This window comes from Lissotriton helveticus, chromosome 1_1 (assembly GCF_964261635.1).
Source record: "Lissotriton helveticus chromosome 1_1, aLisHel1.1, whole genome shotgun sequence".
NCBI lineage: Eukaryota > Metazoa > Chordata > Amphibia > Caudata > Salamandridae > Lissotriton > Lissotriton helveticus.
Genome location: NC_136057.1, coordinates 1,569,692,455 through 1,569,764,543, shown reverse-complemented (window position 1 = coordinate 1,569,764,543; position 72,089 = coordinate 1,569,692,455).

Below are 72,089 nucleotides of genomic sequence, written 5' to 3'. Positions count from 1 at the left end.
TCACCCCTCTTTTCTTATATATTTTTTTTATCCTTATACTAGTGCATGTTTCCACATACTACTTGTTTTCTGGTTATAGTCCCTGTCTCTCTTCTTATACTGCCCCCTGTTTCCTCACAGTCTGTCTGTTTCTTCTTATACTCTACCTTCTCTCGTCATACTGGCACCTTTCTCCTCATACTCCTTATCTCTTCATACTTTCCAGTCTTTTCATAGCCTCTTTATCCCCTTATACTGTAGTGTCTGCTAATTTTCTTTTTTCTATTTAAATTTCTCGTTGTCTCATATAACTCTTTCTCTTGTTGTAACTGTTTCTATTTTCATACTCCCATGTTTGTTGTGATAATCTCTCCTCTCTTCTTTTAAGTAATATAATAGTGTATTTCATATATTTTTTTTTACAGTGATATATATTTTTTTAATAGATTCTTTTGATCAACACTGAAAAAAAAATCTTCATGCCTACAAAAACTGAAAAGAGGAAAGAACGAAAGAAAGCAGTTTATTTAAAGAGAAGTCATCTACAAGATTTACCTGAAGAACAATGTGTTAATAAAAAGAAAAAAAGTCCTGGTAAGAAAACTAAGACTTTTCTGCGAAAATTGTTAAACACTAAGAGTAGTGTGCACAAAGAGAAAAATTGTATTATTGCATCTGCAACTAAGAGGAAAGAGAAAAACCATGGAAAATCATCTTCTGAAAAAACCGTGCTTAGCAAAAGGAGGAAAAACCAATATAAGGAAAAAAGAAAGAAGATGTTCTATAATAGAGTATTGTTTATTGTGACTAAGGTAGTAAAGAATTGTAAAAGAAAAACAGCATTTTATAAGAAAAAGAAATGTATTGAAAAAGTAGTTGAGAAAGCTTTTGAATTGAAAAAAAACCTATTTGTTTTAGTAAGCAATAGAATTCGATCACTAGATAAGCCAATCCATTTAATCAAGGCCAAAAGTAATTGGAAAAAAGTAATTAACAGAAGTAATTTTTCTGAGGTTTTTTTGGGTGAATGGAAACATAGTTCAAGTTCTGAGCCTTTTTTTAATGAAGAGAGTTATCTTCAGAGTAATGATTTGTTGCATGCAGTTGACACTACTGGTCGTGCTTATGAGGTTAAAAATGGTTGTCCTATTAAGAAAGAGAACATTGTTCCTAGAAATGCAGAAGAGGTGTTACCTGATGAGGTTTTAGGGAGATGTCCTAAAGCTCAAGTGTACACTTGGAATTGCAGTAGTATTTGTACTGTATGGCAGGAATCTATTGATTTTTTACGCAATTTCTTACGTATCTATACTAAGAAAAGTGTTAAACAGAAAATTAAGATGTTGCAAGGATTAGACCCTTGCAGAGTGAGAGAAAATACTGGTTTTCAAGGTCATTCTCTGGCTTGTCTTTCTAAAAAAGTATGTAGAAGTGTTTTCACCATTTCAGGATGTTAGCAGTTCATCATACTCAGATGAGGAAATTAGTCAGAACATTGTATTACGCAAAAAGTCCAGCACTAATGTTAAAAAAGTTCAACAGTGCTCTTTTGCGTGGATCTGTATCAGATGTAACGAATGTTTGTGATGAAATTCAGCTTAGTTACTTTGGTCCTCAGGAAGACAGTGCAGAAACTGATACATTAATAGAAGAAAATGTGGAAGAGAATATACAACAATGTACTCTAGAACATTTTGAGCAAGAAATTACAAAGTTTAAGGTGATTTCAGGTGAAAGGCCAAATTATTCTTGTATCTGTTGTCGATGAACTCATTATAAAAATCAGACCAGGACTGTTGATTTGTATTTAAAAAGGGAAATGGAAAATAATAATGAGTGGAAGGATTTTGCAACGTATTTGTTAGTAGAGCATTGTTTTGATTTGGGTACTGATCAGCGTATTTGTAAATATTGTTATAACAAATTAGATGAGAACAAAATGCCTCTAGAGCTGTGCATAATATTCTTGAGTTGGTAAGTATTCCTTCTGAACTAGTGGATTTAAATACTTATGAGTCTATTCTGATTCAATGTGGGCATCCATTTCAGGCTATTGTTTGTATGGAGCCTAAGACAGGGAAATTGCCTCCTTCAGATTTATAGAGAGGATTAAAGGGAACAGTTGTATATTTGCCTCTAGATTTAAAGAAAAATATTGAAACAATTGGTGTAGAAAATGTAGAAGATGAACCTCTAGTTATTCTTGTTAATGGCGTTCCTACAAAGAGTAAAAACATTTGGCAAGAATTAGTGGATGTTAGGAAAGTGAAAAAGGCAACGTTGTATCTGGTAAAAAATAATCAGTACTATTAAAACGTATATGTGAGAGAAGAAGAAATAACTGTAGAAGAAGATAGTGAGTCGCCATCTGGACAAATTGAAAAAGTGGATGTGTCCAGAACTGAAGAAATATATGAATATTACAGTGTTCATCCACTTCATTCTAAAGAAGTGATGGGGAATACTATTGAGTTATTCCAAATGAAAGAAGCAAAGGAAAGTCCCATTAGTGTATGGGAAAAAAGATTGGAAGCTCGTTGTTTCCCTCAGTTGTTTCCCACAGGAAAAGGAGGACGATATGATGACCAACCTGTGCAGATTCCTGCATCTGAATACCAGACATCAAGATTGTATGCTGAAGATCCAAGATTTCGACAATGTATTCCGTATTTGTTTCAGAGTGATTTGTCTGGACTTTCTTATGCAGTAAATCATATATTGAAAACAGGTGTACATCTTCAAAATGTTTCGGCAAAGGAATTTATGGATAAAGTAGACCAGAAAGATAATGTTTTGGAATCTCAGCTAATTAATCTCATTGCATATCAGTGTGGTACTAATGAGTACTGGTACCGTCGTCATGGAGAACTTAAATGTATGTTAAGGAACTTAGGAACTCCTACATGGTTCCTTACTGTAAGCTGTGCTGAATATGCTTGTGATGATTTACTTCAATTTCTTCGAGAGGCAAATCCAAATATAGTAAATATTGAATACAAGACACCTGGAGAATTGTGCTTTTTGGATCCAGTTAATGAATGCAGATATTTTAATCATAGATTTGTAGCTATGATGCCTTTTATTACCAATAAAAAAATCCTCCTCTTGGAGAGGTTCTGGACTTCTTTTGGAGAAAGGAGTATCAAGCAAGAGGTGCTCCTCACATACATATGCTAATATGGATCGAAGATGTTCCCAAATTTGGAACAGACTCAGATGATACTGTGTTGTATTTTATTGAAGAATATTCTACATGTGATGTACCCAAAAGTACACAAGATAAGGACTTAAGACAACAAGTCTTACGATTCCAAAGCCATCATTGTGGGAAATACTGTCGTCGAAAGTAAAAATCTAAGGACAAATTCTACACCAAATGCAGTTTTCAATTTCCACGGCCTGTAATATCGAAAGGAAGAGTGAACAGTTTCATGTCATCTTTGCGACATACTATCATAAGAAAGTCTCAAAAAATGCCTACAACTTAGGAAGAAATAAAGAGTCGAAATACTTAAATGACTATAAACCAGTCATTTTGTTCAAGTGGAATGCTAATATGGATATTCAATATGTTGCGGACAATTCCATTGCTGTTGCTCGATATGTAACATCGCACATAACAAAATCAGAAAAGACGGAATTGAAGGAAATGTGGAAAGAGATTTCCCATAAGAAGAGTCTAAGTAAGAAATTATATACTTACAGTTTGAAGATGTTATCCCATCGAGAAATTGGAGCATATGAATGCTTGGATCGCTAATCATCTCCAAGCCTATCCTCCAAATCTAGAAGAATCATTTGGGCAAGTCTAGGTCTTGCTGCAAAACAAAACCGAGTACTTAAATCTGTACAAGAAATTGAATATTTAGCTGAAAAAGAGCCAGAAAGTTCAGATATTGTGAAAACAAATATGTTGGATACATATTATCCAAATAGAAGTCCTCATCTTGAGAACGTTTGTCTCTATGAAGTTCTGCAAAACTACATTTTTAAATGGAATATTACAGAAAACATCAATAATGGTATATATGCCGTGATTGGTTCTGAAGGATGTTTGGTGAAACAAAGAAAAGGACATTTGATTAATCACCATAAACTGAGTTGCGAAACACCTGACAAAAGGGAATTTTACTATTTAGCTCTTTTGCAATTTTTCAAGCCATGGCGTTCAGTATTCGAATTACTTGGAGATTTCGAGAGCTATGAAGATTCCTTAAATGCAAGTAAAGATATTATAGAATGTCATGTTTTTGCTAATTATGTGAAAATGTTGAACGCCGAAATTGAGCAAGAAGCTACAATTGCAGGTGAGATTGCTGGAGACATTTCTCAAGACAGTCAAACTTCTGCTCCGTTGAGTCAGGACCCACTAGGGGAACCAATTGTTCAAAATGAAGCAGCAACTGCTATGGAAGAGGTGGAAATAGCAACGTATCAAGCTCAAGGGGATGTATCAAACTTAGTAAACTTGGAAGAACAACTAAATGTTGAGCAGAAACAAATATATGAGCAAGTGAGAGAACAGATTCACCATAGATTACTTCATGAGAAGAAAGAGTGCTCTTGATCATCATTTGAACCTATCCGAATGTACGTGAGTGGACAAGCTGGAACAGGGAAAAGTTTTTTAATTAAAGTAATCACAACTTTTCTACAGAAAACAACTGAGTCGTATTTGTCCTGTGTTGTCACTGCTCCAACTGGATTAGCAGCCCACAATATTAAAGGATTTACTTTACATTGTTTAATAATACTGCCAGTAGAGCATGAAAACAAATTGGAGTACCACAAGCTATCTGGAGAAGCTTGTTGTGAAATTTAAAGAGTCTTGAGGAAAATTAAACTTCTGATTATTGATGAGGTAAGCATGGTATCAAACTTAATGCGTGCCTTTGTGCATTTAAGAATGCAGAAAAAATTCTTAAAACAGAGTATAACGAATTATTTGGAGGAAAACACGTCATAGTTTTTGGAGATCTACTACAACTTACTCCTGTGAAAGGACCACCAGTGTTTAAAACACTGGCACATGAAGATACCAGAAAGTATTTGGGGAGTATTGGAAACATTAACATTTGGTCATTTTTTCAATATAAGGAATTTATTAGAAATATGCGACAGGTAAATGATGCAGATTATGGAAATATTCTTCAAGATATGAGAATTGGAAAAGTGACAAAACATGGCAAACAAGCTTTACAGAGATGATTACTTCCCAATTTGTTTCCAAATGAAAATATTGTTCCTGAGGAAATATATAGGAGAATTGCAGAAAACAAATCTGTAATCTGCTTAATGCCAACACTGCGTGAATGTTCTATATTCAACGAAGAAATGTTAAATTTGGAAAAGGAAGAAATTATAAAATTGGAAGCTATTGATAAAATAGAACATGAAGGAATCCCCATTATTTTGACTGAAAAGTTGAAGAGGAAATTGGATTCTTTAGAGAAATTGATAAGTAAAACTGCTGGTTTAGAAAAGAATTTGTATGTATGTGTAAACTGTAGTAATTTTACGTCGTATTTGCATGTGGAAAAAGGTTTAGTAAATGGAGCAATGGGTAAAATTGTAGATTTTGTTAATTATGTAAATAGAGATGGTATTGAATTTTTGAAAATCAAATAGGATGAAATTGCCCCTCGCAGCAGTGTTATCTACATTCTTTGCCCCCAGCCTTGCCTGGAACTCTGGTGCTCTTCCCCAACCTGCGGATCACCTAGAAAGCTGACGTGGGAGTACTGGACTGCGAGGACCAGCATTCTCTGTTCATCCACAGCTGGTGCCTCTTCCCGCAATTTACCCGCCTGCCTGTGAATACAAAACTGCTTGCGGCCCCCGCTCCGTGGGAGCCGCTCGCAGCAGTGTTATCTACATTCTTGCCCGTAGCCTTGCCTGGAACTCTGGTGCTCTTCCCCAACCTGCGGATCACCTAGAAAGCCGACGCGGGAGTACGGGACTGCGAGGACCAGCATTCTCTGTTCATCCACAGCTGGTGCCTCTTCCCGAAATTTTCCCGCCTACCAGTTGTATTTATTCACGACCCCTCCACGCAACACGGGACGCACGCGGGCACGCGCCAGGCGAAGCCTGCGCCAAGGGCGGGCCGTCTGAGGCCATCCGAGGACGAACGAGGCTGGGCTGGGCCACCCCCCTAATGTTTGGAGTTGTTCAGTGAGTGTTTCATGCATTGCAGGACACCTCTCTTTCTATTTTTCTGTTAATACTTTGTACATTTTTCTAGTATACTTCCCTGTGTCATTTAAGTAGGTGTCTAAATGGCATTACGTTCTGGGAAGGGAAGAAAAGTTACACTTTCCACAACTGGGGGGGGGTTACTGGGACGATTGACTAATGTATTATAAGGGCGGCTGCGGTATTGGAAAAGGAAATAGCTCTAACAGAGAAACGCCTGTCCTTAGATCTTTTAACGGGGAAGTGATTGTGACTGGGTACAATTGGGTCCGCGGTAACTCCAGATCAAGTAAGACCTAATGACTTCCCAGGTGTCGTGAGTCCTAGCCCTAGCTTACTGTTGGTAGGGTCTGATAGCCCGGTGGCATGTACTTCATTGAACTTGACCACCGGTAGTACTGTCTCTAGTGGTTCCCGTTGAAGGGATTCTAAATCGCATTCTCCACCTAGCCTCCCAAACAAAAAACAAAATCCTGACATAGTAGTGTGTAAAGATACTAAGGTCAATCAATTATCAGGTAAAAGGAAAAGAGGGGGAGGTCCGCAAAAGGGTGGATCTGCCAAACTTTCAAAGAAAAATAGCTCAAACCCTGTGCCACTACACTTAGCACAGCTCCCTAGCTCGAGTACAATTAATCCCCAACTACTTCAACATCCACTCAAGGTTCTGTAAACAAGGGGATTTTGGTAAAAATGGAAAAAATTATTAAATCGTTGATGTTACCCCTCCTGGAAAGAACAAAATTGATAAATACTAAACTGGAGCAACTTTAAAAGTTAGTACTAGCAAATTCCAGTACGCTAAATAAAATAGTGAATGGCAGGGAGGGTTCTATTTTTAAAACTCCCGCAGGCCAAGCCTCAGAGCCCAGAGGTGGTGGTAGGGTTTCCCAGCCAGTTCAAACTGACAGGGCTGAAAATCGGATCTCCCAGCCTTGTGCTGAGACGGGTCCGACAGAGAGTGTATTATTGTGCACAAGTAGGGAGGGGGACACAGGGGCAGGTAAGGTAACAAAAAATCAGCCTGCATCGAATGAGCGGGTAGCAGAGAGAATGTTAAACAGGACAACACCCCTGGGAAATGAGGGTATAAAACAGAGGCTGCCCTGTATCAACCTCCCCCCAGAGTCCGTACCATACACAGTCATATTGGCGGGAGTTCCTGGGATTAGTGCAGATAAACAGGAATCCCATAGGGAGTTGAAAAACAAGGTCACCCACTGGCTTAATAACAACAGAACACTCCCAGTATTTTCTAACACAGAGATCTTAAACGTTAGAAGGATGAGTTGGGTGGGCTGCAGGGTAAAGGACATAGAGGGTGACTGTGTAATTGTGAATTTTAGAGATCCATGGGTTGTTGAGTATATATGTTATGAAGCTGGGGCTGGAGGAACGGGTGATATTCAATCCCTAGGCCTCAATTATATTTATGCACGTGCGTCCCGAGGTCCAACAAACCACACTAATACGAGTTGGTCAAAGAGACCCCTTGGTGTCAATTCGTTTGCCAGGGTTGAGTCTCATCTCCCTATAACAAATCATTTTGAGCAATTCACTGGTCTAGATGGGGTGGACTGACACGAGAAAAACACCATTGGCCCTATTGGGGCTCGACCATTGGGTAGGGAATATGAAGAAGGATGATATAGTGGGGAGTTGACTCACCTAGAAGGAGGAATGACTTTGGATGGCGACTGCATTGGCTGTAGCATAGGCTCCTGCTTTTCTACCGGGTCAGCCGTAGCGCAATTTGGGGTGACTATCTCGGAGATGACTAGGGGAGGGTGGACGGATGACCAAGGTTCGGAGAGGTTGATTTTAGGAACCCCAGATAGTGGGGCCCCCATTGTAGGAAATATGGTAATAGGGCCAAATCCGATGGAGTCAGTACAAAATCAGATGATTAAAGAGGATAATTCCCATCTGTTCAAAATTGTCTCCTGGAATATAGCAGGGTTGAAGAGTAAAACCTCTATAGTAGAGTGGCTGGACTTTGTGGATGATCATGATTTCCTGCTTTTTCAAGAAAGTTGGGCTCTGGACCCTATACACCGCCAGGGGTATCTAAATTTCTATAACCCCGCCATTAGAGGCAAAAAAGGTAGACCGTCAGGTGGTCTAACCATTTGGGTGAGGCAATCTCTCAGCTATAGGTCTATCGAAGTAAGGGTGGATAATCCTGATATTCTTGTTGTAAAGCAGACTCAGCCCAACCAAATTGAGATCACCATTGTTAATCTTTATGCTAGAGGTCAGCCGGGAGGGCGGAGCTCGGGAATCACTAATGAGCTGGATCTTTTCTTTAATTCTGTTGGGATGGAAGGCCTTGTGATTGTGGCAGGGGACCTCAATTGTACATTCGAACCCTTAAATTTTGAGTGGGAAGATATTTTAGCAGAGGAGGAAGCACAATGGAATATTCCACACCTCTACCTAAATCCAATAAAGAAGTGGACAAAAGCTGCCCTACAGTGGTCAGGCTTTTGCCTTGAATGGGGTTTGAGAGTGGTAAACGGACGTTAAAATTGGAAGGGTGACGTACGATAATGGTACCAATACAAGTCGAATAGATTATATTCTATTAAATGTAGAATATTGGTCCATTCTTGAGGATCTGATAATAGCTGCTCACCCTGAGAGCGACCATAACCCACTATTACTAAGCCTAAGACTTGAAGGCGGCCCGGAGAGTGTCAAAGCTACCGAGATTTCCACAGCGGAGGCTCTGCTTACAAACGATATGCGCAGGGTCCGATGGAATAGGGTAGTCAACAACCCATTATCCTTAGTTGAGATCTCCCATGAGGATTCTAGTACCCTGAGTGCCCTACAGGCACTGGAAAATCAAGATGAAATCATTGCAAAAACAACTGCACTTCATGAGGAGCTTTTCAGGGAACTGAAATCTAATTTTTCCAAATGTGATAAACCTAGTAAGCTACCATCTAAAAAATTAGGAAATCATTAGTACAATAAATCGTGACGCAGGGCCTATGGTTCTTTCGTGAAGGCCATAAAATCACGAATCACCGAAGATATTAGGAGAGAAAGGCTTGCCTATAGGAAAATGCAAAGACAGGCTAAAAAGGACTGGGATGACCAGCACTGGCAGAAATTATGTGTCTGCCGGGGATTGGGTTGAATATTTTGAAACCCAGTTCAGGGGCCCGGAAGCAGAAACAGTATTTGTCCGTGCTGAATTTTTCCCAAAGCTGTTGACCCCCAGTCACCCACTGGTGTTTGATGGAAAAGATGTAGAGAATGCACTTAGGATGGTTCAAGGTGGAAAAGCACCAGGGATGGACTGTATTCCGGCAGATCTTTTTAAATCTGACCCAACTAACTTATATTACCTTTCTAGCTAACGCTATCGTGAAGGGGGCACCGATCCCGGACTCCTGGCAGGGTGCCGAAATCCTGCCTCATTATAAAAACGGGGACCGTACGATTCCGGGGAACTATCGGCCTATAAGTCTAATACATGCCATTCAGAAAATCCTTGCCAGGATGCTGCTTGCTAAGATCCAGTCTTGATTGGATCTAGAGAATGTTTTATCCCCATTACAAGCAGGTTTTAGATCCCGTGTTAGCACAATCGAACAGGTGTTTAGGTTTATATAAATTTACTGGAAGGCTGTTCTTTTGGGTGGTGGTACTATTTATGCAGCGTTCGTAGACCTAAAGTCTGCCTTTGATTTAGTTCCAAGAGCAAAGTTATGGGATGCTCTAGGAAACATGGGGATGCCACGAGAACTTCTTGATATGGTAATTAGACTTTATGAAGCAAATTTTGCACAGGTCAGATGGGGCAAACAAGGGCAGGTTACAGAGAGATTTCCGGTGACCCGTGGTGCACGTCAAGGGTGTGTACTTGCATCGACCCTGTTTTTGTTATTCATCAATAGGGTCGTGCAGTACTTTGCAGCTTTTCCAACAGACGCCCGCCCCGTCTTTAGGTGGCACCAAGTTTCCGCTACTAATTTTTGCGGACGACACCATAATTCTATCAAAAACTCAGAAGGGTCGCCAGTCCGCCCTAAATAGGTTTGAGGAATTCTGCCAATCTAATGACCTACAGGTCAACGTAACAAAAACTAAATTTATGGGGAGGAGCTACGCTAGCAACCAAGATGGCCGCATAAGCTCCCGGCTCCGCCGATCTCCGTCGCTAGCTACAAAATCCTGTCATTTATCCTGATTTTGCACCCAACCCCCGTGTGGCTGAAGAGTTGCTGATCCCAACGGTGTGCTACAGAAACCTTTGCAGGCTTGAACTATGGAGTTATACCGTGCTTCATTTTTCGGTCTAGCCCAGTGTGTGAGCCGGGGCCTCGAGTGCTGACCCAGCCGGGTCTCAGTGGAATAACATCGGCCGCGGAACTCAGGCAGAGTCCGGTCTTCCGAAGTGGAGGTTAATTTTTTGCCCGATTCTGATGGCGATCGCGTGGTCTGGTTGGTCCTAAGGAATGGCGACAAAGATCATATGTGGCTGTGGACGGGGGTCCTTTTCCCTGAGACCTTGCGGCTCCCGGGTCGGTCGGGCTGGGGTCCCGCTCGCTGCGGCTGAGTAACGTTGGTCAATCGATAGGTCGCCCTCCGTGACCGTCCGCTCCGCTCTTGTCTGTTTTCCCGGAGTTGTCCGGACCTCCGGGATCGGAAACTTTGATTGTGATCGAGCGTGAGGAGATGGATCGGATGGAGAGTGCGTTGTCGCTGAGAACCGTAATGGCCGCCATCGTGGCACTTCACCAACAAGTGGACTCCATCATCCACAAAATGATCGCTGTGGTTGAGACTAGATGTCTGAGACCGGACTCTGACCTTTTGTTAGCCCTGAAACGAGCTGATCTTTCCGCAACACAAGGCTCCACTGAGGAAGATGGTCCCGTGCAGACAAAAGACCTGAAGCCCTTGATCGACGTTCGAGTAACGACTCGCAAGCTTGAGGACTTTCCGAGTTTCTCACTCCCAACGACATCGATGCTTGCTATGGAACCACTTCGCATTTCACATCTGGAAGACTTTTCTACTGCTTTCTGGATTGATCCTTTCTCTTTTTCCTCCAGTTTAGCTTTCCTACGTTTACCGAGGAACTATTATCGAGACTTATTGTCGACGGGGGAACATTCCAGTGTAATTGCTGCAATTCGAGACTTCATATTTCCGACTTGTTTCTCCTGTGCTTCTGGGGACTTCCTTCTCCACTTTGATTCTCCTGTCTGCGCAGTGGTTCTATTGGTGGGAGCTCGCATGAAAGATCGTAAGGGACAGGGATGAGCTTGGCAATCTAGGTTCGACTTTCAGTCTTTAATGGACACTGGATTCTACTGACTTTGCCGTAGCGGGGGTCTGGGTGGTTGTTATGACATCCCCTATTAGTTTGCTAGTGATTTCTTTTCTTATATATTTTTCTCTGTAGGGGTCGTTGCTTTTGGCGGGGGGGGAGATCGGGAGCATGTATGACAATTTCCTCCTCCACTTTTCCTTGTTTGGTACTTAGTTGGGTGGGGCGACAGGCACGCTGCTAGTTGGGGTGGGGAGGAAGCCTTATACAGAGGTGCAGGGAGGGGGGAGGGGTGTTTGTTGTATTGTCTTAGTTAGTGTTTTATGTCTTTAACTCCTGTTCAAATCCTGGTAATGGACGCTTTTCAATGGGAATATCCTGATTGTGGGCAGACGGGACCTGGGGTGTTGGCGTCTCTTTAGACTCTTTGTAATGTTATGCCTTTAATTGCTGCCGATTGATAATGATCGAAGTTCCGTTCATTGTTCTATTATATTGCCTCTGACAATAACTTCCTTTACTCGCATTCTTAAAAATCCTGTTTTAATTAGTAGTGAAACGGTCAATGATGTCAAATTGATAATTACTGTATATTGTCAGATCACACGCCATTTGAATTCGAGATCTGTTTAAGTTGTATCGATCCCCCATTCCTTGCTCGCAATTTTTGTATGTGAATTGCTCATGCCATGATGTACAGCGTCTGCTGCTTTATTGTATGCCATTTTTCTTCATTAATAAAAAAAATATTAAAAAAAAAACTACATTTATGGTTCTAGCCAAAAATAGGTCGCAGCAGGGCCACGTTAGTATTAATGGCTGTGATCTAGAGCAGGTCAAAGTCATGACATACCTAGGGGTTGTGTTGGAAAACAGGCTCAGCTGGAAACCCCAGCTTGACGTACTTGCTCTCAAGTTTTCTCAGTTAACAGGGTGCTTGATCAAGGAACAGAGAACCTCATTGACAAAAAGGATAGGCCCTGCACTAAAAATGTATAATGCTAAAATAAGTTCAGCGATTTTGTACGGCGCGGACTTATGGGCTTCTGCTTATTTATCACCGCTAGTTAGAGTCCAAAATACATTTTTTAGAAACCTTGTAGGCCTTCCCCAATCCAGTCCCTTGAAGCCCCTGCTAATTGATTTGGGTTGCCACTCTATAGATGCTGTGGCACGTTTTAAAACAGTGGCTCTGTGGAGGAGAATTTGGACAACCCCTGAACTGGCACTTTTCGCTAATGAAATTTTGGACGTTAGATCTGTGTTGGGCTCAGGTAATATTCCATGGTTCAGAAAAGTAAGATTGCTTCTAGAAAACATGGGCCTGAGCAACCTGTGGACAGACCCGAATAAATACTTTTTTCCTTCTAAAAAGGATTTTCAAGCAATATATTGGTCCACAGTACGACAACAACACATTGATCAGATAGACACCACTTCTTTGTCCGGCAGGTTCCTGGAGCACAAACTCGATCCCGCTTTAGAAGAATATTGGGATATTATCACCAAGAGTTGTGACAGGAAGCTATATCACTAGTTCAGGGTCGGGTCCCTTCCGTTAAGATCATTTACTTCTAAATGGCGAGGCCAGGCATATGAGTTCTGCCCTTGGTGTAGGGACCAAAAAGAGTCACTTGGCCATTTCTTCTTTGCTTGCCCTGCCTACTCAGCCCCCCGGAGTAAATTGATAAAGCCCATCTGCAAAAATATGAGTACGCGGGTGGGGATGGAGGCTTTGCGGATTATGAGGGCTGATACAACCGAACCAGTGGTCATTGCAGTTGCAAAGTTCCTGGGTTGGGCGTGTATAATTAGAGCCAAGCACACCATAGAAAGTTGAATAGATTGATCCAACCATGATTTCATATATGTCTTTGTACGTCTTAAATTTCACGTATGATATAATTACTGCAATAGCTCTCAGCTTGATTGTTACCTGGTGGAGTTTTATATAGATGTAAATCGTGTGTTAAGACCAAATTTTTATCCCAGTATTTAATGTTATGTTAGCTTGCTTTTAATATCTTTGGTAATAAGTGCTAAAGGTTGATGACAGAATTCTTTTTATGATTGTCTTTTATGATGAAATATTTCGAAATAAAGACGTATGAACTGAACTAAATGGCTGAAGTACAACAATTTAGTCAATGTTCAACTCGGTTTTTGCTTGTAAAAGATTTATATGTACGCTGAAAACAGTTTCCTATTTGTTTGGCATATGCAGAGACCATTCATAAATCTCAAGGTTTAAGTGTTGATAATGCTTTGGTCAATATTGGAAGTACCATGTTTAAAGAGGGTATGGCATATGTTGCTTTGTCTCGAGTGAGAACTTTATCTGGATTGTACTTGATTGAATTTGATGAGACAAAGGTTAGTGCAGATGCAAATTGTGTGAAAGAGTATAATTGGTTAAGAAAAAAATATGCACCCTATTTAGGTCAATATCCAGTATTTGAAAAGCATATGAGAGGTAGAAAAAGAAGATTTGAGAATATCTGTAGTGAAACTGTAGAGAAAGGAAAAAAACAAGATGAAGTTGTGCCTGCAAGGAAAAAGTTGAAGAGAATGTTGGTTATCGGTTTTAAAATAGTTGTGGTGTCAACTGCTATGCTAATGTAGTTGTTAATGTTGTTTTTTTTCTTGAACGTTTGCAGCAGCAAATTGTTGAAAATCGGGACGAAAGATTCTGTTCATTGTTGTATTCTGTTTATGAGAAATGTAGTAGTGATAAAAGTAAAATACAAAGTGTTTCTGATATTCGAAATGTTTTGGACATATGTTCGGCTTCTACTTAATTTACGCAGAATATTCAACAAGATTGTCAGGAATTTTTAATGTTTATGCTTGGTGTATTGGAAGATGAAGGTATAGATATTGAAAATCTTTTTGGCCTTTCTTATAAATGGCAACATGACTGTGAAAATTGATTGTTTACATGTGCCACTAACATAGACACTGAAAGATTCATATATTTGACTTTACCAGACTGTGAATCAGTGTCTTTTAACAATCTAGTTAGAGAAGCAAGTCAAAACATGGAGTGTAGCTAATGTAAATCAGAAATGTCATCAACATTTTGTATACAAAGATATGGACAGCATGTAATTTTAATGCTGCAACGTTGTAGAGCTGATGGAAGAAAATTGGACACTTTAATTAAAATTTTTGTAGCTACTCAAGTATCAAAATCAGGAAGAACTTTTGTGGCTGTTGCAATTATTTTTCATGATGGACCTTCTACAACATCTGGACATTACACTGTTTATTTAAAATGTCTGAAAGGTTGGATACATTGTAATGATAGTCAATTAGTTTTTAAGCAACGTTTGCCTAAAGAGTTACCAAATTCTTACCTAATATTTTTAAAGCCAAAATTTTAAGTACAAAATTTAGCCTTTCAGGATTACTGCTGTTAAGGTAGATTAGTCTGGTGTTGTAAAGTACTTTGTAACTGAGGGTGAGGAGCTTGAAGGTGATCCTCTTGTTGATGTTGAGGCAGTGTAGGTGTATCAGGTCGTGGGTGATGTGGCTGCAGCAGGGGACATTGAAGATCAGTCAGGTGTAGGTGTTTTGGATTTGTTGGAGTCGTTGTAGGTGTTTGGCTGGAATTCTTGTGTTGAGTGTGTTGCCACAGTGTAGTCTGCTGCTAATGGGGGCCTGTGTTACTGTTCTTCTTCTTTTGGTTAGGATCTACTTGTAAATGTTGCGGAGCATGTGGAGGGTGTAATAGCAGTATGAGGAAAGGCTGTAGACTTGTTTACATATGTAGAGGGAGGAGTTGAGGATGAATGGTAGGTTGTGTACATGGTCAGTAGGTGTTGGTACTGTTCACAGTGTAGTTGCCCAGAAGGAGTCATATGAAGCTGAGGGGGTGGGTCTGTGGATGAGTACCTTCATGTTGTGCAAGTTCAGTTTAGAGAGCTGCTCCTTATCCAGTTGGTGACGTCCTTAATTGTGTCATGGAGGTTGTTTTTTTTGGTATGTGGTTCCTTGATGAGGAAGAGGATTAATTGGGTGTCATCGACATAGGAGATGATGTTGAGGTTGTGATGGTGGGCCACTTGTATGAGGGTGGCCATGGAGATGTTGAATAGCGTCGGGCTGAGGGATGAGCACTGGGGGACGGTGCAAATGTTGTCAGTGGTTTTGGATCAGAAGGCTCGGAGGCAGATGCTCAGGCTTACTATTGAACAACTTTCAAACTAAGCATTTCACAAATACTATTTGGCCATGGGAAGAAAGTATGTGAAACCATTAAGGACTTTATGTTGTAAATTTTGTCAGCATATATTTGTAAGTAACATTATTTATAATGGAAGAAAATTAATGATAGTGTTTCGTTATTTTAAGATTGTTTGACATACCTCATAGTTACGTAAGAAATTGGTCTTAGAAAAAAACATTTAACATATGTTTTATTTCTGTTGTTTAGAGTGTTATTGAGATTGTTGTTTTTTTTTTAAGATAATCTTCTTGATTGTCTTTTTTTTGCCCGCTGTTATGTGATGAGTACTATTGAACTCACTGTTTCTAGTAAAATTCAATCTATTCTAAGAACAGCAAAAAAGGCAAATGAAATGCTTTACAAATTATTTTGTGTTGTAAAAGATGAATTTTAACTGTATTTTATTTTGTCTTCTACAGATGCTAATTTTATAATAATATGTTTTTTAATTTATTATTTTGAAGGTAAGTAAAAGTAACTGATAAAAATGGGATGTAATTCTACAGAGATGGAGTAAGAGAACGTGGATGGAGTACAGAAGTATGTAAAGATGGTTTGTATCTTTTAAACACATTTGAAGAAATTAAAAAAATATATATACTGAGTGTACCTGTATTCTTTGCATTTTACTACAACACATCTACTACTTTGGAACTGGTAAAGTGAATAGATATATTGTACTTTTTTTAGTACTGCATTTTATTATAATAGCCTTAGTTTTTTCCTATAGTGATAAGGAGTGACTGGTTTAAAAATGTAAGAACATTTTATAACAAAAAATTCATATAAGCAATTTTATTGATATAATCTTATAAAGTAGTTGAGAATGGTATTTGTATAATATTTTGTAAAGGGCAAAATAGTTGATAAAGCTAGTTTTGTATTATGTAATCGGAAAAACGATAAAATAAAGTGTTTATGTTTTTGTACAAGGAACAACAACCTTTAAAAAACTCACTATGGAAGAAGAACAGAAGAATATAGAACACTCTAATTGAGGAGCTAAATAAACCTTTTATGAATAGTAAAAATGAAGATGAAAATATTGCTGCAGATATAAGCTGCGAGTTTTTAGATGAAACATCGGATGATGATTTTGTGCAAGCATTAGAGGACATCGAGTTTCATGATATGACTTTTGAAATTCATAATCAAGAAAATGAAATTTCAGATGAAATCATGTTAGAAGCTCTATTAAATTATGAAATTTTACAAGAATAAATGTATGATTAAAAATGTAAAATGGTTTGGGAGACTCTTCTTGCTGAATTGTAATCATTCAGCTAGTATCCAATTACTCATGGTGCAAAGTGGGCCTTAGGGCATGGAATGCTTCAAACCTCTATAGATTATGTATGTACTCTTCTATGCACCAGCAAACTTGTGTTTTATAGCTTTTATTTCCAGGTCTATATCCTTTGACTTCCAGCAAAGTCTCTGTGATTGCTGATTCCGTATTGTACTGAGCTATTCAGCAGAATGTCCTATCTATGCACTGTGCTAAAAATGAACCTATTTTAAATTCAGTCAGGCACTCTCCTTGCAGAGCTGTAATTATCCAGTCAGTACCCAAAATTCATGGAGGAACGTAGGCCTTAGGCCATGGACTGCTTTAAACCTGTATAGACTATGCATGCAGTCTTCCATGTACCTACAAACTAGTCCTTTATACATTGAATTCCCCAGTCTGTATTATTAGACTTTCAGCAATCACTCTCACTCTACTGTTTCTGTCAGGATCTAAGCAGACAGCGCCTGCCGAGGTTTTAGGACTACAAGTCCCAGAAAGCTTAGCAGAAGGAGACGCGGTTAAAAGGAGCTAATGCGCACTTCCGCGCGTGCATAATTCCTTGGATTCCGGTATTCATCTGATGGACTTCAAAGCGGCAGGCGAAGACAGCGGGAGCTTGCGAGTTGCAGATCTACACTGCCCAGGGAGGAAGCACCTGAAGCAGATCCAGAGATTCCGGACTTACTAGGCTGTAAGGTAGGGAGGGTCAGAGTCGGGTCTCGGCTCTGTCTCTCGCTACGCGTCCTTGGGGGAATCAGCTTACGGAGCATTGAGGGGAAACTACCGTGATGCAAACTGCTCTTCCTTCAGCTCCGCTAATTAAAAAGGCACCATTTTATCCTGGCGGTTAGGCCTCCGGATGGAGGGAAGCCGCGAATTCCAAAGATTTCTTTTCGGGTGATTTATAGAATGCTTGATACTTGGACAGCGTGTTGATCCCCCGTGAGGAGGAGCGCTGAGAGAAGCTATTAGCTAATTAGGGTTGCGGTTTTTAGACACCGTGGAAGCCATTCCTGTTGTGTCCATAGACATACTAGTTTGGGAAGAGTCGGTTAGAGTAGTAACTATGAGACTTCCTTTGTGAATGCTTGCTGTTGTAAGCCAAACATTTATGCCTGGTTTCTGTTTTCGGTTGGACATTTAAGTCGGTGGCAGGAAAGAGACTGCAATGGTTACCACCGGATGGCGAGGTGTTTTGGTTTCTGATGAATAAATGCAAATGGGTCTGAAGTTAAGTTAACCAGGGTTTAGCGAGAATTATTGAGAGTATTGTTATTGCCTGTGGTATTTTCATGGTGTCTGCTTTTGTTTTACAGATCCTTTGTCCTTGCAGTCCCTACCCAACATCTGACTTGAACTCATTGTCATTAATTCTGAGTTCGGAACGATCTGGGATTGGAACCCTTGAGGCAAGATGGCTGCCGTGGGGAAGGCTGTGTAGGCAGCTAGCTCCCTTGCTCCTGGCGTTTTTCTGAGAAGGAGAGAAGAAACTCAGCTAGTTTCCGTGTTTAATTACTTCAAGAGTCGACTATATAATTCTCCGCTATTTTGTTGATTATCTCTATCAGCGGTGTCATCTTACCTGTTAGTGGAGCACGCTGGTCGATTCCGGCCGGTTGGCCGGTGCCACTACCACTGCTCGCAGAGGTTCGCAGAGGCCGCCCCGGGCCGGGCTGCTTAGAGACGGGGACAGAGTTGTGCGGAGCCTGAGAGGCGTTCACTATTTCCGTTCACTATTCTTGGAGCCGGACTCGGAGCTCCGCAGCTGCAGAGAGGCGTCGACTGTTTCCCGGAGGGCTCCAGTATTGGCAAGACTGTTTTTGGCGGCTGATGCTGATTTTCTCCAGTGTTCGACCAGTGCCGGACAGACAGAGCCTTGGAGGTAGAGCGCTCTAGCCCGGTGGAAGACAAGCGTATTACGCTATATCAGCATACAGCATCAACATATTGCTATAAACTACTCCTGCAACAAACTATCCCTGCGTCAGGCGGAGTTTACGAATGTTACTCAATTTCTCCGAGTTCCGTCGGCGGTCCCCGCTGTGGCGTGCTACACTCTGTCTCTTTTGGGTACAGAGTAGCGTTTTTCCTGGCAGAGGGGGTTCACGAAAGAAAAAAAGGACGCCTCTTCCATCCTCCATTGCTACACGCAGCAACAAGAAAAACGACCCCGGGTCCGATCTGAAGGACGTGGGACAAGAGAACGAGGATATCGTGATGGCAGAGGCAACACCACTGATCCCTGGTAAAACCGCTACAAAACAGGGTAAGAATTCTAACAAGGGGACTGCTACTAAAACAAATGAAATACCTGGTATGTAAAGCTCTGCGTTACAAACATTACCAGACCTGTTTGAAAAGCATGCTGCTAAAAAGAAATTTTTTGATAATGGTATGGAAAATCAAAGTACCGATTTGACTATCATACAATCCTCTAATCAACCATCTACAAGTGGTGATAATCAGAATAAGGTTAATAATCCCTCATCTTTGACAACAATTTCGATACCGACTGACTCTCTGAGGAAGGGTATTATGGGAATTGTAGTTTCAGGCGGAGCTATTACCAATCGAACATGCTCTCTCCCATCATTATCACTACTATCAAATGATCTATTCAACGACCCACGAAATGAAAAAGAAACCATTGCGCAGCAAAATCAGGAGCTCCCTGAAAATTTTTACTCTTTGTCAGATCTCTCATCTGATGAAGTGACAGGTTTAAATAAAGACTGGGCAGATCTTAGTTGTGAGAGTCTATCCTCTGTCGGTGAGATTAGTTCAAGCCCTGATAATACCAATGCGGCTACTATCATCAAAAAGAAGCTGAAGAAGAAAAGATATTTTCGCGCAGCGAGTAAAGAGACCATTCTTAAATCACCAAACGATGCGAACTCCCCATCTCCCAATTTAATATCTACCGCTTCTGTTGCTAATGATACTAGTGATACTTTAGGGCCTAGTCATAATGTTATACCTGACCCAACTCTGCCACAAGATAATAACGAAGAGATCACATTAAAAACAATATTTGATACTATGATGATCCATAGGGCAGAAAGTAAGGCTGAGAATCAACGCACGCAAATGACATGTGCCAAAGTAAAAAATGCAGTACGTCGTGCAATCAAATTATGTTCAGAGACTGCTGATAGGGTCACCGAAGCAGAGGTCAGGATATCTGTGCTGGAAGAGGAATGCATGACCCAAAGACAAGAAGTGGGAGACTTCAAAGCACAAAAGGATGATTTATCTGACAAGTTAGCCAGTTTGGAAAATCAGGCGCGCAGAAGTAACTTGCGTTTTTTGGGGATCCCGGAAAACAAAGAAGGAGGTGACCCGAGGAGGTTCATTATCAATTTATTAAACGATGCTTTTCCCGAAATCACCGATTGGGATTAGGCTCGGGAAATACAACGAGCACATAGATTCCCTTTTACTGCAAGGAAACCGCGACAAGGTCAAGAAAACTATCCCAGGGCCATCTTGGTGTCATTTAATAACTTTCTTGCCCGTGAATCTATCTACGCAAATGCAAGGCCAGACAAGAAAGCGGATGGTCTAGGCTGTCAGTTCTTCGTGCGACCAGACTATTGCCAAGCTACTGTGGCTCAACGTTGGCATTTGAAGCAATTAATTCCTGATTTTCAGAAGAAGGAAGTAGCAGTATTTCTTCAAGGTCCTGCAAAACTAAAAACTATATTTAAAGGTCAAACAAAATATTTCATTTCTACAATTAAAGCCAAGGAGTATTTGGACTCTCTCTGAATGATCATGATGAACTTAGATGTATAGTATGATAAATTCAGAATTTGCGTCTAGTACCTATATTGATTAATAATTATTTAAATACAGGACTATTATGCTTTTTTCTTTTTCTTTTCTAAACTTCTCTTATTTTTCTTTTGAATTTTCTTCTTCTCTTACTTTTCTTCTTTTTCTTTTTTTCTTTAGTAAAGACGCTAGGGGTTAGGGACACGGCATCCATATGTTTCAGGAACTGATAGTTCCTGTGCCTCCTATAGTGGGGAGGGTGGGGGGAGGGGCCTTGGGGATAAGGGTGGGGGTGGGTATGGGCAGCGGGTGGTGGTGGGGGTGTAAGGCAGAGGTGTTCAATGCAGGGATGGATATAAGGCATTCAAATGATAATACAGAAGAGCAAATGTTTGTGATGATGTTCAACAATCGTTTTTTCACACTGTTTTTGAAATGTATAAAAGGTTGAAAATATGTACTATTAATATTAATGGTCTCAATGATTTAAAGAAGATCGCCATGTTTCGTACAATGCTTCAAACTCTGAATATTGACTTGTTATGTATTCAGGAAACTCACATTTCATGGGATAAACGCTTCCTCTTGAATAATTTGGGATTAGAAGTTTTGATTACATCTAAACAAATGGGTATCAAGAGAGGCGTTGCAATTTGTATGCGAAAGGGAGTAGGGAAGTGTGTAAAAACATCTTCTGATAAATGGGGGAGATGGGGGCTTGCTGAACTAAAAATTGGTAGCTGCAGATTTACTCTATGTTGTATGTATGGCCCCAATCTGGATGACGCTGAATTATTTAATTCCATGAATACAGAGTTATCCAGTTGGACACAACCGATAATAGTGTGTGGGGACCTTAATATTCATATGCCAGCCGATTGGAACATCAAATCAGGAAAGAGATATATGGGCCGAAAGATCCAAGCCTATAAAGCACTTAGAGATCTGGTATTAAGTAACGGGCTAACCGATGTCTGGAATAAACTTTATTATAATGACCCTGGATATACCTTCTTCTCTATTCCCCATCGAAAATTTGTCCGTTTAGATTATTTTTTTGTATCTTCAGTTTTTCTGGAGAAAATCCGTATTGAAATATTACCACAAGTCATTTCAGATCATAATCCCATAATTGCAGAGATTCAATTCCCTACTGATTGTCAAAACCTAAATAGATCCTGGTCATTCCAGAGAAGCTTATTATTAGACGAAGAGTACCTCCAGTTTATGGTTACAATTATTAAAGATTATTTTCTTATAAACAATGATTCTGCCTCCCCACAGGTAGTCTGGGATTCTTTCAAATCCATTGTACGGGGGGAGACAATTAGCTTTGCAAATTACAGGAGGCAAAAAAATCAAACAGATTTTAAGGACAGGCTAAACAAGGTCAGGTTGGCTGAGCTCGAATTATCTACTGCTTGTAAAAACAATGTTAGTATAGAGGATGCACAAACTCGACTAACTATTGAACGTTCAGGACTTCGTATACACATCGCCGAAGAAGTAGCTGTAAAATTTAAACAATATAAAACTGAACGTTACGAACTTAGCGAACGTACGGGGAAAATCTTAGCACAGCGTCTACGCCAAAAATCCTCTTTTAATGAAATACAATGTGTCAAAGACATTAATGGGGTCTATCAAGAAAACAAGGAAGGAATATTAGACGCATTTCATGGCTTTTACAAGATGCTGTATAACGATCATAACAATGAAGTTGACAAGACTCTTAATCCTATAAATTATCTTCAACATTCTAACCAACTTTCATTGTGTACAGATGATATCGATCTCTTCGCTAGGCCAATAAGCTGGGAAGAGATTGAAAAGGCTATTCTGAGTCTTGCTGCTGGCAAAACCATGGGGTCCGACCAGATCCCCCTTGAATTTTATCAGACATTTAGATATCTGCTGAAGACAGAATTATTAAAAATCTTTAATGTAGCATTTCAAGATAAACCTCCTGATTCTTGGTCTACTGCCATTATAGTTGTTTTTGTAAAAAAGAACAAGGATCCAAAGGAACTAGGCTCGTATCGTCCTATCTACCTTATTACGGCAGACAGCAAGATATATTCCAAAATTCTCGCAAATAGATTAAATGATGTCATGGCCGGTTTGGTTTCTCATATTCAACACGGGTTTATTAAACATAGGGATACTACAGATCATGTCAAACGTGTCATTGCACTGTTGGATTGGGCTCAAGCAAAGGAATCCCCAGTCGGAGTGATCTTACTCGATGCTGAAAAAGCGTTTGACAGAGTAGACTGGGGGTTCCTTTGGTCGGTGTTAGAATGGAAGGGTTTTCCATCACAATTTATCAAAGCTGTACAGTCACTTTATTTTAACGCAAAAGGAGTAATAAGACTAGGTACGGATACTTCCAGACCATTTTCAATCACTAGGGGGACCAGACAAGGCTGCCCCTGCTCTCCACTTTTATTTGCACTTTATTTAGAACCTTATTTGAACAGACTAATTACAGAACCTGGCATCCTACCAGTCCGACTTCATGAAGTAGATCACAAAGTTTTAGCATATGCCGACGATGTGGCCATTGTAACCTCCGACTCTTCCACTGCTTTACCTAAAATAATTGAAGTTGCTAGCGAATTTGGTAAATTTTCTGGTTATAAATTGAATGTTTCAAAAACCCAAATCATACATTCTAAAACTGGTACACCCACTGATCTTCCAATAAACTCCACTGCTACATATCTCGGTGTAACTTTATCTTCCAAAATAGACGACATTGTCGGACTAAACCTGGACCCTTTACTTTTATCCACTAATAGGACTTTAGAAAGGATAAATAATTTACATTTATCTCTATTCGGACGGACCAATGTTATTAAGATGTTAATTTTTCCAAAATTTCTTTATTTTTTTCGTACTATTCCCCTATTTTTTTCTATGTCTCTCTTTAATAAAATAGATAGGATGTTGTCCAGATTTTTATGGGGGTACCGTCGGTCAAGAAGATCTCTTAAGTGGTGTACTCTTCTGCAAGGGCGTGCAGGGCTGGGATTTCCGAATTTTAGGATATACTACTGGGCTATTACTCTTAAAACAATCAAGGTTTTACTATTCCATGATCACGTTAACGAAACCTTTAAGGCACCATCTATTTTTGAAATGCTTATGGGTGACCATGTGCGCCAATCGTTACTGATATTTATGGAGCCGAGCTATTACAAAAAAACGAAATTTAAGGTCTTTCTTTCTGCTTTCTTGGTTTGGAGACAAATGAATAAAGCTTTACGGATTATTCCCAAATATAATTTTTACACACCTATTTGTTGCAATATCTCACTATCAGGGATTTCACAAAGTACCCCTATTCATCGACCTCGTCTGGGACCGATCCACTCAATTGGGCAACTGTACCTAGACGGGGCTTTGATGTCCTTCTCTGAACTCCAAGATACATTTGGTCTTTCTAGAAACGATTTCTTTAAATATCTACAAATTCGTAGCTTTTTGGAAAAAAAAAACCTTTTATATAGCGATGTAATGGAGACTAATGATGTCTTGGAGAGTGGTAGGAAGGATGGCCGTATTGGCACAGTTTATCAGTTAATGATTAATAGGTTGCATGATGACCTTGATCAACAAGCCCAGAAATGGGAGAGGAAATTATGTATAGCAGGGATAGACCTGGCAAGGGCATTCGAGATCAGTAACACAATACTAATTAACAGCTCTCTTAAAAGCCAACACTATATGGCCTCTTTAGATCTTTATTATACACCTTCTAAACTGGTTAAATGGAAAGCTACGAAAGGCATCAATTGTAGTCGTTGTGGAATTTTAGCAGCAGACTCATGTCATATGTTCTTCAGTTGCCCCAAACTTACTGTATATAAAAATAAGATAGAAAAATTTCTGACCAATTTGCTTAATGTTAATATCAAATTATGCCCTTCTGTTGCTATCTTTGGTGTATATTTTCCATCCGAGAGTTTATCTGTTGATCAAGAACATTTTCTTTTTATTGGAATGTCTATTTACCGCTTTTGTATTACTTCAAGATGGCTAGATGTTGATCCACCATCATTTGAACAATGGTTAGGAAAGCTGTTAAACATTTATAGAATGGACAATGCAGTTTACAAATTGAAAGGACGGAGAAAGAAGACATTTGCCAGGAAGTTATGGTCTCCTATCGATAATTGGATTTAATTTAATAATGACCACATCTGGAAAGAGAGAGCTTTTGAATCATATGTCTTAATTTTTGTCATTGATTGTCATCGCCTTATTGTACTTTGTTTCATCCTTGTATTTGTTCTGCCTCTGCCAATAAAATAAAATTTTTTTTAAAAAAACAGGGATTGGAACCCTTATAGCATCTTGCTGATCCTGAGGAGCGTCACAAAACCCTGACAGATTCAGTATTGTAGTGAGCCATTGAGCAGTATTTCATTATGGATGTACTGTGGTAAAACTGAAGCTGTTATAAATTGAGGGAGGGATTTTCTTTGCAGAACTGCAATTATCCTCTCAGTATCTAAGTATTCATAAATTAAAATAGGGCTTAGGTCATAGACTGCTTCAAACTCCTATAGACTTTACATGCAGTATTTTATGCACTGGGAATCTTGTCTCTTATACCTTCAATTTCCCAGTCTGTATCCTTACACTTCCAGCAAACACTATCACACTACTGTTTCAGTATTGTACTGAGCCATTTAGCAATATATGCTTGTCTATACACTGCACAAAAAGTGAAGCAGTTATACATTCAGCACTACACTCTCCTTGGAGAAGTGTATTAATTTTGTCACTACCCAAGTAGTCATGCAGCAAAGTAGTCCTAAGGGTATGGACTGCTTCAAACACCTATATAGTAAATGCAATTTTCTAAACATCTGCAAACTTGGCTTTTAAACTTTGAATTGCCTAGTTTGTATCTTGACACTTCCTGCAAACATTCAGTTACTGCTATTTTAGTATTGTAGTGAGTCATACATCAGTTTGTTCTTATGTATGCACTGTTCTAAAAGTGAAGGTGCTATATATTCAGCTACACAATTTCCTTGTTGAAGTGTAAGCATTCAGTCGGTTCTCAAGTACTCATGCACCAAAGTAGGCCTTAGGGCATGGACTGCTTCAAATCCCTATAGACTATGCATCCACTGTTCTATACACCGGCAAAATTGCCTTTTATACCTTCAATTCCCTAGTCTGTATTGTTACACTTTCACCAAACAGTCTCACACTACTGTTTCAGTGTTATAGTGAACCATACAGCAGTATGTGCTTAGCTATACACTGTTCTAAAAGTAAAGCTGCTATACATTCAGCCAGACACTCTACTTGTAGAATTGTAACCATTTAGCGCCTCATTTATGAGGCAACTTGCGCCATCGGAACGTCACTTTTTGTGATGTTCCATGGCACAGCTGCCTGCCTTATATTTATCAGGCAGCACTAAGACACTTTTTTTGGCGTACTGCTGCCTGATAAATAGCAGCACCTTTAACGCAGTGTTCTGCGTTAAAGGGGTATACAATGGGTGTTGCTGGGGGCGTTCCCAGCAACACCTATAGCCTTTTGACACTGCCCCAGATTTAAGAGAAATTGTAAATCTGAGGCAGTTCCAAAAGCTTACGCCTCCCCAGGGGAGGCGTAAGGAAGGCGCAACAGGGAAAAATAGTTTTATTTCTCCTCGTTTTTCCTTTTTCTATGTGTGCTGCATTCTGCAGCGCATGTAGAAAAAGGAAAAGTCTCTTGTGATTATTTTTGTATAGAAAGGTTTCCCTTCCTGTACAAAAATAATCATCCCCGCAATGCAGGCACCTTTGCACCATTGTGCAAAGGTACCTGCGTTGGTGCAGGCACACCATTGTATGCTGGCGCAGTGGAAAAGGAGAGAATGTGTCGTATCTTATAGATACGGCGCATTCCTCTCTTTTTCTTTTGCCGTATGGAAGCGCAGCAGAAAGGCCTGCTGCGCTTCCCTACGGCTACAGCGGACAGGAAAAAGTGGAGAAAGGAGGAACAAATATATATAACTATTTTTCAAATAGGTGACTATAAATTCTCCTATTGTTTTGTGGCGTAAGTCCACTGCTATATCAGTCACACATTATCAACATCCTCACTAACAAGAGGGGGACATGATTACACATTTTATTTATTGTAATCAAACAAAAGTATTCTCATCTCATTTCTTTTATCAGAAAACAAAAAAGATTTTTTCAAAACAATTTTATGCACTATACACAAATATACATACCTATGTACACACCTATATACAATAAATACAAAAAACGAACGACATATACACTTTATACAGAAATCAAAACACAACAAAAGTCAACAACACTTTTTCTTCTTCACCCTAAAAAACAATATTACAGCAAAAGCTGAGTGCCCTTCTATTCAATCCAGGGGGTACACTGGGAGGTAGTCAGACACAACTGTTTCAATGCAAAAACCTCACAGAACCTAAATCTTCAAGTGTGTCAAATGGCATCAATTTCCAAAATAATTTCAAAACAATGACTCCTCCTTATGGAAAGTTCAACGCGGTCGCGTTTCGGCCTTCCAACAAGTCTGGCCTGTTCAGGACAGGGCGACAAAGAACTCCAGGAACTTAATTCGACAGCGGCAGGCAACCGGGTACTCACAGGGCACCAACTACTTCTCATGTGCAGCTGGCTTGTGTGCGCTCTCACTGGCATCTAGCTCGGGGTAGTCAATATCCCAGGGGCCACTAAATTCAGCGTGGGTCACTCAATATCCATAATCACGGGGCCGCCATCATGGTCAGAACCTCACCCTATGGCAACATCTCACAAATGAGGCCCTATGTCAGTAACGGTGATGGATTAAACCCAGATCTTTTGACTGGGTGTGAGTGTTTGATTGATTCAGATGCTCCGTCCATCACCACCCCCTTTTGTACCGCTTTTGGCCGCCATAAGTGTGGCAGGGTATGCTCAGACGTGAGTCCCTTGCTCACTTTGCCACTGGATTCAAGCAAGCCGGGATGAAGACGGCTGGAATGCCAGAAACCGGTCTTCGGAAGCTTGTGTCCGGTCCAGGGAAGACATGGCTTAGCAGTTCGGGCTGGACTGTTCCCATGAGGCACAGGGTCAGACTGATTTGCATATAGCCATGTCTGAACTGGGGTGGCAGAGTGGGCTAAAGAACGGTGATGGATTAAACCCAGATCTTTTGCCTGGGTGTGAGTGTTTGATTGATTCAGATGCTCCGTCCATCACCACCCCCTTTTGTACCGCCCTATGTCAGTAGCCAAGTACTCATGGTGCAAAGTGGGCCTTAGGGCATGGACTGCTTCAAACCCTTATAGACTATGCATACACTGTTGTATGCACCTGCAAATTTGCTTTTTATATGTTGAATTCCGCAGCCTCTATATGTTGAATTCCGCAGTCTCTATCGTTACACTTCCACCAAACACTATGTCACTCTTGGTATAGTTTTGTAGTGACTCATTGATCATTGTGTAGTAAGGCATTCACTACATTAAAACAGTAATCAGTAGATGTACAATAAGTGGTACATCCCCAGAGATATGCTAATTATTGTGCACTGTGACATCACCAGCATGGATGCACCATATTTACAATGTGGTGCACTATGGGGCAAAAACGGCACAGATATTTGATGTATCTGTGCTGTGAAGATGGCACATTGATTGACTTGCGTAGGAAGCACAATGCAGCTCCAGCAATGCTCTTTTGGCCCTATGCTCATAATGCTGTGTCAATCCTTACACCTGCTTCAAGCAGGTGCAGGGTTTTGATGCAACATAAGCCCAAAAGTGACTGAATGAAATCTTATAGATTTCACTTTGTCACTTTTAGGAGACGTTCCTGCGCCAGAGCACTCTCCCCCTGCGCAGGAAATCCTCCTTCAGGCGCAGGGCTTTACAATGTGATGCACCTTCCATGTGCATCTCATTGTAAATACCACACACCATGGCACATCTTTTGCACCACTACTGCATCACAAAAGTGATGCAACAGATGTGTAAAAGAGGCACAAGGGGATTGTAAATCAACTCCTAACACATACAAATTCATCCAGGGAGTTTCACCAGCAGTGCAAATTGAAACAAAGACTTGTAATATATTTATGTGCATATATTGCATTCAAGTGCTTCGGAGGTACTACAGTATAATATAGGTAACACCTTATAGATTTATGCTGTGGCACTTCCTTATACTTCTACACTTTCACATTCACCGTACACTACTAATGTATTCATTCATACATTTATGAACTACACATTCATTCTGACAAACATTTACACACTAACATAGAAATATAGTTCTTTTTTTGACCAGTGAAGGTAGTTCTGAAAAGAACAGTTTTTTTGTCTGTTTTCTTTTGTATTTTTTTGAACTAGTGTTTTTTGTTTTTTTTTGTTTGTTTTTTTAAACCAAAAAATGTGAACTTTTTAAACAAAAAACTGTGCAACGCGAACAAAAAAGTAAAAAAAAATTTTTTTTTACGCCAACGGTGCTCCTCTTGCCTCTTTACAATTAGGTCAACAGATTGCTCACCATAACAAAGTAACTCTTTGCAGTATTTGCAATGAAAAGTGAGTTCTGAAAACTGTGGCACAATTATGGGATGTGGACTGCTTGGAGGAGGTGGTGGCGCAGTTGAGCTTCTAGCCACTGCAGGTGGAGGATTGTCTTGCAAGCTTCGAGTTGCCACCCTTGCATAGTTGTTAAGATGCAAGTTTTTTACATGGCAATCCATGCTCGCAGTACCGAAGGAGTACTTTATATTTATGTGCATATATTGCATTCAAGTGCTTCGGAGGTACCACAGTATACTATAGGTAACACCTTATAGATTTATGCTGTGGCACTTCCTTATACTTCTACACTTTCACATTCACCATACACTACTAATGTATTCATTCATTCATTTATGAACTACACATTCATTCTGACAAACATTTACACACTAACATAGAAATATAGTTCTTTTTTTGACCAGTGAAGGTAGTTCTGAAAAGAACAGGTTTTTTTGTCTGTTTTCTTTTGTATTTTTTTGTATTTTTTGAACAAGTTTTTTGTTTTTTTTTGTTTGTTTTTTAAGCCAAAAAATTTGAACTTTTTAAACAAAAAACTGTGCAACACGAACAAAAAAGTAAAAAAAAAAATTTTTTTACGGCAACGGTGCTCTTCTTGCCTCTTTACAATTAGGTCAACAGATTGCTCACCATAACAAAGAACTCTTTGCAGTATTTGCAATGAAAAGTGAGTTCTGAAAACTGTGGCACAATTATGGGATGTGGACTGCTTGGAGGAGGTGGTGGCGCAGTTGAGCTTCTAGCCACTGCAGGTGGAGGATTGTCTTGCAAGCTTCGAGTTGCCACCCTTGCATAGTTGTTAAGATGCAAGTTTTTTACATGGCAATCCATGCTCGCAGTACCGAAGGAGTACTTTTTAGACTGGTCACCTCTGGATAGAGTAACATCACATATTTTGCACGTTACTTTTGGTGCATTCACCTTCTTTAATCCCTCAGGAAAAGTAAAAAATTTCCAGATAAAACCTTCTTTCTTCTTTTTCTGAGGAGGCTCAATCACAAAATCTTCATCAGAGGAATGGTTAGATGGAGTTTGAGGAAGACCAGCCATTTTAGAGATTTTGATTCTAAAGGACTACAGCTCCCCAGAATAGATGCTGCTCCTGAGAAAGTCCAAGTAGAATGATCAAAATGGGAGGCGTCTTTCAACAGTTGGAGTAGGAAGTGTTATGAACTAATGAAATCTCTTCTTTTAAAGTCAAATGGCTGTGCGTATTCTTACGGTGCGCTTACAGAGCTCTTACGCTGCGTTTACGGTGCACTTACGATGCGAGTACGTATGACGTACCACTGCGATTTACGTAATTGCTCTTCAAAGTAATATACGCTTATTAAAAGTAAACAAAAACTATTTTCATGATTATCCCAGATAATGTCTACCTTTAAAATTTACATTAAATACATAAATATATGTATTTCAACAATTAGAAACTTTCGCGGTGTGCGCATACGGGGCGCCGTACATGACGTCACGTGGAAGCATTTGTGTAACGTATGCACTGGTACGCGCAGGAGACGATTTAGCGTACAAAGTATGGTGCGATCACCATGCGCGTACGGTACGATTATTACAAAAAATCAATGAAACGGGAATTATATAGAATTAAATTTTAATATATTGGAGAAAAAAAATTAATAAAAAAATATTTTTGAATTTAGTTTTGTTATTATTTTACATTAAAATATGAAATATAAATAAAAAATAAAAAATATATAAATATTTCTAATAAAAATTTTGAAAATTTGTATAAAAAGAAAGAAGTATAATAATTAATACATTTAACAATTATCATTAACAAAAGCTTTGAAATTCACTGAAAAAAGATAGGTTTCACACACGTTATAGTTAGGAATTAGCATTTAAAAAAACCTTAGAAATTCACTGAAAAAAACATAGGTTTCATACATGTTATAGTTAGCGGGACATTTCACTTATACAAAACCATTGAAATTTCCCCATTATAGTTAGTTCAGGTAACTATAACTCGCGCGTCCGCAATGCACTGCTGATGACGTCACATATTATATCTCTAATGACATGGTCAGTGACATCACTGATGACATCTCAAATGACATCACTGATGACATCATCCTTGTGAAAGAGTGGCAGACCTCCTCTCAGCGTAATATAACCCTTGACACACATTCAAAAATAGAAACTAAAATTTAAAAGAAAATGGAGATACCAATACCAGTTAGAACAACCTATTCAGCAATTCCAAAATCTACATCCACATCCACTCATTCACCAACTGTTCTATATAGTCACTCATACATGTACTCACTCATCATATGTACTCATATACCTATACATCCTGTTACACACCGACACTCATCCATAGAGATACTCACACACATACTCACACATGCAAATAAACTATCAAACATCCATTTAGTTGCATATACAGCCATACACACACACCACTACACTTACTTTTACAGAAACGTACACATACTTATTCTCTTAAACAATCACTTATAGATACACATACTCGCTCTCACATGTAATCACTTATATACATCAATACTCACATATACTAGATTAAAACATATATAGTTACTCATGAAGATACTATTGAGACAGTTATTCACTCACTAGCACACCCATACACACCGTCATCCACTCATACAGTCCTGCACACAAGCTGTCTTCGAAACACATACAAACAGTAAGTCACTCATTCATGCATCTATGAGCTAAGTAATACTCCCCACCGAACCATACAGACACTCATACTGATACGCAAAAAGCCAACAAATAACTTATATAGACACTCATGTAGCTACTCACCTACCCATGCAGCCACTTATAGACAAAGTGAGACACTAATACAGATATTTACATATTTAAACATTACTCTCTAAAACATGTATTCACTAAGATACACTTAATAAGTCAGTTATACAATCAATTTTACAAAAAAACATTCACTTAGACATGTATTTACCCATTTATTCTTCCTTTGACCTTTAGATATACATATATAAAAAATATGAATGAATGAGTGCAAATTGAAGCATAGATTTGTAACATATTTATATGCATATGCTACATTCAAGTGCTTCGGAGGTACTACAGTATACTATAGGTAAACACCTTATACATTTATGCTGTAGCACTTCCTTATAGTTTTGCACTTTCACATTCACCACACATTAGTAATATATTCATTCATTCATTTATGAACTACACATTCTTTCAGACAAAGTTTTACACACTATCATAAAAATATAGCTCTTTCTTTGATGAGTGGAGTTTAATTCTGAAAAAAAGAACTGTTTTTTTGTCTTTGTTGTTTTATATTTTTTTTGTATTTTTTATAAAAGTTTTTTTTTAAACAAAAAAATGAAACTAGAACCCCAAAAACTGAGAAACGTCAACAAAACAGGGAAAAAAAATGAGACGAGTACAGTTGTGGTTCCTCTTCTTGCGAAGAATACGCTCTATGGATTGCTCTCCATAGCTCAAAAGTTTGTTGCAAAACTAACAACAAATTGTTAAGTCTCCGAATTCTGGCTGTATGTTTGGAATCATACCGCTCTGTGGTGGTGGTGCACTTGATGTACTTGGAAGAGCAGCTCCCTGGTCCTCCTGCAATCTTCTTGTGACAGCTCAAGCCCAATCATTAGGATGTAAATTCTTTACATGGCGCACCATGCTCACTGTCCCGAACGAATATTTCCTTCTTGGGTCGCACCTGGACAAAGTTGTGTCACATAATTTACAAGTGACTTTAGGGGCATTAACTTTTTTTTCACCCTCAGGGAAGGTGAAAAACTTCCAAATAACTGCTTCTTTTCTTTTTGGTTGAGGCTCCTTCCTTTGAAGAGTGCTCAGAAGATGTGTACAAAAATGCAGCCATGGTGAAGGTTGTTTCAAAATTTACTGAAGCTCCACAGAAGATATCCTTCTCCTGAGAAAGTCAAAGAAGAATGATTAAAATGGGAGGGGTCTTTCAACAGTTGGAGTAGGAAGTGTTATGAACCAATCAAATCTCTTCTTTTAAAGTCACATGGCTTTGCGTACTCTTACGGTGCGCTTACAGTACACTTACGGTGCGAGTACGTACGACGTACCACCACGATTTGCGTAATTAACTTTAAAAGTAAAATACGCTTATTAAAAGTTGAAAAAAACTCGTTTTATTATTATCCTACATAATGTCTTCCCTTAATATGTACATTAAATACATAAATATATGTCTTTGAACAATTAGAAACTTTCGCGGCGTGCACGTACGGGGCGCCGTACATGACGTCACGCGGAAGCGTTGAAGCGACGCGCAACGTGAAAGCGTATGCGTAACGTGTGCACTGGTACGCGCAGAGGACGATTTCCCGTACAAAGTATGGTGCGATCACCATACGCGTACCGTACGATTATCAAAAAACAAACACCATGAAAAAGGAATGAAATAGAATTTAATTTTAATATATTTTTAAAAAAAATATTTAATTAAAAAAATAATTTAGTTTTGTTATTTAATATTAAAAATATGAAATATAATTTATAAAATAAAATAAATATGAATATTTATAATTAAAATGAAAGAAATTAGTATAAAAAGAAAGAAATGTAATAATTAATACATTTAAAAATTATCATTTACAAAACCTGTGAAATTTACTGAAAAACCATAGGTTTCACACAGGTTATAGTTAGGAATTAGCATTTAAAAAAACTTGCAAATTCACTGAAAAAACCATAGGTTTCACACACGTTATAGTTAGGAATTAGCATTTAAGAAACCTTCGAAATTCACTGAAAGAACCATAGGTTTCACACATGTTATAGTTAGCTGGACATTTCACTCATACAACACCATTGAAATTCCCCCGTTATAGATAGTTCAGGTAACTATAACTCGCGCGTCCGCAATGCACTGCTGATGACGTCACATATTATATCACTAATGACATGGTCAGTGACATCACTGATGACATCTCAAATGACATCACTGATGACATCATCCTTGTGAAAGAGTGGCAGACCTCTTCTCAGCGTAATATAACCCTTGACACACATTCAAAACCACAAAAAATCAAAAGGGGGAAGCATAGAGGTTGAGATAGAATCACCCTCCTAAACGGTTCATGTAAACAAAGAGATTCTATCAATGTGTAGAGGTGCAGGATATTTTATAAATTTTTATTTTTATTTTTGTGAGATGATGGGCTCTCTCTTAAAGGTGGAAAGATGAGAGCACAGTGTGCTGGTTAAAATACCCCTCACACACTAAAAAAATCCCTTAGTGTCATGCTTCATCATAGGGGTCTTCCCGTCCCTATAACGGGGCGGGGCGTGCTACAACCAGACGGACTATGCGGGAGCACTATAAATGTGACAGGGCTATGTGTAGGTGTAGTGGTGTCAGTGAAGTGTAGGGACCTAACTAGTGAAAGCACAAAAAATACAAAAAATTAAAAAATTAAAAATTCCCTGGCTAGTAGAAAAAATAAATTTTATTGGTCTCTCTAGCTGGAAACAATAAAAAGGGGAATGTGAGGTAGAGCAATTGCTAGCTACCAAGTCGACATGTTTCATAGGCAGTCCCCAACTGCCTACTCATCAGGACCATATAGTGATCCCTACTGCTAATAGCTCGGTTCTACAGTAATAAGCCTACTGTCCTACAAATAAAACAGCAAAAATAGGCTGAATATTTGGGCTTCGGGGCATGAGCTGGCCCAGGTGAAGCGTGGCACCAATGATAAGTACCAAAAAGAATGACCAGTGGTCTCTGTAAATAAAGAGAGGGAAAAAGAGGGAGAAAGCACAAACAGATTCATATTTTTACTTCTGATTATTAGACGTATATCATTAATCTGATATAGCATCCAAAACATTGCTAATTCAGCGAGATTTCGCCGTATTGAAGGCTATTGTCTTTACCACGCATGCTTCGCACTAGTCAATATATACCTCTTTTGACTGGTTGTATCTACCAGATGTTTCATCCAGAACCTTCCAATTTGAAGCGGTTCGCAATTATCTCATCACCCATACCATTGTGACTCAACACATTCACACATCCGATCACACAGATAGGAAAAAAAGACCCATATAACGTATTTGTCGAGATCGATATTCTAAGAAGACATTCGTGTCGGTGGTGGTCAACACTCTAGTATTATACATACTTTTTCGTTAATTTTCAGTGCCCCATGAGCTTGCAGGCGAAGGTGGTTTTGCTCGGTCAACTGAAAAAAATATAAATAAATATTGCCGCCACCATTGTTAGATATAGCTCGTTACTGTCATGACGACAAAATGCCCCTGTGACCCATTTATTAGAGACTCGAGGTCTGAGTCTATTACTTACATCACCGGCGTGAGAGTTTGCCTCTTGTTCCTACCTCCGTGCAGCTCCGAGGACTGGCGGTCTCTCGTCTGCGGGGTAGATATAACTAACCATTCTCTTCCGTGATGCTCGCCGCTTCAGGTAAACGCCCCGAGCAAAAAAGCTAGAGCGCTGCATCAAAGATGGCCGCCGTTTTTTGGCACAAGGTGAGGACTGTGGCCAGAAGTCTTTTCACACTTTCTCTTATGTAAAAGACGGAGGGTGCTTAAATGCGCACAAAATATAATGCGATAATATTTTAAAAAGGTTACATTCATAGTTATGCTCATGAGACCGTAACATTTCGCTATTAGTCGCCAGGTATCGATCATAATTCACGGAGGGTGCATATGTCCACATGTTCTTTATGGTAACCCAGCCAGTCATGATAATAATATGGACTATGGTGATTGTAATAACAATTATCCCCGCTATTAAGGGCAGAGTCCGGGGGTTCATCCAGCAGAGTGCAATGCCTTGCTCTGATTGGTGAATTTGTACGACCCAAGGATTTATCAGAATTAGTTCGCAAATTGTACATAGGATCAGGTGGTATCACTGTACATCATCCAGTTATCTCCTGATGCTCATTCCTTGATATTCAAAGGGGTTGCTGGGATGACATTCACAGCTGTCCTCCTTGTACATCGGGCCATATGGTTTCTTTGTGCATCATCCAGTCATCTCGTGATGTAGACCTACTGATGTTCGAAAAAAGGGGGTACCGGGGGGTAATTACAGCTGTCCCCATGGTATGTCATCGTTCAGTCCCCTTTTGTGGGATTGAATGCGAAACACCCATCTTTGTTCTTTCTCCAAAAGGAACCTCTCGTTACCCACTTGCTCTATCACAGTCCAAGATATTTCTTCGGGCTTGTGGTTCATTTCCAGAAAATGATTTGTGAGTTTAGTGCTTGTTTTTTTGCACTTAATGGTACTTTTGTGCTCACCTATCCAGATTTTTACTGCCCTGCTCGTCATTCCTACATATTCCAGTCTGCAGGGACATGTGATTAAGTAAACAACATTGGTACTGTTGCAATTGCTAAAGTTCCTTTGTTCCCAGATTGTCCGATTGTTGAAGGTCAAATCGTTGCTTTTACTCGTAAGACAACAGACTTTGCAGCCTCCACAAGGATGGTGGCCATGTACAAAGTTTGGATTCTTTTGCCCAGTGTTGCTGTTCGTTTTGGGTCTTGTGTGGACTAAAACATCCCTTATACTTTGTGCCTTCTTATGAGAGAACATTGGTTTTGGTATTTGTAAACCACCACTATTCAGAATCTTCCAGTTCCTGTTGATGATCTTTGTCACTTGGTTAGAACAGGTGTTGTAAGTAGTGACGCAAATAGGTCTCTTGTCATCCTCTTTCGGTGTCTTCTCTTCCAGAAGACTCTCTCGGCAGTTGTTCTTGGCTCGTTTGTATGCCTGATCGATGATCTTGTCTGGGTACATTCTGGCTTCCAGTTTATTTTTCAGATCCTTGGACTGGAGTTTGAAGTTGTTGATCTCAGTGCAGTTTCTGCGAAGGCGCAAAAACTGGCCGTACGGGAGATTATCCCGCAGATGTCTCGGGTGGAAGCTGTTGTACATCAACAGACAGTTCTTTGAAGTACTTTTAAAATGGGTGGTAGTCATTAATCTACCCTCCTTGGGAAAAATATTCAAATCCAAAAAGACCAAGTTGCAGTTGGAGGTGGTGCTTGTGAATTTCAAATAATCGTCTTGTAAATTCAACCAACTCAGGAATTGCTTGGAAGCCCTCTCATCTCCATCCCAGATGATCAGGATATCATCGATGTATCGTTTCCATACCTTGATGTTATCTCTGAAGGGATTTTTTGGATGTAGTATTTTGGTCACTTCCAGGTGGTGCACATACAGGCCAGCTATACTGGGAGCAAATGTGCTTCCCATGCTACAGCCGTGTTTTTGTAGATAAAGGATGCCTTTATACTCGAAGAAATTCTCCCTTAGCGCTAGGGAACAGCATTCCATCACCACATTACGTGGTGTCTGGTACTCCCAAAAGTCTTCAAAAAGGACATCCTCGACAATCTCCAACGTTGCATGGTGTGGCAAGCTGGTGTAGAGACTCTCCACGTCGCAGCTGATCAATAGCTGAGTGTTGGGATCAAAGGTGATATTTTCTAGTAAGTTCAGTACATCCTTCGTATCCCTGAGGTACGTTGAAGTTTTTTGGACTATTGGTCTGAGGAAAGCGTCTGCAAATCTTGGCAGAGGTTCCAATACTGACCCGATGCCAGACACAATAGGTCGTCCCGGAGGGTTCTGTAAGTTCTTGTGTATCTTAGGGAGTGTATACAGGTAGGGGGTCCTTGGATTTCTTTGGCAAAGGAATTCTCCCTCCTTTTTAGTAATCCAACCGTGTGTTAAGGCCTCCTCTACCATCGTATTGATCTTGATTGCTATCCTATCTGTTGGATCAGTATGGAGAATTTCATAGTTCCTTTCGTCCTGGAGTAGTCTCATACATTCGGTGTCATACTGGCTTGTATTTTGTATGACAGTCGCGCCACCCTTGTCAGCCGGCTTTATCACTATGCATTTGTTGTTGCTCAGCTCCCGTAGTGCTTGTCTTTCCTCATTGTCTATGTTCTGAAAGGTGCTTCTTTCCCGTGGGTTTATATCTTCCAGTTCCCTCATTACTGACTTCTCGAAAGCAAGCAGTTCGATTGGGAGGGTATTGTTCATTGGTGTGAACGTCGATTTGGGTCTTAGTTTTGTATCTCCATGTTCAATATCATCTTTTTTGTCTTTAAAGAAGACTTGCAACTTCAAGCGTCGCATGAATTCCTGGACTTCCTTGCATAGATGAAATTTGTCCATATTGGCAGTCGGCACGTACCCCAGGCCTTTCTCCAGTACCCTGTTTTGTGCCTCTGTAAGCTCAAAGTCCGAGAGGTTCACCACCAGACTCACTTCTGGTTTTTCTTGGCGCCTGTCATGCTCCTCGTGGCTACCCGTGGGGTCTCTTCCTCTCCTGTGTTCCAGTGTACTGAGGTGCCCCTCCGGTTCCTTCCCCTGGTCTGTCCTTGGCGCGCCCCTAAAAAAGGCGCCGATTGGTCAAAATAACCATACTCCTGTTGTTGATATCCCCATACGGGAAAAGGACCCTGTGGATGTTGAAAGGGGGGTTGTGGACCGTACTGTTGTTGTTGAGGATATATCATATGGGGTTGGAAACTGTTCCATCCTCTTGAACCCCGGTAGTTTGGTCTACGGAAGTTCCTCCTTCCACCTTGGGACCTTGGACTCTTACTGCGACTCGAGTTGGACCCATTGGACCCAGTGTCTAATGACTCATCGTCCGTAATGTTTTCATTCGTTGATTTGTAGTCATCTTTTATGTAGGGGTAGACTCTCTCTTTTGACCATCGACTGTTGTCTTTTTTTAGTTTCTCATATTTATTATTCTTCAGTGTAGTTTCGAACTCATTTAGAGATTTATTCATTTCGTCAAGGTATTTTTTCAGATCAGGCGGGGATTCATAGCTTTTTAAACGAACTTCTATAGTTTGTATTTCTACTTTGAGTTCGCTTGCTAGTCTGCTTGCAGTCTTAATAATGAGCACAATCCAGTCGCGGGTGCATCGCCATGAGATTTTCGACCAGTCAATTTTGAAGGTTTTATCGTGTAGGAAGATGAAGGGTTCATTGCGGACTACAAGACCTGCTGGGGCGGTATTGGCCTGGAGGTATTCAGTCATCAATAGGCCATGAATGGCAGTCTTTATTTGTGTTCTTCTAAGTTCTTCTAATTCGTCCCAATCGTTGTTCCTTGTGGTGGGACCTGCAGTATTCAGACCCTCAAAGGTTCTCAGGGTAGCTATGAGATTGGAGATTTCGTCTTCAGTGAAAGCCAGGCCTAAATCTGCCATATTCAGTTATAATTCTAAAAAAGAGAGAGGGGAAGAAAAGGGTCTCTAAGTCCACCCGGGGATCAGGTGCTGGATGTGGAATCACTTTAGTTATGTGGTGAGAGCGACAATGTCAAGTTTCTTTCTTCTTTCGAGCTTCCGCAGCTGTGCGCTGCCGATGACCACAAAAAATCAAAAGGGGGAAGCATAGAGGTTGAGATAGAATCACCCTCCTAAACGGTTCATGTAAACAAAGAGATTCTATCAATGTGTAGAGGTGCAGGATATTTTATAAATTTTTATTTTTATTTTTGTGAGATGATGGGCTCTCTCTTAAAGGTGGAAAGATGAGAGCACAGTGTGCTTGTTAAAATACCCCTCACACACTAAAAAAATCCCTTAGTGTCATGCTTCATCATAGGGGTCTTCCCGTTCCTATAACGGGGCGGGGCGTGCTACAACCAGACGGACTACGCGGGAGCACTATAAATGTGACAGGGCTATGTGTAGGTGTAGTGGTGTCAGTGAAGTGTAGGGACCTAACTAGTGAATGCACAAAAAATACAAAAAATACAAAAATTAAAAATTCCCTGGCTAGTAGAAAAAATAAATTTTATTGGTCTCTCTAGCTGGAAACAATAAAAAGGGGAATGTGAGGTAGAGCAATTGCTAGCTACCAAGTCAACATGTTTCATAGGCAGTCCCCAACTGCCTACTCATCAGGACCATATAGTGATCCCTACTGCTAATAGCTCGGTTCTACAGTAATAAGCCTACTGTCCTACAAATAAAACAGCAAAAATAGGCTGAATATTTGGGCTTCGGGGCATGAGCTGGCCCAGGTGAAGCGTGGCACCAATGATAAGTACCAAAAAGAATGACCAGTGGTCTCTGTAAATAAAGAGAGGGAAAAAGAGGGAGAAAGCACAAACAGATTCATATTTTTACTTCTGATTATTAGACGTATATCATTAATCTGATATAGCATCCAAAACATTGCTAATTCAGCGAGATTTTGCCGTATTGAAGGCTATTGTCTTTACCACGCATGCTTCGCACTAGTCAATATATACCTCTTTTGACTGGTTGTATCTACCAGATGTTTCATCCAGAACCTTCCAATTTGAAGCGGTTCGCAATTATCTCATCACCCATACCATTGTGACTCAACACATTCACACATCCGATCACACAGATAGGAAAAAAAGACCCATATAACGTATTTGTCGAGATCGATATTCTAAGAAGACATTTGTGTCGGTGGTGGTCAACACTCTAGTATTATACATACTTTTTCGTTAATTTTCAGTGCCCCATGAACTTGCAGGCGAAGGTGGTTTTGCTCGGTCAACTGAAAAAAATATAAATAAATATTGCCGCCACCATTGTTAGATATAGCTCGTTACTGTCATGACGACAAAATGCCCCTGTGACCCATTTATTAGAGACTCGAGGTCTGAGTCTATTACTTACATCACCGGCATGAGAGTTTGCCTCTTGTTCCTACCTCCGTGCAGCTCCGAGGACTGGCGGTCTCTCGTCTGCGGGGTAGATATAACTAACCATTCTCTTCCGTGATGCTCGCCGCTTCAGGTAAACGCCCCGAGCAAAAAAGCTAGAGCGCTGCCTCAAAGATGGCCGCCGTTTTTTGGCACAAGGTGAGGACTGTGGCCAGAAGTCTTTTCACACTTTCTCTTATGTAAAAGACGGAGGGTGCTTAAATGCGCACAAAATATAATGTGATAATATTTTAAAAAGGTTACATTCATAGTTATGCTCATGAGACCTTAACATTTCGCTATTAGTCGCCAGGTATCGATCATAATTCACGGAGGGTGCATATGTCCACATGTTCTTTATGGTAACCCAGCCAGTCATGATAATAATATGGACTATGGTGATTGTAATAACAATTATCCCCTCTATTAAGGGCAGAGTCCGGGGGTTCATCCAGCAGAGTGCAATGCCTTGCTCTGATTGGTGAATTTGTACGACCCAAGGATTTATCAGAATTAGTTTGCAAATTGTACATAGGATCAGGTGGTATCACTGTACATCATCCAGTTATCTCCTGATGCTCATTCCTTGATATTCAAAGGGGTTGCCGGGATGACATTCACAGCTGTCCTCCTTGTACATCGGGCCATATGGTTTCTTTGTGCATCATCCAGTCATCTCGTGATGTAGACCTACTGATGTTCGAAAAAAGGGAGTACCGGGGGGTAATTACAGCTGTCCCCATGGTATGTCATCGTTCAGTCCCCTTTTGTGGGATTGAATGCGAAACACCCATCTTTGTTCTTTCTCCAAAAGGAACCTCTCGTTACCCACTTGCTCTATCACAGTCCAAGATATTTCTTCGGGCTTGTGGTTCATTTCCAGAAAATGATTTGTGAGTTTAGTGCTTGTTTTTTTGCACTTAATGGTACTTTTGTGCTCACCTATCCGGATTTTTACTGCCCTGCTCGTCATTCCTACATATTCCAGTCTGCAGGGACATGTGATTAAGTAAACAACATTGGTACTGTTGCAATTGCTAAAGTTCCTTTGTTCCCAGATTGTCCCATTGTTGAAGGTCAAATCGTTGCTTTTACTCGTAAGACAACAGACTTTGCAGCCTCCACAAGGATGGTGGCCATGTACAAAGTTTGGATTCTTTTGCCCAGTGTTGCTGTTCGTTTTGGGTCTTGTGTGGACTAAAACATCCCTTATACTTTGTGCCTTCTTATGAGAGAACATTGGTTTTGGTATTTGTAAACCACCACTATTCAGAATCTTCCAGTTCCTGTTGATGATCTTTGTCACTTGGTTAGAACAGGTGTTGTAAGTAGTGACGCAAATAGGTCTCTTGTCATCCTCTTTCGGTGTCTTCTCTTCCAGAAGACTCTCTCGGCAGTTGTTCTTGGCTCGTTTGTATGCCTGATCGATGATCTTGTCTGGGTACATTCTGGCTTCCAGTTTCTTTTTCAGATCCTTGGACTGGAGTTTGAAGTTGTTGATCTCAGTGCAGTTGTAATGAGGCAACGCCCCTTTTTACACCTCTCTGCAACGCAGCCCCCTGGCGCATACTGGAGGTTCCTGGTGGGCTAGTTGGCCCCCAGGGACCCCCAGTATGCAAGGGGACTTAATCCCCCAACTTAGAACGTGTTACGGGGAATGTTTGCTCAGTGGTGAAGGTAGGGGTTGGGGCTTGAGGTGACAAGTTTGCAAACACGCCCTGTGGCGCGTTTTAGCTTGGGGAATATATTCCTCTTCAATCCAGAGGTCCCCTAGGGGCCAACTAGTCCAATGGGTACCTCTAGTAAGTGCCACAGAGCTGCGTTGCAGAGTGTTGTAAAAAGGGGGCGTGCCCTCTGAACACCTCTCTTCAACGCAGCTCCCTGGCGCAAACTGGAGGTACCTCATGGGCTAGTTGGCTTACAGATGACCTCAGGATTGAAGAGGAATATATTCCACAACCTAAAACCCACCACAGGGCGTGTTTGCACACGTCTCCTCAGGCCCCGCCCCCTTCCTTCACTATTGAGCTAAATATTCCTCTAAAATCAGCCGAAGTCCGATTTCCGATTTACTCACCTGTTATTACGAGAGACGTCAGTGCTGCATCTTTCAGCCCACTACTGATCCTGAAAAGTAATTGTAACCATACTTACAGTAACTCGAATTTCTTTCCATAGGCTAACATTGACTGGTTTTACTTGAAAAAATTTCTAAGTGTGGAGTTTTGGAACTTTAAAAAATTCCTCAAAAATCAGCCGAACTACGAATTCCGATTTACTCACCTGTTATCAGGAGAGACCTCAATGCTGTATCTTTCAGCCCACTATTGATCCTGAAAAGTAATTCTAATCGTAGTTACAGTAACTTGAATTTCCTTTCATAGGCTAACATTGACATGTTTTACTTGGAAATTATTCTACGTGTGGAGTTTTGGATCTTAAAAAAATTCCTCAAAAATCAGCCGAACTACGAATTCCGATTTACTCACCTGTTATCAGGAGAGACCTCATTGCTGCATCTTTCAGCCCACTACTGATCCTGAAAAGTAATTGTAACCATACTTACAGTAACTTGAATTTCTTTCCATAGGCTAACATTGACTGGTTTCACTTGAAAATTTTTCTAAGTGTGGAGTTTTGGATCTTAAAAAAATTCCTCAAAAATCAGCTGAACTACGAATTCCGATTTACTCACCTGTTATAAGGAGAGACCTCAGTGCTGCATCTTTCAGCCCACTATTGATCCTGAAAAGTAATTCTATTAGTAGTTACAGTAACTTGAATTTTCTTTCATAGGCTAACATTGACCGGTTTCACTTGGAAATTTTTCGAAGTGTGGAGTTTTGGAACTTTAAAAAATTCCTCTAAAATCAGCCGAACTACGAATTCCGATTTACATTTACTCACCTGTTATCTGGAGAGACCTCAGTGCTGCATCTTTCAGCCCCTTATTGATCCTGAAAAGTAATTCTAATCGTAGTTACAGTAAATTGAATTTCCTTTCATAGGGTAACATTGACATGCTTTACTTGGAAATTCTTTTAAGTGTGGAGTTTTGGAACTTTAAAATATTCCTCAAAAATCAGCCGAACTACGAATTCCGATTTACTCACCTGTTATCAGGAGGGACCTCAGTGCTGCAACTCTCAGCCCACTATTGATCCTGAAAAGTAATTCTAACCGTAGTTAAAGTAATTTGAATTTCCTTTCATAGGATATCATTGCCGGCTATATAAAATATATATAAATTAAAAAGATATAAAAGAAATAAAAAATATTACAATTTCAATATTTTTAAAAACATGTATTTTTCAATTGATATAAAAAATATGTAATGTAATTTAAAAATAAAATATCTAAAAATAAATAATTTAAAATAATGTAGTAAATCTGTATAAAGAAAATATAACAATTAATACATTTAAAAATTATCATTTACAAAACCTTCGAAATTCACTGAAAAAACCATAGGTTTCACCTACGTTATAGTTACAAATTAGCATTTAAAAAACCTTAGAAATTCACTGAAAAAAACATAGGTTTCACACACGTTATAGTTAAAAAGTAGCATTTAAAGAACCTTAGAAATTCACTTAAAAAACCATAGGTTTCACACATGTTATAGTTAAAAATTAGCATTTAAAAAACCTTAGAAATTCACTGAAAAAACCATAGGTTACACACACGTTATAGTTAAAAATTAGCATTTAAAAAACCTTTGAAATTCACTGAAAAAACCATAGCTTTCACACATGTTATAGTTAGCTGGACATTTCACTCATACAAAACCATTGAAATTCCCCCGTTGTAGTTAACTATAACTCGCGCACCCGCAATGCACTGTTGATGAAGTCACATATTACATCACTCATGACATGGTCAGTGACATCACTCAGGATATCATTGATGACATCTCAAATGACATCACTGATGACATCATCCTTGTGACAGAGTGGCAGACCACCTCCCAGCTTAATGTAACCTTTGATACACAAATTTAAAAATAGAAACTAAAGTTTTTTTAAAAATGGAGATACCAATTATAACAACCTATTCAGTAATTCCACCATCTACATCCACATCCACTCATTCACCAACAGTTCTATATAGTCACTCATACATGTACTAACTCATCATATATACTCATACATCTATATATCCTGTTACACACCGATACTCATCCATACAGATACTCACACATGCAAATAAACTGTCAAACATCCATTTATTGCATATACAGCTATACACACACCACTACACTTACTTCTACAGAAACATACACATACTTACTCTCTTAAACATTCACTCATAGAAACACATACTTATTTATAAAGGAACTCTTCCAATCTGTCACTCTCACATATACTCACTTATATACATCAATACTCACATATACTAGTTTAAAGCATATGTACTTACTCATTAAGACACTATTGAGACAGTCATTCACTCACTAACACACCCATCCACTCACTCATCCACTCATAAAGTCCTACAAACATACTGTCTTCAAAACACATACAAACAGTGAGTCACTCATTCATGCATCTATGCGCTGTGTAATACTCCCCACCGAACCATACAGACACTCATACTGATACTACAAAAATACACTAATAACCCATAGAGACACACATGTAGCTACTCACCAACCCATGCAGCTACTTATAGACAAAGTGAGACAGTGATACAAATATTTAGATATTGAAACATAACTCTCTAATACATGTATTCACTAAGATACACTTAATAAATGAGTTACGCAAACATTTTTACCAAAAAAACATCCATTTAGATACTTATTTACCCATTTATTCTTCCATCGACCTTTAGATATACATATATAAAAAATATTTATTTTTCAAAAAAGACACATTCACTGGATGATGTCATCAGTGATGTCATCAGTGATGTCATTTGAGATGTCATCAGTGATGTCATGAGTGATGTCACTGACCATGTCATGAGTGATGTAATATGTGACGTCATCAACAGTGCATTGCGGGTGCGCGAGTTATAGTTAACTATAACGGGGGAATTTCAATGGTTTTGTATGAGTGACATGTCCAGCTAACTATAACATGTGTGAAACCTATGTTTTATCTGTGAATTTCACAGGTTTTTTAAATGCGAATTTTTACCTATAACCTATGGTTTTTTCAGTGAATATATATATATTACCTACTGGCGGTTGCCAGTAGGTAGTTATAGTTAGGACCTAGTTTCCATAGGAAATCCGCAACATTCTATTGGGAATAACTTTGGCGCCAGTGGACGAATTTTCGCGAATTTCTCAGATTAGGTGGTCAGCTCCGCTCCACTCCTTCCCTGAAAATTTGGGGGGGATTCATTAAGCGGGGGCCGAGATAAAAGGGGGGTCCCAAAACGTGTTTTCCCATTGTTAATTTCCATAGGGCGGTTGGACTCACTTTTAGCCTGAACGGCTGAATGGATTCCCACGAAACTTGGCAAAATTGTAGGGACTGGTAGCCCGATGTGCCTTTGCTATGTCTCAAGATATGTGCTCCAGAGGATTTTGAGTAATTCAGGTTAAAAAAAATATATACATCTATAAGCGCGCCCCGGTACGCGCACCGGGGAGCGCACCCGGCGCGTAACGCGAGTTCGCGCGCGGAAAGCTGATTGGCTCTCGGGTGTCTGTCAACATTCGAAACAGTCTGGAGCGGCCTCCATCTTGTGTCTCGGTAGGATCGAGACACAAGAGGTGGCAAAAACAAAGGGGGAAATGACCATAAGGGGGCAGGGTAGACCCTCCTGACCCCCTAGGTTTGATGTGGGGGCCATAGACGCGGGGGGAGCGCCCGGTACGCGCACCGTGGAGCGTACCAGGGAGCATACCAAGGGGAAAACCCAGTGAAACAGTAAAATAATAATTGACAGTGCTTAGAGGTAGGGTAGATGTGAATAGAGTTGCTGTGTTGTGTGGGTGATTTAAGTACCAACATGTTGGTACCAATGCAGAATTTTAAATTCAATGTAGACTGTCTCCTTTGTAGATAATTTGCATGTTGTTACAGAAGTTATTGTGGTATATGGAATCCATAGCATAGTCTGTCAGGAAAGTAGAAACAGATCCTTTAAGCACACCCTGAGAAGGTCTAGGGGATCATAGGTAGTCTATCCTGCTCCCTTATGATGTTTTCCAGTATTACATTTAATCTCTTCTAAATCTACACAAAATTGGCGGTGATATCATGCATTAGAGACAGACAGTGAGAGAAAGGAGGCAGGAGATGAAAAACAGATGTCAAATACACTTTGGAGATAATATAGTGGGAGAAAGGAAGTAACTATGAGCAAACTTACTATGTAACTCCAAAAAATTGCACAGTATAGTATAAGTCTCACTTTATAATATAATCTTTTTGGTACGACTTCAAGAATTACATAAGAATTACATATAAAAATGAATATTGTCTGAAACAATTTTTAATTATTAAATACAAATTTATTGTTGAGATTTTTCATACTCTATTAAAACTTCTAACATCAGATTATCTGGAATCTCCCCCACAATTTCATTACATGATTCCATTGCTTCAAGACAGTTTATTAGTTCTTGATCCCCAGACTCATTCATGACTTCAAAGTCTTCGTTAAGAATGTTGTTATCGATAATTTCAAAAGAAATTGTATTGGTCTCCTCTTTACCTTCCATTTTTTGGCTGTAAATTGCATAAAAAATAACTATATTAGTAGAGTTAGGGCCCTGTTGGGTTTAAGTTCAGACAGGTACTTCTGAGTTTTTACCAGTGAAGTTATCTTTGGGCAGTGTATGTTATCAGACAGGAAGTAGAAATATTAAAAACTGCATGTGAAGAAGCCTAAGTAAATTCATAATTATACTAGAGAAGCCTAAATCAATCCATAACTACCACAGAGAAGCCTACCTGAATCTATAACTATAACAGAGGGACAGTAAAAAACTATCAGAAAACGTTTTTCCAATTTAACTTAAAGTGCAGAACATAGTTCTGCTATTGTATATAAAGAACATCTGAAAGTCACTATTTTAGAACAGAAATATAGCCCTCTCCTTGAAATTATAATTTTTAAAATACAATATGCCACAAATATTTTTTGGAAAGGAGCCTTGGTTTATCGCCCCCCGGGGCCCACCATAGGCTTCCCCCCTGTACTACTGGAACTTTTGGCCCCTCATTTTAAAGCCAAGGATGATTTTCTTCTTCTTGGCGATTTCAACGTCCATGCTGATAATTCCTCACTTCCTGAAACAATGTCCCTGGTCTCAGAACTATCCTCCCTTGGTCTAACCTTATTAAACCACGAACCCACCCATATAGGTGGACACACCCTGGATTTGGTCTTCACCAATTTTCCTAGGGTGCACTGTCTCCCCCCAACTCAAATAATGTGGTCTGACCACCGTGTTGTGGAATTTTCTATATCTAAGGCGGACAAGTCTTCCAATAGAAATCCCCTCCCCTCTGTGTGGCGTCGGCAATGGTATAAAGTCACAACAGAGGAATTGCAAAAGACATGGAAGCAGCCCACTCTTTTAGAGTCTGACAGCACAGAGACAGTTTTAACCAATCTTAACACGTCCCTCAGAGGAGCAATTGATCTTATAGCTCCCTTAAAATTACACAAACAATACCCTGCAACCAAACAGGAATCATGGTATACTGAAGAGCTTAGAACAGAAAAACAAAACTGTAGGAGGTTGGAAAAAAAGTGGAGAAAGACTCATTCCGAAGAAAATAAAAAAGTATATCAGGAGTCGCAAGCCAGATATTACAAAAACATCAGACTTGCTCGGAGGAATAGTCTTTCTCAACGTCTCGCAGAAGCGGGAAACCGCTCCAAGGAATTATTTAAAATCCTTCATGACTTTGTTAAACCAACAGCTTGTAAAAGCCCTGATGAATTCTCCCAACAACTGTGCGATGAAATCTCCCTGTTCTTCGAAAATAAAATCAACTTGATCTATGATAAAATTCTATCGGTTTCCATCCTACATAATAATAGCAATAATTTACCCTCCTCATCCACTGTGCCCACTCGAAGTAAAGCAACACTCACGGCATTCCCTGCAGTCCATGAATCAGAACTTATTTCCCTAATGAATCATATAAAATCTGGATCCCCAGATGATCTCTTATCAGCCAAAACCACTGTTTCTTTGCAAAATTTGCTTAAACCCCATTATTTAACACTGATCAACCACTCTCTCAGGGAAGGATCCGTACCTAAAGAATGGAAAAAAGCAGTGGTGAATCCAATCCGAAAGAATGCAGCAACTCCATGGACTGATCTCTCCAACCTCCGACCCATTTCCCTCCTATCCCTTCTCAGTAAGATGACCGAGAGACACGTCAACGTCCATTTATCCAAGCATATCGAAGCAGCGGAGGGCCTGGACCTCTCGCAATCTGGATTTAGGCCAAACCACAGCACTGAGTCTGCCCTCCTTTCAGTGAACGATAACATCAAAATGTCACTTGATGGAGGGAACTCAGTGATTCTAGTGCTGTTGGACTTATCCGCTGCTTTCGATACTGTTTCTCATGAGATACTTCTCGGTCGTCTGAAGGAGAGGGGAGTGGAAGGGATGGCCCTCTCTTGGCTGGAGAGCTTTCTTTCGGATCGCCAACAAGAGGTGAGATTGGGCTCCCACAAGTCTATCTCAAGGGAGCTCACCAAGGGAGTACCACAGGGCTCATGCTTGAGCCCCACACTTTTCAACGTGTATGTGGCTCCCTTGGCAGACATTGTAAGATCTTACGGGTTCACCCCTGTGTCGTACGCTGACGACACACAGCTTTTGTTCCCTTTTAAAACCTTAACACCCGCAATAAAAACATCTCTTGCAGAAGGAATGAGGGCAATCTCCCACTGGATGGCCAGCATTCGCCTCCGGTGTAACGTAGGCAAGACTGAGGTAATGTTGTTTGGGGAGGCTTCAACTTTGTGGTCTCCGGACTGGTGGCCCTTAGATTTAGGACCAACCCCAAGCCCCAAACAAACTGTTAAAAACCTTGGGGTACGCCTAGATAGAGCACTGCTCTTCAAAGAACACATAAATCAAGTAGCAGGCTCCTGCTTCCAAGTCATAGGTCTGTTACGGCGTGTCTTCCCATTCCTTTCCTACTCCTATAGGAAGACCCTCCTTCAGGCCCTAGTCATAAGCAGGATGGACTACTGCAATGGCCTGCTGATCTCTGCAAATGAGGAACAACTGCAGAGATTGCAGGTGATCCAGAACATTGCTGCGAGACTAGTCCTCAACGCCCAACCAAGATCTGCCCCACTCCCCTTGCTGTCAAAACTCCACTGGCTGCCAATTAGACAGCGTGTCAAATTCAAAATATGCTGCACTATTCATAGATGTCTATTTGGCAAAGGACCTAAATATCTGGAAAAAATATTCAATCCCTACATTCCCAGTCGCACTCTGCGATCTAGTGGTCATCAACTACTCCAGGTCCCTAGGATAAAAAAAGCCAGGCAGGGAAGACGAGCCCTGTCCTACAAAGGCCCCATCCTCTGGAACTCTTTGCCTTGCGATCTCAAAAGTACAACTAATTTCCAATCCTTCAAGAAGTCCCTGAAAACATTTTTATTTGTAGCCTATTAGTTACGCTTTTTATACCTTATCCCAGTTATAAGTCTTTTGGCTCTTTTGGTAATAATCAAGCGCGGAGATATCCTTTGGAGGATTGACTTCCTGCGCTATACAAAAACATAAATAAATAAATAAATAGTTCCCCTTACAAAATAACAAACTACCTTTCAGAAAGGTGTTGATGTTTTCAGAGGAAATCCTCTATAAATGTACCTCAGGTAGTAGTACTCAAAATGGCCGTGTTTCCCTCTAATTTTTCATATATATTCATGTCCATAACCAATGAAATGTCAGCACATAAAAATACAAAATGAAAGTAACATTTTCATTGGTTGCAAATTCTAACACTTTCATGTGTGTTTTAGTCATGTAATTTACCTCAGGATATTTAGACAGGGCTACAGCCCAAATGGCTCAATGGAATTCCACCAAATTTGGGAAAATGGTAGGGACTGCTATGTAGTAGGGCCTATTCTATATATGGTGAAAGTCTCTCCAGTGGTTTTTAAGTAAATTGACTTCCAAAAATTTTTAAGGGCGCTTACCGGTGCACGCCCCGGTACGCGTACTTACGTTGCGCGATCGTATGCGCTCTGGTGCTTACGGGTGCGCTTACGCCGTGCGTCATATGACGCATCACGCGGCTACGCGATACGTCACGATGTTGTTTTCGTTCGCGGCAATAGCGCTAACGGGACGCTCCCCGGTACGCGCCCCGGGGCACGCCGTAACAATGCGCTCACCGGTGAGCGCATCGGTACGCGCCCCGGGAGCGCTCCGGGGCAAAAAAAATAAAATAAAAAAAATAGTATTACATAATTATAAAATATAAAATTCATTATAAAAAATATTACATTTCATACCTATAGAGATTTGCTATTAAAAAACCTATGAAATTCACTGAAAAAACCATAGGTTCCACATCAGTTATAGTTAGGAATTAGCATTTAAAAAACCTATAAAATTCACTGAAAAAAACATAGGTTTGACACAAGTTATAGTTAGCTGGAAATTTTGCTCGCATAAAACCAATGAAATTCCCACGTTATAGTTAGTTGGACTCACTATAACTTGCGCGTGCAATGCACTGCTGATGACGTCACATATTACATCACTCATGACATGGTCAGTGACATCACTCATGACATCACTGATGACACCATCCTTGTGACAGAGTGACAGACCTCTTTTCACTACAATGTAACCCTTGCAATACATATTCAAAAATAGAAACTAAAATTTTCAAAAAAATGGAGATACCCATACCAGTTACAACAACCAATTCAATAATTCCACCATCTATATACAAATCCACTCATTGACCAACAGTTCTATATAGTCACTCATACATATACTCACTCATCATATGTAGTGATACACCTATACATCCTGTTACACACCGACAGTCATCCAAAAGATACTCTCACACATACTCACACATGCAAATAAAGTATTGAACATCCATTTATTTGCATATACAGCTATACACACACAACCACCTTACTTCTAAGGAAACTTACACATACTTACTCTCTTAAACAATCACTTATAGAAACACATACTTATTTAAACAGGAACTCTTACAATCTCTTACTCTCACATATACTCACTTATATACATCAATATTCACATATATTAGATTAAAACATATGTAGTTACTGATAAAGACACTAGTGAGACAGTCATTCAGTCACTAACACACACATATACACACTCATCCACCCATACAGTCCTGCACATATGCTGTCTTCAAAACACAAACAGAGAGTCAGTTACTCATGCATCTATATGCTAAGTAATACCCCCACCAAACCATACAAACACTCATACTGATACTAAGAAAAACATCTAATAACCCATATACATACACATGTAGCTACTCACCAACCCATGCAGCCACTTACACACAAAGTGAAACACTAATACATATATTTAAATATTTAAACATTACTCTCTAATATCTATATTCACTAAGATACACTTAATAAACCAGTTAAACAATATATATATATTTTTTAAAACATCCATTTAGACACTTATTTAAACATTTATTCTTCTATAAACTTTTACATATACATATATAAAACATATTTTTTTAAATACACACATTCACTGGATGGTGTTATCAGTGATGTCATGAGTGATGTCACTGACCATGTCATGAGTGATGTAATATGTGACGTCATCAGCAGTGCATTGCATGCGCAAGTTATAGTGAGTCCAACTAACTATAACGTGGGAATTTCATTGGTTTTATGCGAGTAAAATTTCCAGCTAAATATAACTGGTGTCAAACCTATGGTTTTTTCTGTGAATTTTATAGGTTTTTTAAATGCTAATTCCTAACTATAACTGATGTGAAACCTATGGTTTTTTCAGTGAATATATATATATATATATTCACTTCCAACTGCCAGCATGGAGCAGAGGTTTTCAAAAACACAGGGGTATGAATTTCGATGGAAGCTGCCCTTTACCGAACGTCAACCCACTGTGGTGTTATTTGCAAATTTTTTAACACTGACACCAACCCACTGTGGTAAAATGTATTGATTGGACTGCTCGTACCATAATGCATCATCTTGCACTTGCTAAGTTTGACGCTAAGACACGCCCACCAGGGCGGTAACTATTGAATAAAGCAGGTGTTTCCAATCAAAGGTGGCTGTGTTGCATGCTGTAGGCTCGTGAACAAGGGGAAACCTGAAACGCGTCGAGCCGCGTTATGTGATGGATGGTGACAGGCAGCATTTTGTGGAACCTGTGTTGGCAGAAGATATCCTCAGCAGTGGCCCCCTCACTTTGTGGCAACCTTTTTTGAATATATATATATATATATATATATATATATATATATATATAAATATATATATATATATATATATATTATCTACTGGCGGTCGCCAGTAGGTATATATAGTTAGGATTTTTTCTCTATGGGATTTTTGAAAATTCTATGTCTAATAACTTTGGCGTTTGTGGACGGAATTGGCTGAAATTTTCAGGAAAATGGCACATTTTGTTTCTGAGCAGCCCCTGAAAATTGGGGGGGGGGTTCGTCCAGGGGGGGGTCGAGAAAAAAGGGGGGTCCCAAAACGTGTTTTTAACATTGAGTTTTCCATAGGGCGGTTGGCCTCACTTTTAGCCCGAACGGCTGAATGGATTTGCACGAAACTTGGCAAAATTGTAGGGACTGGTAGCCCGATGTGCCTTTTGTAGGTCTCAATATATGTGCTACAGTGGATTTTGAGAAATTAACGTTTAAAAAAAGATATATATCTGTAACAGCGGACCGGGCAGCGCTCCAGTACGCGTACTTTTCGCGCAACGGAGCTTTGTGAAGCGAAGCTGATTGGTTCTCCGGCGTCTGTAAACATTCCAAACAGTCCGTAGCGGCCGCCATCTTGTCTCTCAGTAGGATCGAGAGACAAGAGGAGGCCAAAGCGAAGGGGCAAATGACCATAAGGGGGCATAGTAGATCCTCGCTGACCCCCTAGGTTTGATGTGGAGGTTTTAAAAGGGCCCCGCGGGCAAAAAAAATAATAATAATAATAATCGAACGGCTGAATGGATTTGCACGAAACTTGGTAAAATATTAGGGACTAGTAGCCCGATGTGCCTTTGCTAGGTCTCAATATATGTGCTCCAGTGGATTTTGAGAAATTAACATTAAAATAAAGATATATATCTGTAACAGCGCTCCGCTTCGCGTAACGGAGGTTTGCGAAGCTGATTGGTTCTCCGGCGTCTGTAAACATTGCAAACAGTCCGTAGCGGCCACCATCTTGTCTCTCGGTAGGATCGAGAGACAAGAGGAGGCCAAAGCGAAGGGGCAAATGACCATAAGGGGGCATAGTAGATCCTCCTTGACCTCTTAGGTTTGATGTGGAGGTTTTAAAAGGGCCCCGCGAGGCAAAAAAAAAAAAATAATAATAATAATCGAACGGCTGAATGGATTTGCACGAAACTTGGCAAAATTGTAGGGACTGGTAGTCCGATGTGCCTTTGCTAGGTCTCAATATATGTGCTCCAGTGGATTTTGAGAAATTAACGTTCAAAAAAAGATATATATCTGTAACAGCGCTCCGCGGAGATAAAATTATATCTGTATTACCTAGCTGTTGCTAACACCAGTTAGCGACGGCTAGTAGGAGATAGCGACCATCTTGGGCCCCACTTTGCATGTGAGTGATATTTATCACTAATGACATGCAAAGTGGGCATGACAAGATGTTAGCGACTGGAAACAGTCGCTAACATCGCTATCTCCTATTATCAACTTTTGGAAATATTCGCGATAAGCGCGAATATCTCCAAAAGCTAGCACCTGCCCTGAGCAGTTCTAAGGCATGTTATCCAATGGGAGGTGGATAACATGGCTAAGAGCATTAGCTCGGTAATGCATGAATATCGCTGAGTTTTCAGCGATATTAATGCATTGCGGTCGTTTTTTATCGTATTTGCGATAAACCTTGATAATAGCAAGGTTTATCTGCGATAATTTCTGACGATGCTTAGCGGTAAAAAAATCGTTGCTAAGCATCGTTAGGGATAAATATCGCTTAACTTTGGTAATATGCCCCAACGTCTGTTAACGTTCGATTCGAAGGAAATCAGGAAGTGTTGAAAAACATTGTCTGCGCCATCTTGCCTTTTTTCAAATGCCACTCTTTGGTCGTGCACGGCAGTCATTTTAGATGCCTTGACCAGACCCGCTCTGTGCACGCTGTCGATCCTTAGCATGACTCCCCACCCTCGCAAGCATCTCCCCCAGGCAGTGGTCACCCCCGCTCTCTGTCTTATGCATGGGTAATAAACCACCCCCCATCTGCGCTGCTCTTCCCTGAGAATCACACCCTGTGCCCGCCCGACACCTCCCTTTCGCCCTATTCACTACCGAACCCTCTGACACTCCTTTTCCTCTGTGTCCGATTGTCCAGGCCGGTCCTAGGGTATCAGCTAGCCCTGCAGATGTAGTTTATGGCCCCAGCTGTAAAGAATCACCCCTCTTCAAAGGAGTTATAGTAGATCAAGGCCCACACTCGATGAGATCCGTCACAGCAGACGCGTTCCTATTATCTGAAAACCATCCTGTATTGTGATTGGGGAGGGGACCGAGCCTGAAGCGGAAGATTCCAGGGATGACTCTTTGTACATCAAAGTTTTTACAATTATGTGTCACATTAAAAATATATAGCACTCCAACAAAGTAGTAAGATTATAAAACTTTAATAACTTATAAATATATACAAGAAAACAAAAACAGTAATAACATATAAACATTTTTAGGGAAAAACAACGAAGTAGCGGTCGGCTGTGCGAATAGTCCCAACGCAGCACAACGTCCAGATTTCTGGCGTGGGCCGTCGCGGGGGGTGGGTCATCAGTAGCAAACTGTTGTGCGAATAGTTCCAAGGCAGCAGAACGATGGCACCAAGGTGATGTCCAGTAAGTTGCCGCACTGGTTTTGGTATCCTACAATGCTGCTCCGAATAACGGCGTGGTGCGCCCCGGGGGAGGCGGCGTGAACGGGCCTCTCCAGGTGGAGTGTCATCTGTTGTACTGGGGCGCCCCTTTACCGTTTCAGTTGCCATTCCGTCCGTTTTTGGTCCACTGTGTCAAAAGCCGCAATTCAGCTGAGTTGCGCCCACTCTTGCGGTGCAGCGATAGGCGGCTGTCACAGGACTCTCAAAATGGCGGCAGGCTCTTTCCTTTTTGGGCCTGGTCCACTGAAATGGCCCTGGGACACCTTGGAAATCGGACGCTTGTCTGCTAGGTCTTGGACCCCATTCTCGAAAGCGTCCCCTCCGCCTTGAGGATTTATCAAAAGTTTTGGGGGCCCCCGACTCCTGTAGGCTTCTGGTGGGGAGCGGTTGCCATGATTGCTCGCGGAATGACCACGACGGAGCTATGAGATGGTGGTGCTCTCATGCTGAAGCCAGCTTCAGTCTGAAACATCCAGAAACAAGGTGGGGCTTTCATCTTTTGGGAAAAAAAAAAAGTTTTCATCCAATGAAAAGTGTTGTTTTTAGGTCATATGATCAAGCCTTCCATCATTAGGAAACCAAAAGTAAAATGAACCAATGAAAAGTTTTATAAACAAGTCACATGACCTGTTATGCGGCATAGGGTATAAAATGCGGAGAAAATACGTTGGCACGTGAGGCGGCGTCAGTAGCGGACCGATGTGCGAATAGGCCGAAGGCAATACAACGCGCCAAGATCCGGATGGCACCGAGGTGGTGTCCAGCAAGTTGCAGCACTGGTGTGGCCATCCTACAATGCTGAAAGTCGGCGTGGGGCGCCCCGTTGGCCTGTGAGTTTGCGTCAGTAGCGGACCGATGTGCGAATAGGCCGAAGGCAGCACAACGCGCCAAGATCCGGATGGCACCGAGGTGGTGTCTAGTAAGTTGCCCGCACTGGTGTGGCCATCCTACAATGTTGAAAGTCGGCGTGGGGCGCCCCGTTGGCCTGTGAGATGGCGGCAGTAGCGGACCGATGTGCGAATGGGGCCAAAGGCAGCGCAACAATATTTTCGGAATAGAAGACACCACAAGGCGCTGAGATGCCAAGATCCGGATGGCACCGAGGTGGTGTCTAGCAAGTTGTGGCACTGGTGTGGCCATCCTACAATGGTAAAAGTCGGCGTGGGGCGCCCTGTTGGCCTGTGAGATGGTGTCAGTAGCGGACTGATGTGCGAATGGGGCCAAAGGCAGCGCAACAATATTTTCTGACTGACACCACAAGTCGCTGAGATGCCAAGATCCGGATGGCACCGAGGTGATGTCTAAGTTGCGGACCGATGTGCGAATGGGGTCAAAGGCAGCGCAACAATATTTTCTGTATGGAAGATACCACTAGGCGTTGAGATGCCAAGATCCGGATGGTACCGAGGTGATGTCTAGAAAGTTGCTGTACTGGTGTGGCCATCCTACAATGGTAAAAGTCGGCGTGGGGCGCCCTGTTGGCTTGTGAGATGGTGTCAGTTGCAGACCGATGTGCGAATGGGGCCAAAGGCAGCGCAACAATATTTTCTGTATGGAAGATACCACTAGGCGTTGAGATGCCAAGATCCGGATGGCACCGAGGTGATGTCTAGCAAGTTGCTGTACTGGTGTGGTCATCCTACAATGCTGAAACTCGGCGTGGGGCGCCCTATTAGCCTGTGAGATGGCGTCAGTAGCGGACCGATGTGTGAATGGGGCAAAGGTAGCGCAAGAATATTTTCTGAATAGAAGACACCACAAGGCGCTGAGATGCCAAGATCCGGATGGCACCGAGGTGGTGTCTAGTAAGGTGCACTGGTGTGGTCATCCTACAATGCTGAAACTCGGCGTGGGGCACCCCATTAGTCTGTGAGATGGCGTCAGTAGCGGACCGATGTGCGAATAGGCCGAAGGCAGCACAACGCGCCAAGATCCGGATGTCACCGTGGTGGTTTCATAGTTGAGAGGCACTTCATCTGCAGTGGGGCGCCGAGATCCGGATGGCACCGAGGTGATGTCTAGCAAGTTGCTGTACTGGTGTGGTCATCCTACAATGCTGAAACTCGGCGTGGGGCGCCCCATTAGCCTGTGAGTTGGCGTCAGTAGCGGACCGATGTGCGAATAGGTCGAAGGCAGCACAACGCGCCAAGATCCGGATGTCACCGTGGTGGTTTCATAGTTGAGAGGCACTTCATCTGCAGTGGGGCGCCGAGATCCGGATGGCACCGAGGTGATGTCTAGCAAGTTGCTGTACTGGTGTGGTCATCCTACAATGCTGAAACTCGGCGTGGGGCGCCCCATTAGCCTGTGAAATGGCGTCAGTAGCGGACCGATGTGCGAATGGGGCCAAAGGCAGCGCAACAATATTTTCTGAAGAGAAGACACCAAAAGGCGCTGAGATTCCAAGATCCGGATGGCACCGAGGTGGTGTCTAGCAAGCTATGCAGTTGAGTTGTGTGCGCACTTGCGGCGAATAGGTCGAAGGCAGCATAACAATGTTTTCTGAATAGAAGACACCACAAGGCGTTGAGATTCGGTTACCACCGAGGTGATGTCTAGCAAGTTGCCGCACTGGTGTGGCCATCCTACAATACTGCTCCGAATAACGGCGTGGGGTGCCCGAAGGGGGGGGGGGAGGCGGCGTGAACGGGCCTTCCTAGGTGGAGGCTTGTCAGCTGAGTTTCGGCTGCTCTTGATGCTACAGCGACAGGCGGCTGCAACAGGACTCTCAAAATGGCGGCCTGTTCTTTGGATTTGGGCCTGGTCCACTAAAATGGCCCTGGGACACCTTAGAACTCGGACGATCGATTTTTTTTTCCTTTCCTGTACATGCAAAAAAAGGTAAATGCCCGGTACGTTACACGCTTCATCTGCCACGATGAACTCTCCAGAGGAACCGAAAAAAAATATAGTTATGGTAACTATACCATGCATCGTCATATGGAGAGGTGGCACCAATTAATTATAGTGCTGCATAAAAGAGAGATTTGGAGGAGAACCCCTGACCTGCTAGTACATTCATCAAAGAAGTGGCACTGACAGCATCAGAGGAAAGGGAAACGGTCCCAAATATTTAGAAGAACTTTGGAAAGATTAAAATGACATGTTTAGATTGTGGCAAATTAATTTCATGCGCCCAAAATGGCGCCGGAATAAATGGGACTCGTAACTCCTTGTTGTGTACTGGTTGCAGAACCTTGAAATCACGAGATACGTATGCAGTTTTGAAGCACATGGCGGGCGGGGACGAGAATTGATTGAATATTTCGACATCCCTATTGATATTAAGTTCTGATGTGTTATTGATTACTGTACTATTGAAAGTTCGAATTAACGTCACCCATGGTACTTGCCCGCAAATGTATATCTAGATAATTTTATTGTAACTGGCCCTGTCGTATTTTAATTATAAAATGTACGTCCACCGATTCCGTAACTGTTAGACACCTTAGTTCTTGCAACCTAATGGCCCGCCCGTTACGTTCCTCTACAGTGTAAATGTCTACTCATCATATACGATTACAGTTTGCTCCGTGGCCGGCCCACGTGGTTATAGGCTCGTATTTGTATAATGAAATTTTCACAATAAAGGTTTTTAAAAGAAAACATGGTAGTAGTATATACATTGGTAAAGTTTTTAATAATAGTCACTGTTTTAGAATCATTAAAAGGCAAGTGAAATAAAGCAGACCAATTACATGAAGGGTAAAAGGTATAATACGAAGGAACGCAGTAAAGATAAATGGTCAAGGGCTGTTGTGTTTTCTATTCCTGCAACATAAAGTGATCGATAAGAATCTCATATTCAGGCGTATCGGCGACTAAGACAGCAGGTCGACACTCTTTTGCTCAACGGCTCCGTCATGGGACCAAGAAACGCTCTTTTTCTCGAAAAAAGAATATATTTTACTTGCAGGACAGTTGTACATTTTCCGGGAAAGTACATTAGCCTGGAACATTATAACATATATTTAAGAAAAAATAATGTTCGGAAGTAATAAAAAGCGTAATTTTTAGGTCATATGACCAAGCTTTTCATCATTAGAATAAGAAAAGTAAAATGAACCAATGAAAAGTTTTATTAACAAGTCACATGACTTGTTATGCTTACGTTATGCGCTGCGCGCCCCGGATGACTTCCGGATGCGCTAACGCGGCGTGTCATATGACGCATTACGCGACAACGCAGGTCCAGAATATAGTCAAAATGTCTCCACCAACCAGCGGTTGGAACACAACCCCTTTCAGCAGGCTAAATAGTTCTGTTAAATGACAACAGAAGGGACAGGCAACAAGAAACATCAGTCAAAGAGGGGAGGGCTAGTTCTTCTCTACCGGGTTACATTGGGGCGCTACCGGAACTGATCGAATTGGTAGTCTACAGTGTTTCTGGATATTTCAGACTGAAGCTGGGGTTAGCATGAGAGCAGTACCATTTCGTAGCTCCGTCGTGGCCATTCCGCAACCAATCATGGCAGCCGCTCTTTATCGTTATTTTGGGCGGGGTGGGTGGCGGAGCCGAGCTGTTTTGCAGCCATCATTGTGTGGAGTTCAGTTCATTTCACTAGTTTTGTATTTGTCATGAGGGGTTGTTCCTAATGTTTCTATTTTAGCGAGGTCAAAAAGAGATCCCGTTAGTGGCCTACTGATTTTGCTCGATTCCTTTTCTTTTTTTTTTACACGATTTTTCGTTATCTGCAAAGACTAAACAGAGTATTGCGGCTCTGTGTTTGTTTGTAAATAGAGAATGAACCAAAGAGAACCAATTCTAAAACAGTAAATACTTGGATAACAATCAATCAAATGGAGAGAGAAGCAGGCACGACGTATTACAACGGGGGCAAAGGCCTGCGTTAACTACCCTTCACTATGTGCAAAGAGAGAGTACTCCTAATAGAAATGAGGGGGGGGGGGCACCATTCAAAGCAGATCAGTGTGCATAAACACGAAAATGTTTTCACTTACCACGTACTTGACATTCGACAGCTTATGATATTTGCTATTAAAAAACCATTGAAATTCACTGAAAAAACCATAGGTTATAGACCATATATAGTTAGGAATTAGCATTTACAAAACCTTGAAAATTCACTGAAAAAACCATAGGTTATAGACCATATATAGTTAGGAATTAGCATTTAAAAAACCTTATTTTACTCACACAAAACCATTGAAATTCCATATATAGTTAGTTGCACTAACTATATATCGCGCACCTGCAATCCACTGCTGATGATGTCACATATTACATCATTCATGACATGGTCAGTGACATCACTGATGACATCACTGATGACATCTCAAATGACATCACTGATGACATCACTGATGACATCTCATTTGACATCAATGACCACATCACTGATGATATCATTCATGTGACAATACAATGCATCTCCTCACATTTTAATATAACCTCTGTTTCACCCAGTGTTAAATACAGAGTATAATTTTTGAAACCATTGACACACCAATACTAGTTACTACATATGTACTCACTGATTCCTACGTCTACACACACATTCACTCATTCACCCATACAATCATTCATACATACAATCACTCATCTTTACAACACTATCATATGCACTCATACACCTATACAGACACTCACACTCTGCCACTCATCCATGGAGTTACTCACACACCTAGTCAGTCCTGTAAAGAATCAATCACACTTCCATTTTCTTGTCTATACAGTTAAACATAGAGCACCTTACATTTTCAAACATATACTAACACATACTTACTTTCTTATACAATCATTGATACAAGTACACATTGATCTGCACAGAGTCACACACCTCCCAGCCAGCCACACACACACTCAGTCTCCCATACAAATACTTGGACAATCAATCAATAACCCATATAGTTAATCATATAGCTACTGATCAACACATGCAGCAGTTTACAGAACAACAGACATAATGATGCACAAATTAAGACAGTTTAGTCACTAACCCATGCACTCAGTGAGACACATTTAATCACTCACTCATACATTCAGTCATGCACCTACTAAATCCTTCGTCCAGACAGTTATACATCTACTCATTCTTCAATATGTAAAACATATTTAAACTTTACAGAAACACACAGTCACTGGATGATGTCATCAGTGATGTCATTTGAGATGTCATCAGTGATGTCATCAGTGATGTCACTGACCATGTCATGAATGATGTAATATGTGACATCATCAGCAGTGGATTGCAGGTGCGCGATATATAGTTAGTGCAACTAACTATATATGGAATTTCAATGGTTTTGTGTGAGTAAAATAAGGTTTTTTAAATGCTAATTCCTAACTATATATGGTCTATAACCTATGGTTTTTTCAGTGAATATATATATATATATATATATATATATATTACCTACTGGCGATAGCCAGTAGGTATATATAGTTAGGATTTTTTTTCCTATGGGATTTTTGAAAATTCTATGTCGAATAACTTTGGCGTTTGAGGACAGAATTGGCTGAAATTTTCAGGAAAATGGAACATTTTGTTTCTGAGCAGCCCCTGAAAATTTGGGGGGGGTTTCGTCAAGGGGGGGCCGAGAAAAAAGGGGGGTCCCAAAACGTGTTTTTCCCATACAATTTTCCATAGGGCGGTTGGCCTCACTTTTAGCCCGAACGGCGGAATGGATTTACACCAAACTTGGCAAAATTGTAGGGACTGGTAGCCCGATGTGCCTTTGCTATGTCTCAAGATATAGGCTCCAGTGGTTTTTACAAAAATTAACTTTGAAAAATATATATTGGGCTACATTGGGCTATATATATGTTGGAGCCCAAATGTAGCCCAATGTAGCCCAATGTAGCCCAATGTAGCCCAAAGATGGCCACCAGAGACAAAAAAAAACAAATGTAGCCCAAATATCAGCCAGATGTAGCCCAACTATAGCCCAATGACAGAATGTCCCAGAGTGTTCTAAAGAACAACTAGAGTGCTAACAGTCCTACTTATTACAAAGGTATGGCACACCTGAAGCCATCTTGATTGGAATAAAGTGGTAACTCTTAAAACATTTAATTTAAAAAGGAACAAAATGAGGGGGTTCATTTTGCCATAGATAGTATGATTAGCGAATATATGACGAAATCCCTCATACCATCAGTCCGCAAAAAAATCCTGCATGTACTATTAGGCCGCAAATTAAAATAACGAAAACTTTTAGAACGAATATGCCTTTAGCATACACTAAACAACTAAACTACCCTAAACCCTAAAACACTACCCCCAGCATGACCCTACACTACACAAACAGTACAACACTACCCTAAACCCTAAAACACTACCCCCAGCATGACCCTACACTACACAAACACTACAACACTACCCTAAACCCTAAAACACTACCCCCAGCATGACCCTACACTACGCAAACACTACAACACTACCCAAAACCCTAAAACACTACACCCCAGCATGACCCTACACTACGCAAACACTACAACACTACCCTAAACCCTAAAACACTACCCCCAGCATGACCCTACACTACACAAACACTACAACACAACCCTAAACCCTAAAACACTACCCCCAGCATGACCCTACACTACACAAACACTACAACACTACCCTAAACCCTAAAACACTACCCCCAGCATGACCCTACACTACACAAACACTACAACACAACCCTAAACCCTAAAACACTACACCCCAGCATGACCCTACACTACGCAAACACTACAACACTACCCTAAACCCAAAAACACTACCCCCAGCATGACCCTACACTACGCAAACACTACAACACTACGCAAAACCCTAAAACACTACACCCCAGCATGACCCTACACTACGCAAACACTACAACACTACCCTAAACCCTAAAACACTACACCCAGCATGACCCTACACTACACAAACACTACAACACTACCCCAAACCCTAAAACACTACCCCCAGCATGACCATACACTACGCAAACACTACAACACTACCCTAAACCCTAAAACACTACCCCCAGCATGACCCTACACTACGCAAACACTACAACACTACCCAAAACCCTAAAACACTACACCCCAGCATGACCCTACACTACGCAAACACTACAACACTACCCTAAACACTACCCCCAGCATGACCCTACACTACGCAAACATTACAACACTACCCTAAACCCTAAAACACTACCCCCAGCATGACCCTACACTACGCAAACACTACAACACTACCCAAAACCCTAAAACACTACACCCCAGCATGACCCTACGCTACGCAAACACTACAACACTACCCTAAACCCTAAAACACTACCCCCAGCATGACCCTACACTACGCAAATACTACAACACTACCCTAAACCCTAAAACACTACCCCCAGCATGACCCTACACTACGCAAACACTACAACACTACCCAAAACCCTAAAACACTACACCCCAGCATGACCCTACACTACGCAAACACTACAACACTACCCTAAACCCTAAAACACTACCCCCAGCATGACCCTACACTACGCAAACACTACAACACTACCCTAAACCCTAAAACACTACCCCCAGCATGACCCTACACTACGCAAACACTACAACACTACCCTAAACCCTAAAACACAACCCCCAGCATGACCCTACACTACGCAAACACTACAACACTACCCTAAACCCTAAAACACTACCCCCAGCATGACCCTACACTACGCAAACACTACAACACTACCCTAAACCCTAAAACACTACACCCCAGCATGACCCTACACTACGCAAACACTACAACACTACCCTAAACCGTAAAACACTACCCCCAGCATGACCCTACACTACGCAAACACTACAACACTACCCTAAACCCTAAAACACTACACCCAGCATGACCCTACACTACGCAAACACTACAACACTACCCTAAACCCTAAAACACTACCCCCCAGCATGACCCTACACTACGCAAACACTACAACACTACCCTAAACCCTAAAACACTACCCCCAGCATGACCCTACACTACGCAAACACTACAACACTACCCAAAACCCTAAAACACTACCCCCAGCATGACCCTACACTACGCAAACACTACAACACTACCCTACACCCTAAAACACTACCCCCAGCATGACCCTACACTACGCAAACACTACAACACTACCCTAAACCCTAAAACACTACCCCCAGCATGACCCTACACTACGCAAACACTACAACACAACCCTAAACCCTAAAACACTACCCCAGCATGACCCTACACTAAACAACCACCACAACTCTACACTACACTAACACAACACTACACTACACAACACTACACTACACAATCACTAACCCACGAAAAAATTAACACAAACCCACTTACCTCTCTCGTCATCGTGGTTTTCACAACGCAAATGCATTTACCATACATGCCTTTAAAACGTAATTCTTTGCAAAGGCATGCGCGATAAATGCACATGCGTTTTGAAAAAATGCGGGATAAAGGTATGCGAGGTCAATGACCTTGCGGGATAATGGTATGCGGACTGAAAGTCTGCGGGATAAAAAATGCGGGAAAATGGCTGCAAACCATGATTAGCAGCAGACTTCCCTGGTGAGCACTAGCTTTACTACAGTGATCTAATGAGCAACTAGAGTGCTAACATTCAGAATTTATGGCAAATGTGTGACACATCTGAATGCCTTCTTGATAGAACCAAAGTAAACAAGCATTGAAAATGCAATAGATCTCGCCCTCGTTTAAGTTAAAGCCATTCTGTTTGTAATGAGGTGGCTTTTTAGCTTTGCTTTTATTAGTGTTTTTAAATTTTCATGTAAATAACATGCATATGTATGCATATATGTATATGTATGCATGCATTTATATTTATATAGATATGCAGATTATATATGTTTATATATGTATATTACCTACTGGCGATAGCCAGTGGGTATATATAGTTAGGATTTTTTCTCTATGGGATTTCTGATAATTCTATGTCTAATAACTTTGGCGTTTGTGGACGGAATTGGCTGAAATTTTCAGGAAAATGGCACATTTTGTTTCTGAGCAGCCCTTAAAAATTTGGGCGGGTTTTGTCAAGGGGGGGCCGAGAAAAAGGGGGGGTCCCAAAACGCGTTTTTCACATTCATTTTTCCATAGGGCGGTTGGACTCACTTTTAGCTCGAACGGCTGAATAGATTTACATGAAACTTGGCAAAATTGTAGATATGGTTTGCCCGACGTGCCTTTGCTATGTCTCAATATATGTGCTCCAGTGGATTTTGAGAAATTAACGTTTAAAAAAATATATATATCTGTGACAGCGCTCCGGTTAGCGCCCCGGTTCGCGTACCTGACGCGTAACGGAACTTCGCGAAGCGAAGCTGATTGGCTCTCCGGTGTCTGTCAACATTCTAAACAGTCCGGAGCGGCCGCCATCTTTTCTCTCGGTAGGATCGAGAGACAAGATGTGGTGAAAAATGAAGGGGGAAATGAAGGAAAGGGGGCAAGGTAGACCCCTCCTGACCCCCTAGGATTGATGAGGGGGATATTAAAGTGCCCCGCGGGGCAAAAAATAAAAAAAAACATTTTTTTTGCGAATTTACGCCGTAGAGGCGCGTCCCGGTACGCGAACCGGGCAGCTCACCGGGCAGCTAACCGGGCAGCTAACCGGCAGCGTAGCTGTCAACATTGTAAACAGTCCGGAGCGGCCGCCATCTTGTCTCTCGGTAGGTTCGAGAGACAAGATGTGGTGAAAAAAGAAGGGGGAAATGAAGGAAAGGGGGCAAGGTAAACCCCTCCTGACCCCCTAGGATTGATGAGGGGGATATTAATGTCCCCCGCGATTTTTCGCGGTAGAGGCGCTTCCCGGTACGCGAACCGGGCAGCTAACCGGCAGCGTAACGGGAGTCCGCCATCTTGTGTTTTTGGAGCGTCCGGTTCGCGTACCGGGTAGCGTCCCGGTAAGCGTAACAAGGGAAAAACCAAGAGAAACAGTAAAAAAAAAATGAAGGGAATAGATTTCCAGCAAACTTGGCAAAATTGTAGGGACTGTTTGTTTGATGTGCCTTTGCAAGGCCTCAAGATATGTGCACGTGTGGATTTTGTCTAATTAAGGTTAAAAAAAAATATATATATCTGTAAGCGTGCTCCGGCACGCTTACGTTACGGGTTTTGTTTGGGCTGCAGAGCCGATACGTCACGGTTATGCGACGCGTCATGAGGCGTCTCACGTGGCTACGTGATACGTCACGTAATAAAGAATATATTTTACAGCTATAGATATTAGCTTTTAAAAAACCAATGAAATTCACTGAAAAAACCATAGGTTATAGACCATATATAGTTAGGAATTTGCATTTACAAAACCTTGAAAATTCACTGAAAAAACCATAGGTTAGAGACCATATATAGTTAGCTGGACATTTTATTGACATAAAACCAATGAAATTTCATATATAGTTAGTTGCACTAACTATATATCGCGCACCCGCAATCCACTGCTGATGATGTCACATATTACATCATTCATGACATGGTCAGTGACATCACTGATGACATCACTGATGACATCTCAAATGACATCACTGATGACATCACTGATGACATCTCAAATGACATCACTGATGACAGCATGACACACCAATACCAGTTACTACATACACACTCACTGATTCCTACGTCTACACACACATTCACTCATTCACCCATACAATCACTCATACATACAGTCACTCATTATTACAACACTATCATATGCACTCATACACCTATGCAGACACTCACACACTGCCACTCATCCATGGAGTTACTCACACACCTAGTCAGTCCTGTAAAGAATCAATCGCACTTCCATTTCCTCATCTATACAGTTAAACACAGAACACCATACTTCAGTGACATCACTGATGACATCTCAAATGACATCACTGATGACATCTCAAATGACATCACTGATGACATCATGACACACCAATACCAGTTACTACATACGCACTCACTGATTCCTACGTCTACACACACATGCACTCATTCACCCATACAATCACTCATACATACAGTCACTCATTATTACAACACTATCATATGCACTCATACACCTAGTCAGTCCTGTGAAGAATCAATCACACTTCAATTTCCTCATCTATACAGTTAAACACAGAACACCATACTTTTTCACACATATACTAACACATACTTACTCTCTTATACAATCACTGATACAAGTACACATTGATATGCACAGAGTCACACACCTCCCAGCCAGCCACACACACACTCAGTCTTCCATACATCCACTCATTCTTCAATATGTAAAACATATTTAAACTTTACAAAAACACACAGACACTAGATGATGTCATCAGTGATGTCATTTGAGATGTCATCAGTGATGTCATCAGTGATGTCATTTGAGATGTCATCAGTGATGTCATCAGTGATGTCACTGACCATGTCATGAATGATGTAATATGTGACATCATCAGCAGTGGATTGCGGGTGCGCGATATATAGTTAGTGCAACTAACTATATATGGAATTTCATTGGTTTTATGTCAATAAAATGTCCAGCTAACTATATATGGTCTCTAACCTATGTTTTTTTCAGTGAATTTTCAAGGTTTTGTAAATGCAAATTCCTAACTATATATGGTCTATAACCTATGTTTTTTTCAGTGAATATATATATATATATATATATATATTACCTACTGGCGGTCTTCAGTAGGTATATATAGTTAGGATTTTTTCCCTATGGGATTTTTGAAAATTCTATGTCTAATAACTTTGGCGTTTGTGGACAGAATTGGCTGAAATTTTCAGGAAAATGGAACATTTTGTTTCTGAGCAGCCCCTGGAAATTTGGGGGGGGTTCGTCAAGGGGTGGCCGAGAAAAAAGGGGGGTCCCAAAACGTGTTTTTCCCATGTTAATTTCCATAGGGCGGTTGGCCTCACTTTTAGGCCGAACGGCTGAATGGATTTACACGAAACTTGGCAAAATTGTTAGCCCGATGTGCCTTTGCTAGGTCTCAATATATGTGCTCCAGTGGATTTTGAGAAATTAACGTTCAAAAAAAGATATATATCTGTAAGCGCGCTCCAGGCAGCGCTCCGGTTCGCGTACCTGACGCGTAACGGAACTTCGCGAAGCTGATTGGCTCTCCGGTGTCTGTCAACATTCTAAACAGTCCGGAGCGGCCGCCATCTTGTCTCTCGGTAGGATCGAGAGACAAGAGGAGGCCAAAACAAAGGGGGAAATGACCATAAGGGGGCATAGTAGATCCTCCCTGACCCCCTAGGTTTGATGTGGAGGCTTTAAAAGGGCCCCGCAGTGCAAAAAAAAAAAAGCGTTCTGGGGAGCGTACTATAAGGAAAAAAGAATGATAGACTTTTAAAATACTGTATGTTAATTGATTGTTGGTTTTGTTGATTATTTTTTAATTTCTTTATTTTTTAAGCAATTATTTATTATTGTGATTGTGTTTCAAAATTTAATAACATTTCTAACATTTCACTGTCTGAAATGTCGTCATTTTCATTGAACATAGCTTGTAATCTCTGAGTGTGTAAAATGTCCTCATTTTGAAGGAGGTCATCTACTGCTTGCACACATTGCAGTAGTTCTTGGTCCCAAGTTTCATCCATAAATTCTATATCATTTGGATCAATTAATTCTTGGCTGCTCTCTTGCAGGACAATTTGAAATGAAACTTTCTGTTCGCCTTCCATGTTGCCTGAAATTTGGATAAAAAAAATATATATTAGTAGAGATAGGGCACTGTTGGGATTAATTTTAGATAGGCAGTTTTTATCAGTGAATTTATCTTTGGGTAGTGTATAGTATCAGAGTGGAAGTAGGAATATAAAAAAGTGTATGTGATTTAACGTAAGTAAATTCATAATTATACAAGAGAAACCTAACTCCATCCATAACTATAACAGAGAAGTCTATCTAAATCTATAACTACTACAGAGGGATAGTATATAACTATCAGAAAAAGTTTACCATATTAACTGATAGTGCACAATATACTTCAGTTTTTAAAATAACAACTTACCTTTACAAAGAAGTTGAAGTGATTAGTGAAAATCCAATTGAAATGTACACCAGGAAGTAGTAGTCAAAATGGCTGTGTTTCCTTCTCTTCCTTTATATATATTCAGGTATATAACCAATCAAATGTCAGGTAAAAAAAGTAGAAAATGAAAGTAACATTTTCATTGGTTGTCAATTCCAACACTTCAGATGTGTTTTGTGAAGTAATTTACCTCACGGTATTTAGAGAGGTCTACAGGCTAAATGGCTAAATGGAATTTCAATCAAATTTGTGAAAATGATAGGGATTGGTATGTAGTATGAGCTAATCTATATTTGGTGAAAGTGTCTCCAGTCGTTTTTCTGTAAATTACTTTCCCACCTTTTTTGATGGAGCGCTTCCCGGGGAGCGCCCCGGTACGCGAACTGGCGAGCGCCCCGGTACGCGAACCTGAAGCGTTACGGGAGTCCACCATTTTGTGTTTCGGTCGAATTAAGATACAAGATGGAGGGCAACTAATGTTCAGAATGGGTAGAAGGGGGCACGGTAGACTTATCTTGACCCCCTAGGTTTTCTGAGGGTGGCTGAGGAGGCCCATATGTGCGAAAAAAAACCATTTTTTTTTAAATTTCGCGAGGTTAGCTTCCGGTCCGCGTACCGGGTAGCGCCCCGGGGAGCGTACTTTGTTGAAAATTAGTGAAAAAAGTTAGAGTAAAATAATAATTGTGAGTGATCAGATGTAGGGTAACTCTGAGAAGAGCTTTTGGGTTTATGGTACATTTAGGTACTTATAAGTAGGTACCAATGCACAGTCTTAAATTCAGAATGAAAATTCTGTTGCCCTCAATTGAGAAGTGAACTCCATCTCCTCTGTAGATATCTTGCATGTAGTAACGCAAGTTATTGTTGTACACGGAGCCCATTCCATGGTCTCTCATGTAAGCTGAAACAGATTTGTTTACATGCTTCCTCTGCTTCTCAATTTGTGGACAAAATTGGTTCGACCACCTCCATTTCTGTCTTTGGCATATATTTGAATATACCAAGGCAGTCTGAGGAAAAAGTGCCATTAATTGCTCAAAGGTGTCCTTTAAAAGCATTTCCAGACCTACCCCAGTCAAAGTGCCCAAGTCATTACCTCCACAGTGCACAATTAACAGGTCAGGTTTTGGCAAATGCATAAAGGTTTTCACCAATGGTATCAATTGGTGACATTTTAATCCTCTGTGGCCAAACCACTTAAATTCCACATCTTGTAAATTGAGGTTAGGTAAATTTCTGTTATCAGCATACCTCTGAGCCCAGTAGATGTAACTATGTCCAACAATCCAGACAGAAAACATGGTGAGAGAAGGTTCTGCTGCAGTCAGGTGAAGTGTGGCAATGAAATGGCAGTTGAAAAAATAAGAGTTTAAAATGAAAAAAACTGTGGAGTTTCTGTGTTAATGAAGCAGTAACAGTGATTGGTGGATTTTGATTGCTGAAAACAGAAAGTTAGGGTGCATGGATGAGTTCTTTGAAAGATGTATTTTGAATGGTCAAGAAAAAATCGTTAAATGAAAGATTGCACTGGATATGCAGGTGCACTGAGAGTTCAGAGTTCAATTGAAACATTGTTGTGTGAACTTGCAAACACCAGAGGTCTTCCAAGAGGTGGTTGCTATGCAAAAAAGGCAGAGAGGGCAGAGGGGGGAAGGGTTTTGATTTGAAAAAAGTGAGGGAAGAGTTTTGATTGGGTGACATGAGAGATATGTGTGAAGAATTACAGCATTTCTGTGCTTTTGATAGCTGCAGACTCTGGAGTGCATACCTTTTGCTCTGCTAAAGACAAAGTGGCGTGTTTCTGAGACTGTTTTGAAACTCATAAAGTATTTGCTAAGGTGAGAAAAGATTTATTTAATTTAGATAGAGAATAGTGTGCTTTAAGGAGAAAATTATGAAGAAAGTTGTGTTTTAA